General features: G+C 41.4%; 2 long non-coding RNA genes across 13 annotated transcripts; one reads left to right on the top strand and one right to left on the bottom strand.

The window, feature by feature from the left end:
• Positions 1-38,429: 38,429 nt before the first annotated feature.
• Positions 38,430-42,304, bottom strand: LOC144577983 (uncharacterized). 2 transcript variants are annotated; one of them, XR_013522868.1, is made up of 2 exons: positions 41,706-42,304; positions 38,430-39,847 (listed from the first exon to the last, which is right to left on the bottom strand). It is a non-coding gene; the product is annotated as an uncharacterized LOC144577983 (long non-coding RNA). The 2 variants fall into 2 exon arrangements; XR_013522869.1 differs by having other exon boundaries at positions 41,971-42,304.
• Positions 42,037-63,319, top strand: LOC144577982 (uncharacterized). 11 transcript variants are annotated; one of them, XR_013522859.1, is made up of 6 exons: positions 42,037-42,081; positions 44,344-44,429; positions 44,947-45,106; positions 46,287-46,364; positions 58,857-59,053; positions 62,826-63,319. It is a non-coding gene; the product is annotated as an uncharacterized LOC144577982 (long non-coding RNA). The 11 variants fall into 11 exon arrangements; XR_013522860.1 differs by having other exon boundaries at positions 46,287-46,435; XR_013522861.1 differs by having other exon boundaries at positions 46,287-46,435; positions 58,857-59,090.
• The last annotated feature ends 8,770 nt before the right edge of the window (positions 63,320-72,089 follow it).

Genomic DNA, 72,089 nt, shown 5'->3' with positions numbered 1-72,089 from the left:
GAAGAACTTGTTAGGCCAACTATTCTGAAAAAGGCCTGAACTCCCCTACAAGATTTTCATGTACCCAGTCCCCCTCCCCACTTCTATAGTCACCTGGGTGGTGTGGGCAGAACTTTCACTGCTTTAACAGCTCTCTCCCCACTTCCCCTCCCTTTGCCTTCAGTAATGTCCCTTTAAGTGTTTTGTGGCTTATTTCCCTTGGCATCACTTTATTTTTAATGGTTCAAATTTATATTTATACATATTCAATGAAATGTCTCTTTTTTATGTACAGGCCTGTTGACATGATTTATTAGCAATTCTGTCCATTAATTTTCGTAAACTATCTTAATCCCTTTCAAGCGTATAGTTCAGTAGTATTAAGTATATTCACATGGTTGCAAAACAGATCTCCAGAAGGTTTTCATCTAATGTGATAGTTAATTTTATTTGTCAACTTGACTAGGCCATGGTGGACCACGAGGTACCCCGATTAAACCTTATTTCTGGGAGTGTCTTTGAGGGTGTTTTCAGATGAGATCAGAATTTCAATCTGTGGATTTAGTAAAGTAGATTTCCTTCACTAGTGTGGATGGGCATCATCCAATCTACTGAGAGCCTGAACAGGGCTAAAGGTGGAGGAAGGGAGGATTCGTCTCACTTCTGCTTGCTTGTTTGAGCTGGCACATCAGTCTTCTCCTGACCTTGGCCTGGGATTTACATCATCAGCTCCCCTGGTTCTCAGGCCTTTGGACTTAGACTAGAATTACATTCCTGGCTTTCCTGGGTCTCCAGCTTGTAGATGCCAGATAATGGGACTCCTCATCCTTCATAATGGCATGAGCTAATTCTGCATAATGTATGTGTACATATATATGTATATTCTGTTGGTTCTGCTTCTCTGGAGAACCCTGACTAACACATCTTGCAAAATTGAAACTCTATACGTATTAAACAACAACTCTTCTTTCCCCAACTCCCAACCCTTGTCCCTGATAACCAGAATCTTCTTTTTGTTTCTATGTATTTAATGACTTTAAGTATCTTATGTAAGTAGAATTATACAGTATTTGCCTTTTAGTGACTGGCATCTTTCACTTAGCATAATGTCCTCAATCCGACATGTGACAGGATTTTCTTTCTTTTTAAGGCTCACTCATGTCCCATTGTGTGTATGGACCACATTTTGTTTATCCCTTCATCCGTCCTTCTGCCTCTTGGCTATTGTGTCTTGGCATCAATTTTACGTTACTGTTGTGGCTTATGTTTGGGTTTGTAATTCTGTTGCCTGTGTTTCACTTTAACCAGATTTCTCTAGGGAACATCCTAGAAGAGAATGCCCGAGAGACATCTCATCCTCCTAAGGATGATTTTGCTAGTGAACTTTTTCAAGAAATAATTCATTTAGAAAAGAATGACCCCAAACAATTCATATGTGCTCTATGTATAAAGTAAAAGGCGAGTGTCTTTCCTTTAATGTAACTACTCCATCTCAAGTTTACTCTGTAGCCATTCATTACTCCAGCTGAAATGGAGAATTAGAAAATTCGTTGTGTCACCCATAATGGGTAATGCAAACTCAGTATTAAAAAATTGAAAAACTGCAATAAAAGCTACCACTGAATTAGGTCATATTTTATGCAGGGTCCACTACCAGGCATTTTAAAGATACTTTTTAAAATCTACACAACTCTTTGAAGCAGACATTGGTAATATTTCAAGTAAATTGTAGATTGGTGAGAGGACATGCCTTCCCAACACCATCATTTCACTGTGCGCAGTTCCACCATAGCCTCTGATTTATTCGCCATGAATAGGAAACGGCACACCCACAGTGAAGCAGGGCAGAGCAGGTGCAGCCCACTTTGGTGGGCTTTTCCTTTGCCCTGAAGTTCCTTGTGGGCTGCTCAGCTGCCAGTGATGCTCTCCACATGGGTAAGGTGTCCTATGCTGTCAGAGCTGGGAAGACATCTCAGTTCTTGCCTCACTGTTGCTCTTTTATACTTGGGCTCAGGATTACACCACCATTGTAGAAAAGCTAAACTAACCTTTGTATTTCTAGTAAAGAGAATGTTTACAAACATTGGACTCAGTCGGTTTGTGAGCTAAACAGCATAACCAAGGCTATAGAACAAGTCTCATTTTCTAGGGTTCGGAAAACTCCTTTCTCTACAGTTCACTCTTAGAAGCTGATTTAATCTCCTCTTACCTTGGTGATTCTAATACAGATTTGGAGATGATGGCAAATTTATTTCCCTATGGTTTACTTATTTTTTTATTTTTATTTTTAAGATCTCCAGTTTGCAGTTGAAGAAACTAAGCCTCAGGGAGGTTATTTCACTCAAGGCACAACATTTAGTAAGAAAGAGTCAGAGATATAATCAAAGTAGCTGTCAACTAAAGTGGACAGAATACAGATGGGTTTTGGACTCGGAAAAGTTCCTTCTTATTTTTGAGTTTCACTTTCACATCCAAAACAAGAACAATAGTTACTACAAGGATTGCTGTAAAGATTAGAAGTAATATGTGTAAAGCACCAAGCTCAATGCCTGGCTCTTGGTGTGTGGTCGATAACTGGTAGTGATTATAAATGGTCTGCCTGACTCCAAAACCTTTGAGCTTTCCTTGAAACGACAGTGAACTTGCCACAGAAATGTAAAAAGGAAAAAAAGGAAGGAAGGAAAACCATCAAATCATCCATTCATCTATTGCTGCATTCCCCTGAAAACCAAAATCATTAGTTATGTGGTGATTTTTCCCGATTCCCAATTTCATTCTTTGATTCTATGGAGTATTTTCCTGATAGTTGTAATCACACTGTATATATGACTTGTTTAAGGATTTCCTTTTCACTTTTCATCTCATGCTACGATGAACTTTAATGTCTACTTTCCTACTACTGGGTTTTGTGGGAACGAACTGCCCTAGCGATTAGAAGCTTATGTAGCAACAGCCCTTTGGTAGCCATGGCCTCTCCTGCATGGTGAGTAGGAGCTGAATGCTTCTTCATTTGTGAGTGACTTTGAACTGCTTTTTCAGAGCTGGAGCCACCCCTTGGCACATTGGTATCTCGACCTTCACCAAGACTTTGTCCTGTTAGAATTTGAGAGCAGATGCTTCTTCCTCTGAGACAGCTTCCCATTTTTCCTCCCTTAGTGCCTTTATCTCACTCTTATCACCAGTGCCCCAGATTCTCTAGTCATCAGCTTCTTCCTCATTTGCTGCCTACACAGTCTGACCCTTGGCTTAGCTCTTTCAACACAGTGCTTGCCACCACACTGGGATCTTTTATCCCTCTATATCCCTCTACTCCTGGAGATCTCCACTGGACTCTGCTTCAGCTTCCAAATTGCTAAGCTTTACTGAAGCAAATCTTGCAGTTGTGCAAACTGAGGCTGCTAACAAATTCACACCAACTTTAGCTGAGCTCTTACTGTTGGGTAATACTGTAGCCTATGTCTTGATAACTGCATGCAGAATTTTGCTCAGGCACAGTTCCAAACCTGCTTCATTATCCTCAGCCTCCAACCCTGCCCCAGGCAGGCCAACAAGAGGATTCTTCCTTCTCTGGGAAGTGAAGGCATGTGGGGATGCTCCCTCAACTTTGCTTTTTTCTCTTTCAAATTTTCTTTGTATCTTGAGCTATTTTTCTTCTCTGAGAAGAGTTCTGTCTGATTTCTAAAGTTCCTCTTATCTCTTACCTTCTTCCTTAAAGTTGACCTATTAATTGCTCATTTCTTGAGAAAATGTTGAATGCGTATATCTTGACTATTTTTTCACATTTGTTTAAGTCTCTCTCATTCTAAAAATGAAACACAAAATCAATAATAATAATATAATAAACTATTCATTTAACTCTACTTCCTCCTCAAGTCATTTCTCTCTTCCATCACCAAAATGGCTCAATGACTAGACCACCCCCACTCCTTCCTTTTATCTTGACTTTTTGTTTTACACTTTTTCCTTTCCTTAGTAACTTCAAAGAAAGCAATATAATTGCTTTCTTTGAAGTTATTAAGGGTCTCTCATTCTAGCTAAATCTTACATCCTTCTCTTTCTTCACTATCTTTATTCACTTCAACAGATATATATTGAGCCCCTTGCTCCCCACTGGGCACGAAGCCCACTCTTAGAGAAACAGACTGAACCTCTGCCCTCCAGGAGATCACAGTCTGTAGTCAAAGAACACACTTTGAAGGTCCTCAGTGGACTGGGGGATAAAATCATCAGGTGGTCTTGTGGATCAACTCTTCCCCTCTCTTCCTGATGCCATGACTCTACATTCTCCTCTTTCTTTTCTTGTATCCTTAGACAGATCTTTTTCTGTATTCTATACTGGTATCCTTTACTGATATTTCTTATTTTTTTCCTGGAAATGGAAGCATTTACCAAGGTTCAGTCCTTGGCCTCTTTCTTTTATTATACACCCCGTCTTTCAAGATTTGCCTTTGTCACCTCTGTTTCACTAGCTTTGATTCCCCTCATGCCAATTTGCTCTCTGATTTTGAACTGAAATTGTCGTAGCTTGCTAGATATCTAACTAAGATATTTCGCATGCACCTCCCACTCACAGTGTCCAAAACTGAGCTCATCTTTTCCTCACCTCTTAGGCATTTCCCCCCAGCACATAGACCTCCTCTGAGAACTTTCTCCACCCCAGATGGGTTTTAACTATGTAATCCTGCACGCTTGGCTGTAGCTGGCTGGATCTGGTCTCCCAAGGATATGGAATTGTGGCAAGGAGTAGTTCATTATGGTTTAACTGGGAAGTGATATAAACTCAGAGGTGATGCTGCCACTGTGAGCTGGCCATCTTTATTCATGAGCATGGAGATGCAGAGAAAGCTTATTCATGAAAAGAAGCATGAATGCAGCAAATAGAGGTCAGGATGTGAAACTGTGAGACTTGGGATGACTCGGCATCACCAACAAGGGATGTGGCTCCTTTCTGGTTCTGCCAATTACTGATTCTGGTCCTTTATGAGGTTCAGCTATACTTTCTGCACTTAAGTTCTGGGAAATAAAAATATATTTTTATAATAAATTATTCCTTTCTACTTAAGTTAAGTGGGGCTTCAAATGAAAGAGCTTTGGGTATAACACCCCCAAGCCCAGATATACCCTCTTCATTTCATTTCTATTTCCATTAATAATAAGAATGCTCTTTTCTCAGTATTCACACCAAAAACTCCCATATTATCTTTTTTTTTTTTTTTGAGATGGAGTTTCGCTCTTGTTATCCAGGCTGGAGTACAATGGCCCAATCTCAGCTCACCGCAACCTCTGCCTCCTGAGTTCAGGCAATTCTCCTGCCTCAGCCTCCTGAGTAGCTGGGATTACAGGCACGTGCCACCATGCCCAGCTAATTTTTGTATTTTTAGTAGAGACGGGGTTTCACCATGTTGACCAGGATGGTCTCAATCTCTTGACCTCGTGATCCACCCACCTTGGCCTCCCAAAGTGCTAGGATTACAGGCGTGAGCCACCGTGCCCGGCCACTCCCGTATTATCTTTGGCATTTTCTTTACTTTGTTCCAACCTCTCCATTATATCCCATTAACTATCGTGTCCAATGGAGTCTATTTTTCATATTGTTCTTGAGAAAAAAAAAAGGTTCTTAAATTTGTCACTTCTTACCATTCTTCCCATCACCTCAGGCTCACTGCCTCTTAATGAGACAATTAAAGATTCCTTACTGATTTTCCCACTTCTCGTTATTTTCTCCTCTAATCCATCAAAGATCTTCAAAGCTTGTTCATTATGCACTGAATTAATATTGTACTTCTCACCTGAATTTTCATGTCCTCTTTGGCAGTTTACCACTTATGGTCTGAATGCGTCCCCCAAAATGTGTATTGAAGTCTAATGGCCAATTATATAGTAGTAAGAAGTGGGGCCTTTAGGAAGTGATTAAGTCATGAGGGTGGAACCCTTATGGATAGAAGTAGAGTTCTTATAAAAGGGCTTGAAGGAGTGGGTTTGATCTCTTTTGCTCTTCTGCCATATGAGGACACAACCTTCCATTCCTTTTGCCCTTCCGTTCCTCCTGCCATGTGAGAACACCACATTCAAGGCACCATCTTAGAAAAATGGTTTAGAGCTCTCAGTAGTCACTGAATCTGGTGGCATCTTGATCTTGGACTTCCCTCCAGAACTGTGAGAAAATAAATTTCTGTTCTTTATAAATTACCCAGAATGAGGCATTTTGTTATAGTTGCAGAAATGAACTGAGACAGTAACTAAGTATCTACCTTTTCATTTTTATCTTAGGCTTTCCATCCTCGGAGGCGGTGTTTGTTAATACCTAGTGTCAACTTGATTGGACTGAAGGATGCAAAGTCTTGATCTTGAGTGTGTCTGTGAGGGTGTTACCAAAGGAGATCAACGTTTGAGTCAGTGGGCTGGGAAGACAGACCCTTAATCTGGAGGGCACAATCTAAAAAAATTAGCTGTCAGAAAAACGTGAAAAGGCGAGATTGCCTACCATCTCAGACTTCCAGCCCTCAAACATCAGACCCCAGGTTTTTCAGTTTTGAGATTCCGACTGACTCTCCTTGCTCCTCAAGCTTGCAGATGAACCATTGTGGGACCTTGTGATCGTGTAAGTTAACACTTAATAAACTCCCCTTTATATATCTCTCTCTATCCTATTAGTTCTGTCCCTCTAGGGAACCCTAATACAGAGGCCAACCTATAGGAACCATACCATCATTTATTGAGTGCTCTGTGGTTACAAGCCATGGTTTCCTGCATTTTCCACTGTGGTTCCTTAACTTTCTGCCCACACATTGTAAATAGTCCTTTTAAAATAAACATCCCTTGAATTGTTTTAAAGTGAATGTACCATTTCTTCCTACTGGGGCCTTGACTGGTAGAGGGCAGAATGATAATAGCAGCTATCTGACATTCCTGTTTTGAGAATTAAATGTTTTCACTTATGCTTTGTGTTAAAACAGTGCCTGGCACCTAGTAAGCTCTTAGTAAATGTTGACTATTATTAGCATCGTCCCTCATCACTTTCTTGTTTTGCCTTCTACTCTGTAGATTAACTGAATAGCAGATTGTTTCTTAATACTCCCTGCACCTCATCGCTGCCATTCTGTGAGATGCGATTTTGGCTGTCAGAAGACCACCCCCCTTTCTTTTTCTGTTCATCTTTCACACTCCACTTAAACCTTTTTTTTACTGACAAGCTTCTTCCCTAGCCAGTTAACATTGTGTCTTCATTTGAGTCCATACAGCTCTTCCCACCCTCGCTCTGTGCGATTTCTACAATCCATTTCTTCTGAGATTTGTGTGTTTGTATATGTACCATTTCCTTCACCACTCTGTAAGCTCTTTTAGGGCAGAGATTCAATCCTCTTTACTTTTTCTTCTTTTTCAATACTTTGTCCTTAATCAGCCAAAGAAAATTTAATACCAGCCTCCCACAATCCGTTCTTCCCATAGCAGCCGGAATGTTCTTTTGAAAACATAATTGAGATCATGATGCTCCCCTGCTAAAATCCTCCAGTGACTTACTTTTGTACTTGGAATAAAATCCACCCCTCCCACTGGTGTTTACAAAGTCAAATCATCTTCCCCTACCTGCGTCATCAACCTATCTAGAGATTCCTTGAATATACTTATCTTGCTTCTACTTTAGAGGCTTTGACTATCTGTCTCCTCTCCCTAGAATAATATTTTTTCAGGTTCCGGCAGGACGGGCCCATTCTTGTCACGCAGCCCCTCAGTTTTTATGTCACCTTTTAAGAGTGGTCTTTGTAACTTTTCCATCTAGTCTAGGGTGACTATTAAGTTACTCCCCATTTCATTTCATCACCCTATTTACATATTTTTTCTTTTTTTTTTTTGAGACGGAGTTTTGCTCTTGTTACCCAGGCTGGAGTGCAATGGCGCGATCTCGGCTCACCGCAACCTCCGCCTCCTGGGTTCAGGCAATTCTCCTGCCTCAGCCTCCTGAGTAGCTGGGATTACAGGCACGCGCCACCATGCCCAGCTAATTTTTTGTATTTTAAGTAGAGACACGGTTTCACCATGTAGACCAGGATGGTCTCGATATCTTGACCTCGTGATCCACCCGCCTTGGCCTCCCAAAGTGCTGGGATTACAGGTGTGAGCCACTGCTCCCGACCCCCTATTTACATTTTACGCAACACTTCTGTTTGTTTTTCTTAAAACAGCCGTATTGAGATATACTTTACGTACCGCAAGATTCATGTATTTAAACTATGCAGGTGGGCCCAGGCAGGATCTCTCATGCCTGTAATCCCAGCACTTTGGGAGGCCAAGGCAGAAGAACTGCTTGAGGCCAGAAGTTTGAGACCAATCCAGGCAACATAGGGTGACTACATCTCTACACACATTTAAAAAATTAGTTGGGCATAGTGGCACATGCCTGTAGTCCCAGATACTTTGGAGGCTGAGATGGGAGGATTGCTAGAGCCTGGAAAGTTGAGGCTGCAGTGAGACATGATTGTACCACTGTACTTCAGCCTGGGTGACAGAGTGAGACCCTGTTCCCAAAAATAAGAATAATAAAATAGAATACATTATGAAAGTCAATGAGTTTTGGTATATTTATAGAATTGTATAACCCTCAAATTTTCATAATTTTAGAACATTTTCATCACCCAAAAAGAAACCTTATGCCCATTAGAAGAAGGAGAATGTTCCATTTCCCCTTCCTTCACTCCTTGCTTTACCTTCTAGCCACTGCAAACTACTAATCTACTTTTTGCCTCTATTGATTTACTTATGCTAGATCTTTTGTAAACATAGAACTATATAGTATGTGGTCTTTTGTGACTGGCTCCCGTCCCTTAGCAAATTTTTGATGTTCATAATGTCGTAGCACAAATCAGTACTCGTTTCTTTTTATTGCCAAATACTGTTCCATTGCATGGACCTGCCAAATCTTTCATACTTTTTTTATTAGTTGATAGTCATTGTGTTGTGGCTGGCTTGTTTTCATTGCTTATTTTTCTGTCCCCCTCCATGACAGAAGAGAAGGGAGCTTGTCCATGTCTGTCTCATTTGTTGCTGTAAAACCATGATTGAAGCTCTGTTTCTCATCTGCCCATGAGCTTCTCCCACTTCCGCTGGTTACAGACTGTCCTCCCCACCCTGTATTCTCACAGTGGCCCACCAGACTTGAGTTGCCAGAGCCCATGCTCCCCCCTACACAAAGAAAAAGGGGTTCTTGGGCCAGGAGAAGGAGGCCATGAGGCAAGGAGAAACGAAGGCAAGAAGACGCAAAAGGCAGTCGAAGGGAGCGCCAGGTCCCAGCTCCCTGAAGCCTTAGATCCCATCGCGTTGCTTTGACTGAGCTTCTCCAGGCTCTTCCCAGGAAAAGGAATCAATAAATGTCTTTGTTCCTTTGGCCAGCTTGGCTTGGCTTCCTACTACTTGCCATGGAGAGAGTTCTGATTAATACAAATTGGCTTCTACTCACCTAACTGGTCTGGTCACAGTAGCAAATAAGATGTGTCAAGGGTTTCCCGAATGAGAAAGTATTTTCACGTTCATTGTTTCATTCTACCCTTTTAACAGAAGAATGTGTCACAAACCTAATTTTAAATACTAGGAAACCAAAGATTGGAGATGTTGAGTGATGGGCGTAAGTTCACACAGCCTATAAGTTGCAGAGCCAGGCCTCAACTCCTGGCCTGGTGGTTCTGTGTTCCTTGCCTACTGGGCCACAACCTCCAACTGGCCTTGGGAGGAAAAGGGACATTTGCCCCTGGATGCTTTGGTTGTGCACTGAGTGCCTAGACCAGTGCCTGGAGTGTTTACTGAATAAGTGGCTGCGTTAATTTGACCAGGTTAAGGGGTGAAAGGAGGGAGTGATCTCTGCAGGTACCTTGGATCCAGTGTAAGTGTCTCTGGTTATCTGAGGATATGATAACCAGAGATATGAAGCAGAGTAAAAGAGAATCTGCTGGAACAAGTTACAAAGTGAAAATCAAACTTAGGAGGGGCCAGATGCAAAAGGAACAACAAAGGGACATGTCCTCTGCCTTCCTCCAGTCCTTTCCGTCTTCTCACTACTTGCTCAAATGTGTGTCCATTATAGATCAGTCCAAACTAAGGAAAACAGTAGAACGTTGTCAAGGACCTTTCTTGGGTTCTGACTATACCTAAGGCAGGCTTTCTAGAGATGTACATCCACATCGAGAGATCGAGAAGAGAGAATCTGACATTCCAGTTTCTGTCCTCACCTCTTGCCCTCCTACTCCCTCGTCCTGCTGTGTGCTCCTGGCCTTCCGTTCCTTTAATATGCCTCTCTCTCATCTGACCTCAGTACTACAGCTGTGTAAATTTGTTCAACATGCCTCAAACTGGCCACGTTTGTCCCTCTACATTTTTTTTGTTGTTGTTTCTCAGCCTGGCAAACTCTTATTCATCCTTCAAAGCCCAATTCATGGCCAGGTGCAGTGGCTCACACTTGTAATCCCAGCACTTTGGGAGGCTGAGGTGGGTGGATCTCTTGAGGTCAGGAGTTCAAGACCAGACTGGCCAACATGGTGAAACCATTTCTCTACTAAAAATGCAAAAAAAAAAAAAAAAAATTAGCTGGATATGCTCACTTGAACCCAGCAGGTGGAGATTGTAGTAAGCCCACATCTTGCCACTGCACTCCTCCCTGGGCAACAAAGCAAGACCCTATCTCAAAAAAATAAAATAAAATAAAAGTTAAAAAAATAAAGCTGAACTCAAATGATACCTCCTCTGAGACTCTTCCCTAGGGATTCTTCTCCATCTGAGCTTACACAGTATTTTATAAACATCATTTTGCAGCACTTGCCAAGCTGTGCCTTAGCTGTGGCTGTTTTCTTACCAGAATACATTCCTTAGAAGCTTGGCTATGTCCTTTAAATTTTTGTCTTCTAGCCCCTGACCCAAAATCTGCCCAATAGTCAATGCTCAGTAAATGCTGAATTTCTGTGAATAAAGGTGTCATCTCCTGGGATGAAGGCCAGAGACTGGAAGAATGAGTGCATTTAAGAAACTTTTGTTGGCCAGCCTGGTGGCTCATGCCTGTAATCCCAGCACTTTGGGAGACGGAGGTGGGTGGATCACCTGAGGAGTTTGAGACCAGCTTGGCCAACATGGTGAAACCTTATCTCTACTAAAGAAAACAAAAAAAAAAACAACAAAAAAAAACCAAAAGGTAGCTGGGCATGGTGGTGGGTACCTGTAATCCCAACTCCTTGGGAGGCTGAGGCAGACAATCACTTGGACCTGGGAGGCAGAGGTTGCAGTGAGTTGAGATCATGCCATTATACTCCAGCCTGAGCAACAAGAGCAAAACTCTGTCTCAAAAAAAGTAAAAGAAGAAACTTTTGTTGACATCTTCTCTTGAAAGTTTCTCTCATATTATGACTTGAACAAAATCATTAGTACCACAATCAAGGCAAGTGAAACATTCTTGGAGCAGAAATGCTTAAAGAATCTCTCTGGTTATGAGTTCTTCTTTATTGATAGTACAGAGAGAAGCACTTTTACATTCCTGCTTTGGTTGCTCTTTTATAGCTTGTATTATGAAGGACATTATTTCGATCTTCATTTTATGGCAAATGATGTGGAGAGGAAATATATCCAAGGTGGACGTATTCACTTACTGGGGTGCTATAGCAACTATAGAATGGGTGGTTTGAACAATAGAAATGTGTTGTTTCACAGTTTTGAAGACTAGAAGGCCAAGATCAAAGCATGAGTAGGGTTGGCTCTTTCTGACAGCTGTGAGGAAGTTCTGTTCCATGCCTCTCACTTGGCTTGTGGTGGTCTGCTGTCAGTCTTTGGCATTCCTTGGCTTGCAGAAGCATTACCCTGATCTCTGCCTTTATGTTCACATAATGTTCACTCTGCAGGTCTCCAAGGTATGCATCTGATAAAGACACTAGTCGTATTGAATTACAGCCCAACTCAAGGACCTCATTTTGACCGTAAATAGGTCTGTAAAGACCCTATCTTCAAATAAAATCATAATGTTAGGTACCATGAGCTAGAATATTTAACACATGCATTTTAGAGGAACACAATGCCGCTTATAACAGTGACCCTGAGAACTGCTGGCTGACTGGAGTGCAGACCCAGAGTTCTAAACACAGACTGGGAGGAATAACAGGCAATTTTCAGTGAAGTCTGGACCTCTGCCTTGAGCCCATCCCCTAATGCCAGTAAGACTTTATTGTGCTACTGGAGCACTTCAGAGGGACAGATGCTGAGAAAGAACACTCTAGAAAACACAGACAAATATTTATATAACCTGCATTGTTTCAGGTCCTCCTATGGTGAATGAACCCAAAATCATGGCAAGAGAGACAGAGGTAGAGAAATGAGGTGAGAGAGAGGCAGAGCAACAGAAAATAAACCTACTTCTAAGTAAAGGCAGATTTTCCACAAGGCAATAAAGCTTAAGCTTTCAGAGCTACTTTTTTAAAGCCCTGTACTTAATTTTGTATGCTTTTGTCAAAGAGGGACCTTCCCCCAAATTATATAAAATCCAGGCTACTCAAAACCTGGATCTGCCTTGCTTCTAACGAAAATGCTTGGATGTGGCTCAAATGGGACAAAAGAATTTCCCATCTCCTTTATATACTTCCGAAACAAGGCTCACCTGGACTTGCTTTCTCCAAGTCTTGCTTAAGTAAAATGCCTCAGCTACCATACGCTGCATACAAGGCAGTGTTGCCTCCTCTTGCCCTATCTTTGTCCACCTACGTGGAATGGACCTCAGTCTCCTTGCCTGTGAATGGCAGCTTCAGAGTCTTACCACAGCTGGTTGGTCCCTGGCAGTTATTCCTGAACTAAGCATGGAGCCAGAGCCCAGGACGGATACCACTGGAGCCAAAGGAAGTTCGGGAGGAGCTGCCACTTTGTCCAGCTGCTGTCTGAGGGATGCACTGACACAGGCTGGGTATGGAGAGAGCAAGGTGACAAGCTCATTGGACAGTTGGGCCCCTCCCCTGCCGGCAGCTTTCCCTCGGGCAGCAGGGGCGCTGGAACTGCTGAGACAGAAATTGTCCTTTAGGAAAATGCTACTCAGCACACTTTGCAATTTTTGTTTCTTTGAGCTTTGCCCGATCTTCTCTTGTTTCTGCCTTTCCCCTTCCCTAATGTGACTGTAGAGCTGCATGCCTGCAGAACTGCTCCTGGCCAGGGCTGGCTCTTCATTTGCAGGTAATTAAGTTGGCAGAGATGATGGTATTTCATAGTTATGGTTGATTGATCAAAATGTCAACTATCTCATTTCTCAAAAATGTTTTGTGTGTGCTGTATTTTTTTCTCTTAAGCACACAGTGTCTATTTGAATTTCTCTCTCTCTTACATAAGATACATTTGTACCATTTGGGCAACATAATTGATGTCTTCTATAATCTATCTCACAAGTCACATCCCAGAATTTCAAAAGGCCTGGGGTAATAGGCCCTTCAGGATCAATAAAAATTTACTAGTATGACGCTTAGGGTTTGATCAGCAGAGCTGACATTACCCTGTTCTTAAGAGAACTATGCAACAGGGCTTTTAAAAATGTCATTACTTCAAATATCTAAACAATTAAATCAGGTGGACTTCAGTGATTGCTTGGTAGTTGGAAGTTATCATGGCTAGAAAACCCCCACTTCGAATCAACTATATATTCATGAAGTCCAATCAACTCTGAAGGCATGGCCTAAGAAATCATTATCCCTATTTTGCTGATGAAAGCTTTGAAGCATAAAGAGCAAGTGACTTACACAGCATTATATTGGTTCATGCATGTAAGTCACAGACCATAAATGAAATACTTAGTTGAGTATTTCTGATCTCAGGCTAAAAATGAGGGCATGTTATAAAGGTTAGCAGTAAAGCATGTAGGAATGTATGAAGAATAAGACCAAGGTGTGGCCAGAACTCACAGACACCAGAACCTCAAGGTCATTCAGAATCTACAGTAGTTCCAAGGACTTGTTTAAACCGTTGCTCTCACAGCAGAAGTTTGGACTCTCATTATCTGCCAATAAAGTTATTCACTACTCTCCAGCCCATCCACTTCTCTTTTGACCATTTGATTGAAACTCACCCTTTTTTTTTCTCCCATCAAATTCCATTGTATGAATAGTACTTTGGAGGTAGGCCCTCTTAAAAATCCACAGACCAGTCTCTGGACTAGTTACATCTGGGTCCTTGGTTCATTTGGGTGTCGCTTGGGTAAGGGTGCGGTCATCTGGTACAAAAGATGTGCGCATCATTTAAGTCACAGCTAGAGGCTACTCTTCTCAGCCAAAAACGATGAGTCCCTTAGGAAGGGACATTAAGGAGGATAGATACCTCTGAGTGACTTTCCACTCTAAATAACACACTGACCTAGCCAAAACGATTTCCCTAGGCAAGTGATCATTTATGGCAAGCATGTAGCAAAAGGGCTGATTTAATTTATCTTCTGGCTTAAGAGAAGGGTAACTGAAGATGGGTTCTTTTAAGAGAAGGGTAACTGAAGATGGCAATTTGTGGGATCACCTTATAAAGCTATGAGACTTTAGATTCCAAAGGAAGAAAGAAAGAAGAAAGTAAGGTAAGAAAATGGTTAGCAAGGACTGATATTTGTGGTATTTCAGCAGTAACATTATATAGTTAATGACTAGATGTAGGTGCCCAGGACATACAATTATTCACCATGAGGCCTTAAGCAAGACAGTTCATGGCTTGAAGCCTGGTTTGTTTCTGTAAACAGGAGATGATAATAGCATATGCCACCTACCTGCCTCTCCTGGGGTGTCTGAGGACAAGTTAACATTTGTACTGTGCTTTGAAACTCTGGGATGAAAGGTGTGAACAAACTACAAAGAGGTATTATACTTGGTGATTTGCACTGGGTCTTGAGCCACTTTGGATTCTTGTCTAAAACCAGACTTGGCACATGCAGTGGGAGCATGTAGGGTAAGGTCAGGAGAGCAGATGGGGTGCCCTAGGCCATGCCCCTGAAGCAAGGGTCTATGGGGTGTCACCTTGGGAGAAATCCAACATTGAAGAGAAAGTGCCTCAGCCAGGAGATTTACTTTCTGATAGGCTAAAGGGTACAGGAGCTGTGACTTCTCCTGTTTCTGATTTGAAAAAAAAAAAAAAAAAAGCTCTCCAAGCAGTAAGATTGGACCTAGTGTAACAACTCCCTGGAGTCTTGGTAATCAAGGGGATAACCCCAAGTCTGCCTAATTTCTTGCTCTTGCTCTTCTTAATTTCTCCTTCTAATCTCCATGCCCACTTGCAGTGACTGTCACTAGGGGGAGGCTAGAGAGATACTTATGTAAGGTTCCAGCCAGACAGATAGAAGTTTCGTAGACAACAGCTCTTAAACAATTACCAGTGCCTCTTGCCCCACCTTGTGGGCGGGCCTCCTTTTCTCTTAATTTTCTTCTTTTAGGTGGTCCCTGATGTCCATTTTCATTTATTCCTCTCACCATTTCCATGGTGGTGTGTATGATTGACTATTAGTAGCATCGGTGGCGGGGCGCCCAGTGTATAGTTTGCTCTGGGCCCTAGAACCTGCTGGAGCATATACCCAGGAACTGGACGTTCCCAAGTCTATGGCAAAGCCCAGCTGTCTTCATTTAGCCCCTACCTGCTTCTGAATTAGGATCCTGTGGCCTTTGTTCGTTTCACCCCCTCACATCCACCAGCAAAACCTTGATTATTTAAAATGTCTGATGAATTAGGTGACTAGAAGTGACATTTAGGTTTTAATCCAAGCTTCCCCCTTTCTTATCCCTGGTGTGCTTGAAAAGTACAATTGACCTCTGAATCTGAATTTTCTCACCTATCAAAATGAGGTAATAATGCCTATCCTACCTATCCACAAGAGCATTTTGAGAATCAGAGGGTTTTTACAGTACGTGAAAGCACTTTGTAAACTGTGAACCACTATGCAAATGTTAGTGATTATATGGAAGATGGTCATTAGTTTTTGGACCTGTGCAGAGATCATTGTACACAGACGATAAACTGAACAGGATTTAAATTAGCTAATTAAATTGGAGCTTTAAAATGCTTTTAACAAAGTCATTCAGAAGCAGCAGGGCCCAGATGCAGACAGCTGAACCTCCACGCACAGGAAGAGGCATGTATGAAGGGCATTTCAGTTCTTGGGCTTTGTCGGCATTGATGATAACGCATATATGATGAGCTTAACCTTATATTGATGCTGTTTGACTCTCTGGTGATGGGTTTCCATCTCTGGAGCTCAGCCACAGGGGATCTGATATCCAAGGGCCTGTGGTTAGAACTAGATTCTAAGGGTGGTGGGAAACCATTGGAAGATTTAAAAGCAGAGGAATAACCTGATCTACTTGCCTAACTCTGAGGCTAGTTTTAGCACTTTCTCATCAATTCTGTGAACTTCTCAATGGAGTTCCAATAATCCTTTTTCTGCTTACCTTCACTGGCGTTGGTATCTATTGCTTGCTTACAATTGAGAGTGAAGGGACTGCTTGATGGGGGACTTTCATAGTCAACCAGTGAGAAATGATGGTGACTTGGACTGAGTTTGGTGGTAAAGATGGAAAGAAGTAAATGGAATGAATTTAAGATGGTGTTGGAGGAATAGGCACTAGAATTTCCTAGTGGTTCGTGTATTAGTCAGCCAGGGCTGCCTTAATAAAGTACCACAGGTTGGCTTGAACAACAGAAATTTATTTTATCACATTTCTGGCAGCTAGAAGTCTAAGATCAAGGTGTTGGCAGGGTTGGCCCTTTCTGAGGCCTCTCTCTTTGGCTTCTAGATTGCCATCTCACTCTGGTGTCTTTGCATTGTCTTCCTGCTGTAAGTGTGCATGTCTGTGTTCAGATTTCCTCTTTCTCATCCTTATAAGAACTCATATCATATTGGATTAGGGCCCAATCTAATTACCTCATTGTAACTTAAGTACCTCTTTAAAGACCTTATTGCCAAATGTCATAATATGCTGGGGTAACTGGAGTTTAGGACTTCAACATGTGAATTTCAAGGGGATATGATTCAGCCCATAACATGTGGTAAGAGGGAAAGACAAATCAAAGACAACTTGATAATTGGCTTGAAAACGTTTGTACACGTTTGTCTAAGCCCATAAATGGTCTGGAAGGAAAGGTGCTAAACTTTTGTCAGGGCTGATCCAAGAAGTCACCTGGAGTCATGATGAGGGCAGGGCCTTCCCTTTATATTTTATACCCCCTAAATATCATTTTTGTTGTACTTCATATTTTATGCACAAAACAGTGATTACATTATGAATACTTATTTTTTATGTTCTGATTTTGTAAATAATATATTAAAATGCTTTAAAAAGAAACTGGAAAATATGGGGAGGTATTTAATTAAAGGAAGAATTAGATTAATGGAAAATATTTAGGTCCATTAAAAAGTCACAGGAACAAATAGAATTTATTGACTAAATTAAAAAAATGTTAATATTTTGAAGGGAAAAGATGGGATGGGGAACATGGGAAGATTTTTAGTATGGAAATCATCAATCCTTTCACTTCAGAGCAGAAAATTTCACAGCCAAGCAGCAGAGCACTGTGTCCCCTTTGATAGCATTTTTTGGGGTCCACAGCTATCTAGAATTGAGGCCAGCAGCTAGAAGGAGTTTATCTACATGGAATGAGGTGTCCCCAAGAGAGCTTGTGAGCAGGCTGTCCCATCTTGCTCTCTCTCCCTGGCAATCTAGCTCTGGGGAGGCGAGGGAAAATAGGTCTCAGCTGTGGGGAGCAAGTAAGGAGTGCTGCTTACCAAGAGCTGTGGAAAAAGGTCAATCTGCCAAACCAAGTGTGGTTTGTTAAGACTCAAAACTGAGTTGAAATAATGAATCTGCCTGCAGGCCAATTTGCTCATTTCAGAGCAAAATCCTGGGGAGGTGAGCTCAAAGCAGAATCAAGTCTAGGTGGCGAAGCGGCCAAACAGCCAATGTAGGCACAAGTGACAGCATGAAGAGGAGGTGGCTGAGGACCCTGGAGTGGGCCTGGAGCTGGGGAGCTACGATCTCCAGTCATAGGTGGAAGTGTGGCTTGGACAGTGAAGACTTTTTTTTTTTTTTTTTTGAAATGGAGTCTTGCTCTGTCGCCCAGGCTGGAGTGCAGTGGCATAATCTTGGCTGTCTCTACAACCTCTGCCTCTTGGGTTCAAGCAATTCTCCTGCCTCAGCCTCCCAAGTATCTGGGACAAGAGATGCACGCCACCATGCCTGGCTAATTTTTGTATTTTTAGTAGAGACTGGGTTTCACCATGTTGACCAGGCTGGTCTCAAAATCTTGGCCTCAAGTAATTAACCCACCCAGGCCTCCCAAAGTGCTGGGATTACAGGCGTGAGCCACCATGCCCTGCCAGTGAAGACTTCTTGAGAGGAATGGACATCCTTTTTCCTTCCCAAAGAGTCTCCAGAGACCCAGAGGCCCATGTCTGAGGGAAATAAAGACAGAAGTCTGGTGGACTCTATTCAAGATTCACACATTCATCTATCTGTAAGCAGAGAGGGACGGTCTCCAGGGACTATAGGAGTTAGTCAACTTGAGCAATCAGCATGTTTTACAGCCTCTTGTCTTGATGCCTGTTTTGTCCCAAACCCTATGTGGAATGTGGTCACCCAGTTGGTTGGCACCAGCTCCTGACAGACCCTGGCAAATTATACATGAACCTGAGTGAACTTTCCTCATTACCATGCCAGAGTCCCCGCCCCCGGAGGAGCTATAGCCTCATGACCATAACATGCGACCTAGGTGCTGGTGTGATGACTCCCTACGTCTCCACCACTGGGGCCCTTCCTCTGCATGCACTGACACTTCCTCTTCCCTCTCCATTGCCCCATTAAACCCTCCTGTCACTCTCCCTCAGGGAGACACTGCCTTGGAGAACATGCCAGTGCTCTTTTACCTGTGACAAATAGTAAAATGCTTATTGAGCAAAACCTGTGTTCTTGTGGAGAGTTGTTACTTGCCAGGCAAATGAACCCCATTTTTTTTTCTGGTAACGTATTCACTCATGTATTTAGCAGTAACAGACTATAAACAAATCTACACCAATGTTATTAATTCCAATTAGCTTTAAGGGAACATTTGCAAAGAAAATCATTTTTATACATTTCCAATGTGTAGGGTAATGAAAATGAAGCTAAAAGGGTGTTATTAACTAGAAGTTCTTTGAGGATCAGCTTTTAAGGAAAGATGACAGTAATTTGTAAGTAGAACAAAAATGTTTACATGTAAATGGACGCTGCTATGGTTCTTACAGTATGTTTCTTCAAGTAGGCTGAAACAATTGGGCTGGGATTTTGTTTATTGTCCTCATTTACTTAGCAAACTTTTCTTCACAGATAGCATGAAGCTAACCTTTATCTCAGACAATATCTGGAATGGCATATATTTTAAAATAATAGATTCCCTTTTCATAAGAATTGTTTCTATTGACTCTATCCCAATAAGAAGAAAGGTATAGCAGTAGGAAGAAAAAAATGTTTATACTGGTCCACATAAAAATCATAATCTAAGTTGTCGGATGTTTCAAATTCTTTTAATTTGTCTTTACCAGCGCAGATAAATCAGAGTTAAAATCCAGAAGTCACTGGAATAAAATGGTAAAGTTGAAAACATGACAACACAGTTGCAAGGCTTCACTCCGGAAGCTTCATTTGAGTTACAGAGGGCAGTGGTGGTGGGAATCGTGTTCAGAAGAACATGCTTAAGGTTTCAGAACTTGCTGAAATAAAAATACCAGGCAGAGCCGGAATACGGTTTCACGTTCATCCCAGTGGCTCAAGTTCACCCCGATGATTAATTACAGTCTTGTTTGCCTGGTGTTAATAAGGCTTCCAAGAAGCTAGGCCCCTCCTCCCCACGAAGCTCTGAAGTTATTCTTCATTTTCAAGCACTGTGATGATCAACCAGAAAAAAAATAATAGCGGCTCTAGAGACCTGCTCCAACCGGCTGTCTTGCTTGTTCTCTTTGCATCTTTTCTCTGACCTCTTTATCTCACATGCTTCCCCCATGTGCAGTTTCTCCTTTCCTTGGGCTGTGGAAAACTCTCTCTCTCTCTCTCTCTCTCTCTCTCTCTCTCTCTCTCTCTCTCTCTCTCTCTCACCTAAACCCCTCTTAGACTCCCAGAGAGCTTAGCAGAAAACAAGTCCATGCTTGTGGGAAGCTTAGGAAGGCCAGCCCAGGAAACCAAGGCTTCGGTGGCTGCTCGCCACAGCTTTCTGTTTCCTACCCTGCCAGATGGTTTCCAACCCCCTTTCAGTTCCAGAACGGCCTAAAGCCCAGGGCGGGCAGCCTGCCTCCCCGGAGTAACATCTGTGTTTCTAGGAAGGCAGTCTTCTGCTTCTCTAAGACACTCTCTACTCTTCCTGCTTTGGCCTAAAAGCCTGCACTGGGAGAACCTTGCCTTTAGCGGAGGTGATAATCCTCTTCAAAATGCAAATCTCCCTGAGAGAGGGGACAAGTTGTGGTTCATACATCCTTTGCACTAGACAGGGGACGATTTTCTGAACCTGGGAGAGTATCAACTCACTTGGATCCTGTGGGACCATAATATGGAGGGACTAAACTCTTAGCACAAAGTTAAAAGGAATTTCAGCAATGATTGATAAAATAAATTGAAGTACCCTGAAGAGAGCACTCACAGGGTAGATCTGAGACTGTTCTCCTAATACTCCCATGATGGCTCTGGTCTGCCTAACTATTGCAGTACAGTAGCTTTTTTTTTTTTTTTTTTTTTTTTTTTTTTTTTAACTAGACTATCTTCCTACAGAATAGTAGGCAAAGATTGTGTTTGTCATGATGGTCTTCTCAGTGCTGAGCATGTTGTGTCTCAAACCCAGTAGACCCTTAAGGACTGTTTGAAGAACAAATGTAGGAATGAATGGCATGTTGAATGAAGCCTCCTTCATCAAGAGCAAATTCTAACAACTTCCAAGCATGTTTATCAAACCCGGCCACTCTGAAACAGTGACATTGGTTGTCACCTGTGTCCAAACTTGCTGGGACTTCTGAATCTGCCTTTGTACAATACCCACTAGGGCTCTTCACATCCCTCTGGGGGCTGTGCCAGGGCAGCTGCTTTCCCACCCAACTCACTCCCCAGTTGGGTTTCTGTTTTTTTTTTTTTTTCCAAAACCTTTCCACCTGGCTTGGAGCCAGGGAGGCCTCTAAGTCACACTCAGAATTTCCATGACAGTAAATAGACTAAATGAAGCCCTTTCCAGCCCCTGAAAGAGGCCTCTTCCAATTCCGCCCTGTCTGGCAGCATTTTTGTTCCCCCCATTTTGATACAGGCCTGTGGAAGGTCAATGACTCCTTTAAAAATAAGGAAAACATGGACAAGCGCCCAGTTTCTAACCTGCTGACAGTGCAGTTCTCTGCAGCCAGCCCACAGTTCTCTGCTGAAGCCTTCACAGTGATTTTTCACAAAGGGCTGCAATCTATTATGCTGCAGTTGACTGCCACATTCAAATGTAAAAACAGATCCTTGGATCAACACCCTGTAAAAAGCCAAGAAAAATGTGCTAGTGTTCTTTCCTGGCTGGAGCCAAGAACTTTCTGAGGGAGGAATCCTTTGCAAGCCAGCAGCTCTGTACCTGTGTGGTTTCATTGTAACCTGATCCATTCAGAATCTCAGCAAACTGTGGAGGTTGCAGGTATTAGCCCCCTCATTGCGTTGATGAGGATCTAAAGATGCTGAAGGGACTAATCACTAAACGATTTTCACCAAATCAGAGCTCTTGGAAAGACCCCTCGAGGTCTTTAATTTTTATCCAGCTTCCTCCCTGTTTTCAGTCTGGACTAAGTCATTCTGGAAAATGGTGCTTTAAAACCTCTGCTCAAAACATGCTCCCTAGCTAAAATACAGCCACTTTCTTAAAATAAAACAACACGCCTTTAGTGCAGAGATCCTGGCTGAGCCCAAACAAAAACAAAGTTTCCTGCCTGGGAAGGAATGTCCAAGGGACACTGCTTACCATTGGTGCATAAAATCCACACAGGAAAAATGTTAGTTAAGAAAGATCAATTGGAATGCTTGAAGGTTTGGAAAAAAGACACCCATATTCTCTTTCCTGTCAGCCTGTCACCTTTCTCCTGTTGTTCCCCCGTTCCCCAAGTGTGTCTTAATGCAGTGAGGAGTGCAGTGTCAGGAGTAGTTGCATAACTAGTTTCAATATGTTTTGTTGGACTGTAACTACTGGTGGTATGCCACTCTGACATTAGCCCCACAAACTCATCCCCTCCCCACAGGACTGCCAAATTACTGTTCAGATTCTGTCTGCTTTATTTGTTCACCTATTGGCAATTATCTTGCTGAGATCATTGTTTTTCTCTTCTGTATTTTTAGCTCCTTATGAAACTTGTGGCAGGATGACTATCTCCTATCTAGCCTTTGCTTTTCAGAGTTTAGCAAGGCTTGTTTTGGCTGAGTGTGTGGAAGTAACTTTGACTGTGCAGCAAGATTCCTTTATGCCTGCTTCAGCCAAATGTATGTTGAGATTTTGTTTTTTGTTTGTGAACTCGTATGCTTATGGAGATAAACATACTTACAGCACACACATGCACAAATGCACACACAGACATACGTCTCCCTCATTTAATTTTTTAAAATCAGTTTTATGGAGGCATTATTAATAAAATATATATATTAATATGTACAATTTGATGAGTTTGGACATATGCAAACACCAATGTTACCATCACCAAAGTAAAGGTAACAGACATATCCAACACCTCCAAAGGTTTATTTATGTCCCCTCCCCCACTCTCTTGGTGGTAACATCACTTCACACAAATGAGATCTACCCTCTTTATGAATTTTTAGGTGCACAACACTCTATTGTTAACTACAGGTACTATGTTATACAGCAGAAAAAATACTCCATTGCATGTATATATCACATCTTCCTATCCATTCATCTGTTGATGGACATTTGGGTTGATTCCATATCTTGGCTACTGTAAATAATCCCTAGTTTAATTTTGATCTAAATGAAATACACATTAAGTATTGAATCCTATTCTTAGGTCCTTGGTCTGTGGTCAGATGCCAGTACCTGTATTATATCACATTCCTTGTGTCCATCAAAGTATCTTGTACATGCTAGACACCAGATACATGTTGAATGAATAAAGAGACAAATGGATAAATAGTTTCCAGATCAATTTTCAGACTGGGAGAAAATCTAAGAAGAAAAGAAATACCATAGAGGTGCTGCTTTCTGCTTCATCTTCTGACACTGATTTTAGGGAACTGGGGGAAGGGGACCATATGCAGGGAACAATGGGGAGGGAGGGTACATGCAGGAATGTGTCTCCTCCAGGTCTGCACAGAGCTGTATCCTTCTTGTCATTTCATTTTCATTTTAACTCTTGCCTTCTCAGAGGACCTTTCCTGACTACCTCGTCTAAAGAAGCTTTCCCACCACCCATTACCATTCCTTTTTTAATTTCTCATATCACCTCTCTTAATTGTCTTTATAGCACTTTTCCCCATCTGAAATGATTTTACCTATTTGCTTATTTATTGTCTGTAATTTCTCTCCCCTTCCCCCCAAAAAACTATTTGAAGAAAAGGACCATGTCTGTCTTTTTACTGTGGTATTCCTACTGCTTAGAAGTGTCCAGCCCAGAGTAATTATTCAATGAGATTTATTAAATGGCCAAGTAAATGAATCCCCCTTTTCCTGGTTACAGAATCCTGGAGGGAGATATCAATAGGAAGCAGGTCAAAAACTAACAGCTCAGCTTCTCCCAAACCCCTCTTTTCTGTTCATCTGTTTCCCCGGCTGGACCCAGGAGCATCTCACGTTATCTGTCCTTGAATGCTCAGTTTTATGGTCTAAGCAGCTGGTGCCAATCCCCAATGCCCTTGCTTTCTGGCTTCTACAGCTCATTCCTGACAATGTGGGCTAGGAATTGTTGCCTTTGACATGCTGACACCGGTGCTCCCATCGGCACAATTGCTGAGCGGATAGTTCCCTGCCCTGTCCTGCGCACTGCCTTCAAGCTGTCAGCCCTTTCCCACACCACGCAGCTGGCACACATGGAAATGGAGCCCTGACACGCCCACATGGGTCGCAGCCTCTGGGTTGAATAGCTTACGGCTCACCCCAATCTGCCTCAGATGTTGCTCCCTGACTCATTCCTCATCTTCCTGCCATCTGTCTCCTTGTCCTGTTTTCCCACTTAGGCTCCCACAAAGGCCTTCAGCTTTGACCTTTGGCTCCTTTCCTGGGCCACAATTGGTACTCTCCCTCTGGCAACAATATGGTCAACCAGCCTAAGTTAAATGGGATGTGCCCTTCAGCCTGTTTGGTTCCTCCAGTGCTGTGGCAAGCCGTCCCTCATCCAGTCTCCTCCAGGCTGTTCCCTTGGTCATTACAGTACTTGTCCTCCCTCACCTCTCCAGAGGCATTGGCTCTGTTATGCCCAACAGCACAATCACTTTTCTGGGCACCAGATTGGGCACTTTATTTCTTATGAAATGATCAGCATAAATATACGCTTTATTGTAAACTTTCTGTGTGCCAACCATGGTAAGAAAAAAAAAATGTTTTGTGGTTTTGTTTAAATAACTTAAAAGTTCTTAGAATGATGTATCAGTAAACTGATTTTAGGAGTGAAAAAACTAAAGCCCAGACACTGAGTAGTTTTCCTAAGGTTATACAAAGAGAAAATGGCAGAGTGAGGATTTGAACTCAGGTCTGTCTGACTCCAGAGCTAGTCTCATTACAATACAATACTATCTTTCTCCACTGTGCCTTTACTTTTACACCTTCTTGGAAGCTTCTCTTCTTGCTCTGGAGTTAGACAGTCCTGAATTCAAATCTCGACTCAGATGGCTACTCTGGCTATATAATCTTGGGTGAATTATTTCCTTCCTAGGCCGAGATGTGGCATGAGAAAGGCATGGGAACTTGGCCTTTCTTGCCATCTGAATCTCAGTTCTGCCTAGACACTGCCTTTCCTCTAAGGTTAATAATAATGGTAACTAGCACTGCGATTACAAGCAACTGCTTGCTGATCCTATTACTCCTCCTCCTCCCCTTTGTCCTCTAACTACTAAATATATTGAGTCCTTGCTATGTGCCAGTCAATGTTCCCAGCACCTTTTTAAAATTTTTTTTTTTGAGGCAGGGTCTCATTCTGTTGCTTAGACTGAAGTGCAGTGGTGTAATCATGGCTCATTGCAGCCTTGACCTCCTGGGCTCAAGCAATCCTCCTACCTCAGCCTCCTGAGTGACTGGGACCACATGCATCCACCACCATGCTTAACTAATTTTTCTTTATTTTTTGTAGAGACGAGGTCCCAGTATATTGCCCTGGCTGACCTTGATCTCCTGGGCCCAAGTTATCCTCCTACCTTGGCCTCCCAAAGTGTCAGGATTACAGGTGTGAGTCACTGTGCCCAGACTTTACCCAGCAAATATACATACATTATTTCTATTTAGCCTCTACAACCTTGTAAAGTAGGTATTGATAACACAGTCACAGAGAAGCTAAGGAATTATTAACAATCATCAGCCAAAGAATGGCCTAGTTAAGATTTGAATGCACATCTACCTAATTCCAAAGCCTGCTTTCTTTCCCCTGACATCTTTCAATTTTTTGAGTGGGCTGATAGAATTGCTTCCCACTCTTCTCTATAATTGACTTCCCATAAGCACACTATTAGTACAGTAACAAAGGCAACCTTCCAGATACTTAAGAATTTAAGGGAAATTAAAATGCTACTATGACTTAAAAAATTGAAGACCTATAGTGGTCTACCTTCCAGTGGTAAAGTTCCTGCATAGGCGACACTTGTTTTATGATGTCATGAGGTATAATGTCAGACACCAAAAGGAGACTGTGTTTTCCATTTTGCCATGGTATGATTTTCTGTGTAATCACTCAGGCTAACCCCTATTCAATTGATAAATGTGGTGCAATCATCCTCACTTCTGATTACATAAGCTTTACGTTGTGGTATGAGAAGGTGAAATGCTACTCTACATAAACCATGCCAACTACTGACAGTCTCTATTGGATCATCTCAGAGTACAGGAAAATAATGGCCACAGTCAGCATCTCTGAAATATTGAGTCATCTAAAATGGCATTGTGAGCAAGAGAGGTAATCGGTGCCACCACACGATTGCCTTTTTTGCTCTTTCCACCATATCTCTTAGCAAGGACCTAGATGTGCTGCCATGCACAGCAGAGGGCTAAGCTGAGGTGTTCATATACACTCTGGAATCCCCTCCTTTCTCTGAAAGAGGGTTGAGTTTTCTAAAATGTTTTTCATGAAGAAAGCAATAACAAAGCAGAACTATGTGTGTTGCCCATGGCCCCATTTTCATTGGTTTTTACATTATTTTCCACTTATGAATGAGTTTAATGATGCTCATTGAAGAAGGTATTTTGATTTTGGGAAACACTGTGATTCTCAATATTATGACAGTGGGAAGAGGCTGTCAGGGTGAAGAAGGGTATTCTTTCCATTGGAATTGCCTGGGAGTCATCTTCAAATTAGAATACTTTTTCTCCTTTCTCTTGCAGGGACCATTTCTTCAGTTAAGAATTATAGTACCCATAGTGAACTGATACTATATGTACACATGTTTGGGGACAGCTGTTAGACATGTGGAGATAGAGAAAAAAATTAAAATATATTGTTCTAACTTTTGCATTCCTAAGGGTAGCCTTTAAAATATGGGGCTTGGGTGAGAATGTACAGCATAATATTGGTGAGGAGGCTTAGCCTGGTGCCTAGAAGGCTAGAGGCTTTGGGAGCCTCCACACACAATGTTGTGGCATGGACCCTGATGTTCCAAGATGAGCAGAGGTAGAGCTAAGCACTTGGAGGCTTTGTGGACAGTAGCATGAACAACAGGAAGCATTAGCAAGAGAGGAAGACCACTGAAGACACTGAGGTCGACAGGCTAGTTTGCAGACACATGAGGCCTCCTAATAGAGACACCCATAAATAATATGTGTATGTGGAGTGGAATACCACTGTCATGCAGGCGGGCATGATCAAAGCAGAACATACTTTGGTTACATAAGTATATGCCAGACCAAGTGATAATGATTAGTGGGGAGTGTTTCAATCTATACACATTTGAGATACGAGCCTTGTGCTTTGAACCATCCCAACCCTTACATCATTAGGATCCAGACTTGCTGTTGCCCTCACTCTGCACTGTAAGTCTGAATGAGTGATTGACCAGGGCAATGGAGGTACTCCTGCCATGTTGCTGCCAGATTATTTCTTCTAGCAATTTTTATTTAAAGGCTCTGTTGGTCTTTGCTCTTAGATATTTTCTTTCCAATAATCATTCAGCCCTCTCTAACAATATCTTCTGTACTTGGCTGCTCCACTCATTCTTCTCTTTTCCTTAGTTTGTCCTCCCACCCAAGCCATATTTCCACCTGAGTCTTGGGCGTATTTCAACCTGTTGAGACAAGGAAGAGGGGAGGAAGAAGCAGCTGACTCGAGGCTTTGCCACCGGCTCACATCTGACTAAAGGGCAAGTTACAACCTTGCCAAGCTTTCTTTCATTTTCTAATCTTTACCCTGGGGATCCAAATGCTGAGTTACTGCCCAAAGGGTTAGTGAGGAGATGCCTTTTAAAAGCCAGTAAAATCATTTTGAGATGTTGAGGGCTGTACTCAGGCCCAGCAACTCATGTGGTCTTTTTATTGTGCAGATAATGAACATAGTGCAGGCAGGGCTGGAGGGAGGAGCCGGCAGCAGGTTTGGAGCTGATGCAGGCTTATAAAGGTTACTGGGAAGTCCTGACAGGCAGCACAAGGTTAAAAAATAAAGCACTAATTTCAGAACATCCGCATGGAACACATCTACGAAGTGATGAAAGAGTGTGGCATTACATTCAGCAAGAGCAGGGTTTCAGTTGTGGTTTCAGTGCTAGCGTTGGGCAAGTCACTTTCTCTAGGTCTCAGTTTCCTTTTGGTAAAATGGGGCTATCGCAAAATCTATCTCAAAAGGTTGCCATGAGGATTAAAAGTGAAAACAGGCGTATAAAAATTGGCACATGGTTATGAATCCATTACTTTCTGTTCTCTTTGCCTTATTTATTTTCTTCTTTGGTGCTTATTCTGAAATTTTAGGAATCAAACTTAAAAATATTTTTTAAATCAAATGAAGAAATTGAATCCTGGAGGGTGAAGCAGGATGGCAAAATAGAAAGCTCTGCCATTTCTCCTCCCCAAGACACCAAGTTGTACAACTATCTACACAGTAAAAACACCTTCATAAAAAGCAAAACTCAGATGAGCACTCAGATCTGGTTTTAACTTCATATCGCTGAAAGAGGCACAGAGGAGATAGAGAAAACAGTCCTGAATCACTGATACCACCTCTCCCCAACCTCTGGCAGTGGTGGCTTGGTATGGAGAGCTTCTCCGGGAACTGTGGGAGAAAGGACACAGCTACTGTAAGTCACTGAACTCCATATTGTTCTGTCAGAGCAAAAAGAAAAAGCGGACCAAATTCAGCTGATGCCCACCTGCAGAAGGAGCATTTAAACCAGCCCTAGCCAGAGGAATCGCCAGTCCCAGCAGACTGAACTTGAGTGCTTACAATCCTTGCCACCAAAGACTACAGCACTCTGTGTCACCAAGTAAACTTGAAAGGCAGTCTAGGCCATAAGGACAAGCTCTCTTAGGCGAGGCCTGGGGCTGAACTAGGGCTAGAGACAGTGGACTAAGGGAGCATGTGGCATGCTGAGACAGCATCTGGGGAAGCCAAGGGAGCTCTGGTTTCAACCCTCCCCTAATCCCAGGCTGCACAGCTGGTGGCTCCAAAAGACACCAAGAGACCTCTTCCTTTTTCTTGAGAAGAGGAGAGGGAAGGATAAGGAGGACTTTGTCTTGTGTTTTAGATGCCAGCTCAGCCACAGTAAGATAGGGCACTGGTCAGAGTTGTGAGGCCCTTGCTTCCAGATGACATTTCTAGACATACCCTGGGACAGAGAGAAACTGCTGCCTTGAAAAAAAAGGGTCCAGTGCTGGCAGCATTCATCACCTGTTAACCGAAGAGCCCTTGGGCCCTGAATAACCAGTAGCCATACCCAGGTACTACATCGAGGGCCTTAGGTGAACCTCTGAGACTTGCTGGCTTCAGATGAGATTCAGCATATTACCAGCTGTGGTGGCTATGGGGAAAAACTCCTTCTGTTTCAGAAAAGCAGAACAAAAAGTAAAAGGGACTTATACCTTAGTTACCAGCATGGCCACAGAGGGGTAGAGCACCAAGAAAGCTCTTGCAGTCCCCAGTTCTAGGAATTGACCCTTTGAAAGCATTTTTGGACCTGCCCGGGGCCATCAAGGAGCCCACTGCCCTGAAGGGTGAGTCCCAGGCCAGGCACCATTCACAACAAGCTGCCTTTAGAGACCTTGGGTTATAAGGGAACATTAGTGATAGTCTGGCAGTACTCATGGCCCGGGGTGGCAGTAGCTATGGGGTGAGGCTCCTCTACCTTTGAGAAAAGGAGAGAAGAGTGGGAAGGGCTATATCATGTGGTTTGAGGTCCAGTTCAGCTGCAATACAATAGAACACCAGATAGACTTGTGAGGTTTTTACTCTATTCCCCGACTCCTAGACAGAACTTCTGGACCCATATGGGGATTATGGGACCTTGCCACCCTGAAGGGAAGGACACAGGCCTAGATGGCTTTTCTACTTGCTGATTATAGAGCCCCAGGGCCTTGAGGAAACATGGGCAGTAGCCAGGGCCTGGTTACAGTAGGCTTTGGGTGAGGCCCAGTACTGTGTTGGCTTCAGGACTAACCCAATGCAGTCTTAGCATTGGCGGACACAGGGATGCTAGTGTCACTCCACCCCTAGCTTTATGTGGCTCAGAACAGAGAAAAAAGCCCTGTATGTTTGGGAGAAAGTAAGGGGAAAGAACAAGAATCCCTGCTTGGTAATCCAGAGAATTCTCCTGGATCTTGTCCAAGACTATCAAGGTAGTACCTCTGAGTCTATAAGAACCAGAGTGTTACTGGGCTTGGCATGCTCCCTAAAGCAGATGCAAGTTAAATCATAATACTCAAGTCCTTTAAAATATCTGAAAAACCTTTCCAAGAAGGATAGGTACAAGGAAGCCCAGACACAAAGACTATAGTAAATACCTAACTCTTCAAAGCCCAGACACTGAAGAACATCCAGCAGCATCAACACCATCCAGAAAAACGTGACCTTGCCAGATGAACTAAACAAGGCACAAGGGACCAATCCTGGGAAATAGAGACATGTGATAGAAAGTTTAAGATGCGTATTTTGAGGAAGCTCAGAGAAATGCAAGATAACACACAAAAGGAATTCAGAATTTCAGATAAATTTAACAAAGAGAATGAAATAATTCGAAATAATTAACCAGAAATTTTGGTGCTGTAAAATTCAAATGACATACTGAATAATGCATCAGAGTCTTTTAATAGCAGAATTGATCAAGCAGAAGAAGAAATTAGTGAGCTTGAATATAGGCTATTTGAAAATACACAATCAGAGGAGACAAAAGAGAAAAGAATACAAACAATGAAGCATACCTACAGGATATAGTAAAGAGCCCCAAAAAGGCGAATCTAAGAGTTAAAGAGGAGGTCGAGAAAGAGAGAGGGGTAGAAAGTTTATTCAAAGGGGTAATAACAGAGAACTTCCCAAACCTAGTGAAAGATACCAATATCCAAGACCAAACAGATTTAACCCAAAGAAAACTACCTACCAAGAATGAACCAGGAAGAAATCCAAAATCTGAACATAACAATAACAAGTAGAGATTAAAGCTGTAATAAAAGTCCCCCAGTAAAGCAAAGCCCAGGAACAGATAGCTTTACTGCTGAATTTTACCAAACATTTAAAGAAGAACTAATATCAATCCTACTCAATCTATTCCTAAAAATAGAGAAGGAGGAAATACTTCCAAACTCATTCCACAAGGCCAGTATAACTCTGACACCAAAAGCAAAGACACATTGAAAAAAAAAAAGAAAGAACAAAAGAAAAGAAAACCACATGCCAATAGCTCAGATAAATACTGATACAAAAATTCTCAATAAAATACTTGCAAACTGAATTCAATAATAGATTAGAAATATCATTCATCATGACCAGGTGGTATTTATTCCTGGGATGCAAGGATGATTCAACATATGCAAGTCAATTAATGTGATGTATCATATCAATAGAATGAAAGATGAAAATCTTAAGATCATGTCGATGGGTGCTGAAAAAGCACTTGACAAAATTCAACATCCCTTCATCATAAAAACACTCCAAAACCTGGGGATAGAAGGAACATACCTTACAAAAGCCGTATATGACAGACCCCAGTTAGTATTACACTGAATGAGAAAAACCTGAATGTCTTTCCTCTGTGATCTAGAACATGACATGGATGCCCACTGTCACCACTGTTATTCAACATAGTACTGGAATTCATGCTAGAGCAATTAGACAACAGAAAAATATAAAGGGCATCCAAATTAGAAAGCAAGAATTCAAGTTATCCTTGTTTGTAGATGATACAATCTTATATTTGGAAAAACCTAAAGATTCCACAAGAAAACTATTAGAACTGATTAGCATATTCAGTAAAGTTGCAGGATACAAAATCAACATACAAAAATCAGTACTATTTCTCTATGCCTATAGTGAACAATGAGAAAAATAAATTTAAAAACTGATCCCATTTACAATAGCCATAAATGAAATTAAATACCTACGAATTAACTGAACCAAAAAAAGAAAGGTCTTCTAATGAAAACTATAAAACACTGATGAAAGAAATTGAAGAGGATACCAAAAAATGGAAAAATGTTCTGTGTTCATGGGTTGGAAGAATCAATGTTGTTAAAATATCCATACTTCCTAAAACAATCTGCAGATTCAATGCAAGCCCTATCAAAATACCAATGACATTCTTCACAGGTATAGAAAAAACAACCCTAAAATGTATGTGGAGCCACAAAAGACTCAGAATAACCAAAGTTATCCTGAGCAAAAATAACAAAACCGGAGGAACCATGTTACCTCTCTTCAAATTATACTGCAGAGCTATAGTAACCAAAACAACATGGTACTGGCATAAAAACAGACACATAGACCAACTGAACAGAATAGAGAACTTGGAAACAAATCCACACATCCAGAGTGAACTCATTTTTGATAAAAGTGCCCATAACAGACAATGAGGAAAAGACAGTATCTTTAATAAATAGTGTTGGGAAAACTGCATATCCACATATAAAAGAAACTAGACCTGTATCTCTTGCCATATACAAAAATCAAATCAAAATGGTTTAAAGACTTAAATCTAAAACCTCAAACTATGAATCTACTGTGAGAAAACATTAGGGAAACTCTCCAGGACATCGGTCTGGGTCTTGAGCAATACCCCACAGATAGAGGTAACCAAAGCAAAAATGGACAAATCGGATCACATCAAGTTAAAAGATTCTGCACAGCAAAGGATACAATAAACAAAGTGAAGAAACAACCCAAAGAATGGGAGAAAATTTTTGCAAACTATGCATCAGAAAAGGAATTAGTAACCAGAATATATGAGGAGATAAGCTCTTCATATGCCTTTTAACTATTCCTGTTGAGCTCAATTTAAAATATGTGGTTCTTTTCTGTGAAATTGAATCCCTATCTTTCAGTGTAGTGACTGGTGGAAAAACTGGAAGGAGACTTTAATGAAGAATCTACTCATAAGATTGTGGGCAGAGTTTAGAGAAACCAACAAAGGATGGTGCTGTATCCCTGGGCTTGCCTTACTGAATCGCCTTTACTACCCTACACCCTTAGGGCACAAAGAGAAGGTGTCACCAGAACCCAGAGAAGGTACCTGCATACTGAGAGCCACTTAACAGAAGCCCTCAGAAGGTAAGGACAGTGTGCAGCAACCCAAGGGGGAGGAAGCAAGAAGAATAAATACCCCAACCTTGCTTTTCTCTCTCCCTCTGATTACTTGCCAAAACATACCAGTAATCAAACCAAACAGGAAGGCAGGGGACACATAAGCATGGTGATGAAGTCTACATGGATCAACCTCCCAGGACAAAATAGAGTAGGGTAAAAATCGGATCAGGGAGTGCAACTGGGCCCTCTCCCCACTTCTTGACTTATACACCCTCCAAGTAGACATGGTTACGTAGATGATCCAGCTCCACTAACATAGGTCAAGGAGGAAAGATGAAAATAGTTCATTTTGGGATTGGATTCACAGAAGTTTTTAGGATTAGAATAGCCTTATTTACCAGTCTGGCTACTACTTTGACAAATTGGAATTTTGTGCTAAAAATACCAGAGCTTGAGAGCAACAGACATGCCTCTTACTGTATATATGCAGTGACACATGCAACCTTCATGTCAAATATGAGTCTTGGGGTTATTTGAGGGTCAGGATGCCCAGGCTCAAGCCCTGGTTCTGAAACACTACCAGCTTCGTGATTCCACACGTGTTCCTCCACCTGCTTGGGGGTCAATCTTCTTCTCTCCTCTCTGTTTCTTCTCACTCTGTCATCCGGTGATTCTATTTTCATTTTTTTCCCCAGTTTTACTACTCTGACAGATTTAGGGCCTCTTCAATTTCACAGAAAAGAACCACCTATTTTAAAATTGAGCTCAAGAGGTATTGTTAAAGGATGTGTGAATAGTTTATCTTTGAAAAGAGAAAGTAAATAAGCCTCAAAGTAAAATTTTAAAAGTGTCTTAAAGTTTTTAGCAGAATAAAAATCATCTCCTCTGTGAAATTATTTTCTCTACCATTTATTAAATATTTTACTGCATTTTCTGGGCATTCAAAGATGAACCAGACATGAATTCAGTTCTCACAGAACCTCCAGTCTGGGAGGGAAGAGGAAACAGGCATAGGAAAACTGACAAGCTTGCAAAAGTTGCAGTTATTTGAGCTGGTTTTTGAGAATTGTTAGGATTTTACTTTTTTCCTTTTTTAAAATTAAATTTTATTTTTTAAATTTGCATATAATAATTGTACATATTTATTGAGTACATAAAGATATTTTCATACATATCCTGTATAGTGATCAGATCAGGGTAATTAGTATACTTATCATCTCAAATATTCATCATTTCTTTGTATTGGGAACATTCAATTTCCTCTTTCTGGCTATTTGAAACTATATAATATTGTTAACTATAATCATCTTACAGTGGAATAGAATACTCATGCCTCCTATCTAGCTGTAACTGTGTATCTTTTAACAAATAAGAATACTTATTTCTCCTATCCAGCTGTAACTGTGTATCTTTTAACAAATCTCTTCCCTCATGCTTCCCAGCCTCTAGTATCCTCTGTTCTACTTTTTCCTTCTATGACATCAACTTTTTTAGCGTCTATATATGGATGAGAACATGCAGTGTTTAGGTTTCTGTTTCTGGCTTATTTCTCTTAACGTGTCCTCCAGTTTCATTCATGTTGCCATGAATGATAGTATTTAATTCTTTTTCGTTGGTGGATAGTATTCTCTTATGTATATATACCACATTTTCTTTGTCCATTCATTAGTTGATAGACATAAGTTGATTCCATATCTCAGCTATTGTGAATAGTGCTACAATAAATATTGAAACACAGATGTTTCTTTGATATATTGATTTCCTTTCCTTTGAAGAAATGACCAGTATGGGATTGCTAGATAATATCGTAGTTCTATTTTTAGTTTTTGTCATTGTTGTTGTTTTGAGACAGACTCGCTTTGTCACCCAGGCTGGAATGCAGCAGCGCAATCTCGGCTCACCGCAACCTCCGCCTCCTGGGTTCAGGCAATTCTCCTGCCTCAGCCTCCTGAGTAGCTGGGATTACAGGCACATGCCACCATGCCCAGCTAATTTTTTGTATTTTTAGTAAAGACGGGGTTTCACCATGTTGACCAGGATGGTCTTGATCTCTTGACCTCGTGATCCACCCGCCTCAGCCTCCCAAAGTGCTGGGATTACAGGCTTGAGCCACCGTGCCCGGCCTGTGTTATTTTTAAACAAAAAATGTTGAAACATCCATGAAAGGGAGCAGTAAGATTTACGTTTGAAAAGTATGCTTGGGTCAGATATAAATGAAAGGATAAATGAATCACACCCTGGAGTAAAAATACTAAGTTGAAATAGCACCAAAAGGGATTTAGGTAGTTATGGAAATGCCAGTTCATCATAAAGGCTTTTAGCCCTTGAAGTGGGTTATCAACAAATATAATGGAAAGTCTTAAGTGTGGGATTCTAAGAACAGGACAGACCTAGCTCAATGATGATATACAAACAGTCATGCCTGGAACAGGGATGAACATGAGGGAACAAGGAGGGCTGGTTGAAATCTAAGACTTCTTGAGGCCACATTCTGGACTTATAATACAGTGTTAAAAAAACAACAGAGATTCTGAAGTCACATGGTATGGGTTTGGATGTTTGTTTTAGGTTCCCCACATTCAAAATGGGGCTGAAATATGGTTCTTGTGGCTATTCAATGCCATAACATATTGAGAACGATTATCACAAGATTGTTTATGTAACTAGACATTCAAAAAATATTGCATGCATCAGTTTTTTAATAATGTTTGAATGCCATAATAAAGCAACTGCTTCTTTTAAAAATCTCACTTTTGCGAGCCCCAAATTCATGTATTTTCTCTTTTATGCCTTCTTTTAGTTAGTTGTTGACACCTAAAGAGCATGGTTTCATTTCAAAGTTAAATCTGTCACTATCATGCAATACACAAAAGTAGATCTTTTGCAAATACACTACCATCCATGTCCTTAGATTTTGAAAACCTATTTCACTTAATTATAGAATTTTAGGTATGAGTGAGAACTATCCTCTGATCATGTGGATTTTTATTCTCACATCAAATACCCATGAAGATTGAGCATTCTTCAAGTACTAGGCTTCCCTGTATTTTGTTATTAAGAGAAAGGGGTGGTGGGACCTGGACTGTGGTTTCCCACATTTGTGATAGTTCTCAACATATGGAATCCTTTCTCTTCTTCTTGTTCATTTGAAACACAGAAAACAGTTTCATCATATGGTGTGTTGATCTGAAGAGTCTGAGAAAGGGTGAGAGTTCCCTGTGGAATTGTAACTAGGAACAGAATTTAGTGGGTGGGCAGTCATAGTCCCAGAGGGTTTTCATGTGGTTAAAAAAAAAAAAAAAACAAGTGAGAGGTGCAACTGTGGTATTAAATAATTAATAAGAAAAAAGCCAAAGGAGGAAAACACTTTAGGAATGAGTGGCTGAGACTACACCAAGCCCCATATGATTTAGGAGTTGAGCTGAGACGAATTGTAGCATTTCTAAATTTTATGTCAGTTTATTAGAATTTTGAGCTGAGAACATGGGACTTGGATAGGTAAAGTCATTTTCCCAAAGTAACCTAACTATTTAATGGAGGATCTCAAGTTAGAACGCAGATTTCTATAGCCCAGTTCAGATCACCATCCTCTGTACTTAAGTATATTTGGGAATTTGGAGATATTGTTAAAAAAGTAAAAAGATGTATGTAGGCAGAATGAGGTGAAGCCATCTTTTTTCTTCTCTTCCGATTAGTCTAGGCAGTTTTCCTGGTTTAGTTTTAAGATTATGACTGTTCTACTGACATGTATATATATATATGTTCCTGGACAATATTTTTCAGCAAAGCATGTTATAAAATCACTTCTGACAATTCTGTTCCTGGTCAGAATGCCTGAAAACTACACTGACTCCAGATTTCTAGCATGGCCAAGAGACCTGGATGTAGCCATTTTTAAAGTGTTTTATCCACTGGGCACAAGCAGTGCCATCTGCCTCAGCAACTCCATGTACCTACATTTTTAGAGGCACATCTGCAGAGCCAACACTTTGCCCCAAGGCTATAACAGGCTTCCTATACCCTTACTTTCCCAGTCTGACTTATCCGAGGCTATCTAATTAGCTTCTCTATGTCCTACTCAAGTCTTTATTCTCACCACAATACCAGAGAACAGAAAAAGATTGTATTTGTACATGTTCTAGTAGGAAAGGTGTGCTGTAGCACAATCTAATTTCACAGCACTGGGACTCTATCCTGGGCTAGGATCACAGGCCATGTATTAGAAGGTCAAAATCTTGGATAAGATATGGCTTTGTCTCTCAAGGGAATTATAGTATCATAGGCAGAATTAGAAATTCAACAAGAGAAGGCAAAATGCTATAGGGGTGGAGTGAAGTGATAAAAATGAAGAAATCACATCAAGTTGAAAGGATTTCAAACGATTTTGTTCGGAATGTAGCACTGAGATGGCCTTTGAAGAATGGATAGGATTTTATAGGCTCAATGGCCAGAGGAATGGAGGAGGGATGTTCCAGACAGAAGGAGAAGCAAGGCCAAGAATCAGCCGCAGTGAACTTTGGGCCGCCGTCAAGAAACACTGAAAAGTTTAGCTGGACCAAAATTTTGTGTAACAATGGAAAAGAAATGGGAGATAGAAAAGATGGTTAGAATCATATTGAGGGCCGTGTGTGGTGGCTCACGCCTGTAATCCCAGCACTTTGGGAGGCCGAGGGGGTGGATCATGAGGTCAAGAGGTCGAGACCATCCTGGTCAACATGGTGAAACCCTGTCTCTACTAAAAATACAAAAATTTAGCTGGGCACGGTGGCGCGTGCCTGTAATCCCAGCTACTTGGGAGGCTGAGGCAGGAGAATTGCCTGAACCCAGGAGGTGGAGGTTGCGGTGAGCCGAGATCGCGCCATTGCACTCTAGCCTGGGTAAACAAGAGCGAAACTCCGTCTCAAAAAAAAAAAAAAAAAAAAAAAAAGGCATATTGAAAGAGTTGAACCTTGAAGGTTTTTAATGAGAAAAGTTCTTGAAAAAGAGATTCAAACATTTTAAATGACTCTGAGGATGAGGATAAGACAATGTGTTCATTCAGGTGCCTGGCAGGGTGGCCGTAATGAATGATCTGGGCTAGACCTGTGGGAAATCACTTGTTCACATTCAGGGAGTGCTGGAGCTAGAGTCTAGGCACAGCCTCTGTGGAAATGCTGAGGGAGACTTGGTTGTTTTGGAATGTTTGACCTTACCTGGTTCTGTTCCGGATTTCTGTCGTTGTTAATTTCTTTTCCCTCCTCCTTTTTGGTTTACTTCGATGGCTTAGTGAACATGGTACAAGATGTTCTGAAGGAACAACTCTTGCTGCTGCTAAAAACACAGCACACCACTCCCAAAAGCTGCATCCTGTACAGTTTGAATGTTGTGAGTACTTAGAAGCTCTTTTCGTGATGAAAGCCCTTGCTGAATTTTGAGTTTGTGTTTTTGAATTTAACCAAATAAGTGGAAGACTACAAAAGCAAAGTTACCTGAATGACAAGATGCACTTTGTTAAAACTGAATCAGTGTGATTTAGTTGTATTTACATGGATACTAAAAATGTACTCCATGTTACTATATTTTAGGAAAACAAAAACACGCAACACACCAGTAATCTGGGAGCCTTCTAGCATTTTATTCCCTAAAATGAAGTAGGACAATAAAACTTTCTTTGAATAGGACTTAATTTACACTGTAGGAAAGTTGAGAATGTTAATAACTATAGAAAGACCAGGCAAAATAATCAAGCTGATCCCAGATGTAAACTATGCAAACAAGGGAAGAATTGTGTGTGCTTTTGTAAAGAAATGACCCAGAAAACAGCGTTGCACAGCGTTGCACTTTGTATTCTACCACTTTACAAAATATAAGTCTTTGGTGGTTTTTAAAGTTATGTCATGCACCAGTTACTCTTTTCTAAACTGCTCTGGGACATAGTAGGGACTCAACTGATCCTTTGTTGAGGGGGTGAGTGGAATCCTGATGCATCTAATAATTTTTAAAAGATCTGATGCTTAGCCTGGGGAGAAATGCCAAATGCGGGTGAAGGGGAGAAGGAAAGAAAAGCACACTGCCATGTGTGTTCCTACGCAACTGTCTTACATGCTCTGCTCATGTACCCCAAAACCTAAAATCCAATAAAAAATTAAAAAAAAAATTGCAGGTCAAAAAAATAAAAAGATCTGATGCTTTAGGTGGAAATGTAAGCAAAATAAATAGATCAGAAAAGTTATATGTTATAAGGGACTGGGTAAAACGTCAGCACTTGGAGAGTTTCAGCAGCTGTTAGGAAATGCAGCCAGAACAGCCATATTGGGTTCCCAGGGGAAGAAGAAAGGCCACTCCCTTGCCACAGCACTGAGCACCTGTTTTAGTAATCAATGTCGGCCTGGGGCTTTGCAGCTAACCTTTAGCCCTGAAAGCACCCATTGGTTTGTAAAGCCTTAGGTAGTTTGGGGAGACCCAGGATTAAAGTATCTGATTTATTTGAGTCAATATTTATGTATTCCAAAGGGCACTTGTCCACAGGTATCTGTATTTTTGCTGTATTCTCTCTTTGTCTGTGGGGTATAGCTCATGATCTAGGAACCTCCATGTCCTGGGTAGAGTTTTAGAGGACGTACACTAGTGCAGACACATTATCATATTTAATCCATACTACAACCCTCTCTTCCTTGTCTTATAAAGGATCAGAGAGGTTACGTGACTTGGCCAAGATCACCCAGCTAGAAGGTGACATAGCTGAAATTCCAACCCAATATTCTTGGCTTAAGCACAGTATTTTTGTCTGTTGCATGGTGACAGATTCAGGCTTCATTCTACCTTTACTGCCAGGGCAGCAGGGCCTTTCCTGCTTCTGCACTTTGGCGTCAGATTGACTGACTGGGGATCAAATTCCTCTCCGCTGCTTCTTGCTACATGATCTGAGGCAACTTGCTTAACTTTTCCCAATCTCCATTTCCTTCTCTGTTGATGAGACTCATGATTCCTCTTCATAGGCTTTTCCTTCCTTTACGTAAAGCAAAAGGTCGTCTGTGTTGGAAAAAGACTGAGTTAAGATACTCTGTGCAAGTTTGTACAAGGCAAACTCTATTGTGGCAGCACTGTGCTTGCTCTATGCCCTGGATTTGAGAGAAAAGCAAAGCTCTGGGAGGGAGAAGTTAGAGCCTCCAGTGGGTTAATTTCCAGCAGTAAAGTCAACTTTCCCTGAGCTCCTTCCCTGTCTAGGAAAAGGCCATCCTAACACCTGTCCTAGGGGCGATCTGAGTATTCACTGCGATTGTGCATATAAAAGCTGTCAGGTCTCCACATGCAAGCCTGGAGCCTGAAAGTCTGAAGTCCTGCTTGCCTCAGCTGAAGTCTCCACACCCTGCCTGTGTTTGCCATTGTCCTTAATCACCCAGGGAGCTTCCCACAAGCCCCTCACCCAACCCTGCCATCTTAACTATTCTTATGATAATGTAAATACCTCTCACCCAACCCTGCCATTGAAACTGAACTTGTATACTCCTTGCCCCTACCCCCCACCACTGGAACTAAACTTACTCTGCAACACCCTCGCCCCCCAAAAAACTACCCAAACCTATAAAACAAAATCCTATCCCACTGCCCTTTGCTAATGCCCTTTTCCTTAGCCCACCTGCACCGAGGTGAATAAACAGCCATGTTGCTCACACAAAGCCTGCTTGGAAGGTCTCTTCATTCAAAGCACGCATTTTTCAACATTTGGTGCCAGAAACCGGGGACAGGGGAACATCTACGGGAGACCAAACCCCCGTCCCTGTTCTTGTGCTCCCTCCATGAAGAGATCTACTCACTGACCTGGGGTCATCAGACCAGCCCACAGATGCACACCACTGGCTATTTTGGTGAGCAGTCTCCCTTGTTTGCTTTCCCATCCTTTTGGCTTTTCCTTGCCACTTCCTCCCCCTTTTGGTTTCGTCCTTTTTCCACCGCAAAGACAAGGAAAAATCAGGTAAACCAGGTTCTTCTGTGAGGTTCATGACTGGAAAAGCCTACATAGGTCATGGATCCAGGGACCCAGTTTCCCCAGCGGTTTGACCATTGTGGAGACGTTCACCCTAGTCACTCGCCCACCAGACTCATGGCCGATATTGGTGGCAGGTGAACATAGAGAATGCTTTCTTTGACCACCCACCAAAGACGAAGTTCAACCCAGGCTCAACTAGGGACGCCTTTCGAGCGGTTGGGTTTTGTGCCCATTTTCCTTGTCTCTGCTGCCTTTCCAGAACCATGGGCAATCGTCTGTCCTCTATCCCTCCCTCCTCTTTGCTGGTCTGTGTTCTAAAGAACCTCAAGCCTCTTCAACTGTCTCCTGACCTAAAACCCAAACGTCTCATCTTCTTCCGTATCACTGCATGGCCACAATACAAGTTAAACAATGGCTCCAACTGGCCAAAAAATAGCAATTTAAATCTCTGTATTTTACAACATTTAGACAATTTTTGTCGCAACACAGGTGAATGGTCTGAAATTCCCTACGTCCAGGCATGTTTTTACACACCAATCCCTCCCTAATCTCTACTCCCAGCTTACAGTTTGGTCCCGCGGCTACTTCCTCTGCCCTCCCCAACAACTCCCCTTCCAGAGGTGGCTGGAGCCAAAGGCATAGTTAGGGTGCACATTCTTTTCCTTTACCCAACCTTTCCAAATTGGCCACTGGTTAGGCTCCTTTTCATCAAATCCTCCAATATTTAACCCAGTCCTGTAATCTCACCTGGAGTCACTTAAATGTCATCCTTACTTCTACTCTCACCCCTAAATATCGCTTAATATGCATTTTTATCACCCAGTCAACCCCAACATTACAAAAAGGTACAAACATTAAAATCTGGCCCTCAAACCCACAACAGCAATTAAGCAACCTCACCTTCAAGGTGTTCAATAATAGGGAAAAATCTGCCCTGCGGCAGTGCATCTCAGAACTACAGATGCTTCCCTCTTCCATAAAACAAACCCCAGCTTCACCACCAGCTCACAGACACTTCGGAGCGTCCAAAACGCAGCGCGTCTAGCCGCCCCTCCTGGACCTTGCTTCAAGTGTCGGAAACCTGTCCACTGGGCCAAGAAATGCCCACGGCCCGGAATTTCTCCTAAGCCCTGCCCGGCTACAGAAAGTCAACTGTCTGACTCACGTCACTGCTTCCAGAGCTCCAGAAGCTCCAATCCTCGGCGTGGCAGCTAACGACTAACGCTGCTCTGGCGTCTCGGAAGCCCCCTGGACAATCACGGATGCCAAACTTCAGGTAACTCTTATGGTGAAGGGTAAGTCCATCCCCTTCTTAATCAGCACGGACCCGCCACTCCACGCTGCCTTCTTTTCAAGGACCTGTCTCCTTGGCCTCCATAACTGCCGTGAGAATTAACCGCAAGGCCTCCAGGCCTCTCAAAACTCCCCAGGTCTGGTGTCAATTAGGCCAGCACTCCTTTCCACATTCTTTCCTAATCATCCCCATTTGTCCAGTTCCCCTGTTAGGCCGAGATATCCTAGCAAAATTGTCTGCCTCCTTAATTATTCCTGGGCTGCAGCCACACCTCATTGCCGCCCTCCTCCCCAAACCTGTACCTCCCTCAATAGCGCCCCTTATGTTCCTCAACCTTAACCCTAGGGTGTAAAACAGCGCCTTCCCATCCGTTGCTACAAGTCACTCACCCCTCATTATCCCCTTAAAACCTAAGCACCCTTACCCTGCCCAGCCCCAGTACCCCATCCACATAGGCTTTAAAAGTAAAGCCTGTTATCATCCATCTATTGCAACATGGCCTTTCAATTCACCTTCCTGCTTCATCAGCATCTATACTCAAAGGGGTATCGTGTATCCCCCTTCCAAGCCCAAATTTCTTCCTTGTCTGTTATGATCTTTCACCAGCATACAGGGGCTCTCCCTGCCAACCGTATCCAGTCAACTTCCCAAACCCCAACCCCATCCACCAACAACAGCTTCTCTCCTTCCTGGGCGTGGTTGCTACTTTCACCTCTGGATACCAGGTTTTGCTATTCTAACTAAGCCATTGTATAAACTCACTAAAGCAAGCTTATCCAACCCTATTAATCCTAAATCCTTGCCTCACTCCTCCTTTCACTCCTTAAAACGCAGCTCTAAAAACTGCTCCCTCCCTAACCCTCCCCAACCTGTCTCAACACTTTTTCATTATGTATTGCTAAAATCCAGGGCTGTGTGGTCAGAATCCTCACATAGGAGCCAGGCCCATGGCCTGTAGCCTTTTTATCCAAACAACTTAGCCTAACAGTCCTGGGCTGGCCCTCATGACAACGCACAGCAGCAGCTGCCGCCCTAATACTCTGAAAATCCCTCAAAATCACAGGCTATGCCCCATTTACCCTCTAGTTCTCACAACCTCCAAAGTTTTCCCTTTACACCTCACACACTTACTTTCAGCCCCTCGCCTTCTGTCCCTATTCCTTAAACCACACCTCACAAAGTCTGTTTCTATTATTGTCTGACTAACTGTGCTCAAATTCACTGTCCTCATTGACTTTTGCATGCCCTGCTTTTGTTTAAGTTGCTGGTTTACACGTTTCCTCCAGGCAATTACAGCTAATATTTCACTTTCAATCTGGCTCCTGTTCTCTGCTCAAACCCAATCTTGTTAATAAAAGTAAGTGGTTGCTTATATATACCACACGCTTCCTCATACACCATGACAACAAAAGCTCTTCCTCTACACAGTTAACCTTCTCTAATACTATCTTTCTCCTTCTCTTCTTTAAACCCTGTTTTTCCAATTAATCTCTCAATTCCTACTGTCATATACAAGCAATAACCATTCAAAATGACAAATCCTCCTTCTAAGAACCCCGCAATATTACCCCTTTCCCCAAATCTCCCAGCAGTCTAAATTCTTTCCCATTTTTAGGTTTCCACCCCACCCCCAATCCCACTTGAAGAAGCCTTGAGAAACTTCACCCCCACCCCCTAAAACCTGTTATCACCCCCTCTTCTCTAATTCTTTCTCGCTCTATATAAAAAGATAGGTATGTCAGGTCTCCATATGCAAGCCTGGAACCTGAAAGTCTGAAGTCCTGCTTGCCTCGGCTCAAGTCTCCCACAGGCTGCCTGTGTTCACCATTGTCCCTAATCACCCAGCAGAGCTTCCCACAAGCCCCTCACCCAACCCTGCCATCTTAACTATTCTTATGATAATGTAAGTACCTCTCACCCAGCCCTGCCATTGTAACTGAACTTGTATACTCCTTGCCCCTACCCCCCACCACTGGAAATAAACTTACTCTGCAACACCCTCAGCCCCCAAAAAACTACCCAAACCTATAAAACCAAACCCCATCCCACTGCCCTTTGTTAATGCCCTTTTCGGCCTTGGCCCACCTGCACCGAGGTGAATAAACAGCCATGTTGCTCACACAAAGCCTGTTTGGAAGGTCTCTTCATTCAAAGTGTGCATTTTTCAACAAAAGCTCTATGTGGATTTTAAATCATCATATAGATATTCATTCTCATTATCAGAATATATTATTTCCAAATCAGGCCTTCCAGCTTAGACTTTTCGAAGTCCACATGAGGTCTCCATTTTCTCCTCTACTGGGAGTAGAAGATTACCAAGGAAAGAAAAGGTAGACATATGCTCGGGCTCCCCATTCACTACTCCCTACCTGCTTCTTGCAATCATGTATTCTGGGGCTTTCTTCATGATGGGGCCTTTCACACAATCCTCCTCTTCATGCTGGGCAAGCCTGCTCTTGTCTCCTTGTCCTTCAGGAGGAAGTAGTAGAGAAGATGGAAGTTTTTAAGGATTCATTTGGGGGGATGTGGCAAGAAGGCAAGGAAGAGATGAGAGGGAGAAGGTTTGATTTCACACCATCCTCAGCCCTTAGTGAAGTACTTGGCATCCTGAGAGGTGCTTTGTAAATACTTATTGAATGAGTGATTGTGTTAAGTTGGTAGCAGGAAGAAGGGCTAGATACAGAGAGCTGATGGAAAAGCATGAAGTGTGGCCAAGGAATTTTGCTGTTCTCTCTGCTGTTTTCAGACAGGTTAATGTTAGACCACTCTGGAAGCTGTAATTGATGAGGCCGGATTCATAGGACCATAAACAAAACTCCCTGTTGTTTTCATTTCTTTGTCTTGCAGACAAATGCATCCGCTATTTGAAAAGCAAGCCCAGGAAACAACTGACAAACCAAACAAATCTGAGAGGCTCAGCATACACATTTTTCTCTTCTAGAAGCTCCAAAGTGCTAATACACCATTTACATTTAAATCTGGTGACATTCAAATGTAGAAAGCCAATGTGAGTGAGTTACGTTGGATGCCTCCTCTTCCACAACTCCCTCCCCTTGAATCATGACATTGGCAATTTCAAATAAGAAGTAATCCCAATGAAAGGTCATGAATACCTTTTCAGGGTTTTTTTCTTGTGGGCCCCGCATACTTGTAACTACCTTCTTTCTCCTGAACAAGGCTCCAGTCAATTAAGCTGTTCATAATCAATATATTTTATTTTACATATTTGAGGATTTATAACCTGCCAATTTCCAAAAGGACTTAAGAGCCCTTTAACATTTCAAAATAAAATGAGGAAATAAGGGATAAAAACAGAACCTTATAAGATGAGTGAGGGAATAGATGTTACAAGGCACCTGAGTTGACCTAATTCTTGCAGCTAGCCAGTAAACAAAATCCCGACTTTATTTGTGGTAAGAGTAAAAGGGAGCACATGCTGCTTACATAGCTCTCATTGCTGTGTCAACTTGGAAAAAGAAAAGTCATGTACGAAATGATTTGTAAAACTAAACAATTTTTTAGAGCTATTTAGATAAAAAAGACACTATAGTTATTCTGCTAACAACCTCAAGAGAAGTCTGTGCATATGAACACTTACTTCCAGCAACCCCTTGGGCCTGCAGCCATACTGGCCTTTCACTTAGTCACTTTGCTACCATGTTCCCTCTGCCTGGAATGGCCCTCCCAGGAGTCCACTCACCTTCATCCAGTCAACTCTACTCCTCCTTTCAGTTTCTGTTCTATCAAAAGAGCCATCATCTCCCACTCAGATTGGGACAGGTCCCCTTGTTACAGGGTTTCAGAACACCTTGTACTCTAAATAGTGACACCAGTGAGTGAGTATGGTAGGTTACTGGATGTAAACCACCATACTCACTGCAAAGTCATAGTTACCTACCACAGTTTACGTTTACTTACTCACTGGTGTCACTATTTGGTGTCTGTCTTCCCCACCAGACATAAGCTTCCTGAGTCCAGGAACTGATGTACTTTTCTCACTTCTGTATCCCCAGCACCTCATACCAAGTCTGTACCATGTCTGACTTTTGGTAATAATAATGATAATAGGATAATAATTATAATAACTAAAATTTATTGAATGGTAAGAATTCTTGTGTTTTTTGTCTAATGATTGGAGTCTCAAATAGCCCTTTATAGTGGGTAATATTGTCATCCTCCTTTTGTAGGAAAGGGACAGAGGTGGGAGCTCTACGTCTAGGCCAACTGCCCACGATCACAGAGCTAGCAGTTAAAGAAGCTGGAAGGTAAACTCACAGTCTGGTTCCAGAGTCTGACCTCCTGACCCCTGCAGTCTGCTGCTCCTTGGAAATGCACAGTAAATATCTGTTGAATTCAGGAATGAATTCAGATCATAATATGGCCCAGGAATTTTGCTTTCTTATCATCTAACTTAATATAGAAATAGCATCTGAAAAATCAGAATGAACCCTACATTTTACAAACCATTTCTCTGAGCTCTCACATTGATTACTTAACAGAGCATTAAGCCAGGGCCAAACCACAGGCAATTAAAATGATTGAATTATATTTTTAAAAATGACCATGGTAACTCTAGGGTGAATGGGCCAGCTGCCTGCCTGGCATAAGAGTCCCATATCTAAAGTGTATGCAGGTAAATGGGAGCTAAGCTGTCATTTTGTTTTGAAACGCTGAGTTAGATTTATAGTCTCTTCCAAGAGAGGAAGAAGGATAAGTTAGATAATTGTTTGCTGCATTAAAAACAAACCAACATCAGCATATGGAATCATTGCAAAAGTTACCAGGTAGTGTTAGAATCAGTATTTTCCTCAAAAGAATGTGAACTCTTAGAAAGCTTTCCCACATGCAATTGGGCAAGAAAACAGAGTTCTACATAGGACAACTGAGAAACATGATGTGGAGGTGAAAGATTGTTAATACTGTTTCTTCTCTACCAGAGTCTCTGTAAGGCCTGTGGAATATCTGCTGTGAAGTAAAGCCATATCCTAGCAAGCCGGCTAGAACTTGATCCTTGAAAGATGTACTTACATATACAAAATGGCTTGCCTGTTGGATACGATGTTGATGACTACGCATTCTAATATTGGGAAGGGATTTCCTTTTGATATATTTGTTAGAGAGTTGCTCTTTTTATATTAGCAACTGGCTAATATACCCACTTGCTTCCAACAATCACATACTAATTATATATCTTGGTAGCATGGAATCTGTTTATACACATGGCCAACTCATTCAAAATATTTATGGAGATCTTAGAGTGTCTATACCTTGAACTAGTCCCAGGCATGGATTGAAAGTAAAAGACATGGCCCTGCTCTAGTTCCTATAAAAGTTTGTAAAAATAACATCCATTCATTTGTTTGGTACCAAAAATGTGCCAGACCATACAAAGAAGTTAAAGACAGACAGTGTATTACAGTAGAAAAAGTCCTGACCTCGGAGTCATACAACTATCTGCTTATCAACTACTTGACCTCGGGGCACTCAGATAATTAGTATCCTCATTTGTAAAATGGAAATCTCATGCTTTGCAGGATTATTGTATGGAAAAGAAATAAATATTATCATCTAGCACATAGGCAGTACCCATTTGTTTAACACACGATTCTCATTCGTGAAAAGCACCATTCTAATGAAGGATGGAATATATAAAATTACAACATGAGATTTTGATATTGCACAAAATTGACATTGAGTAAAAGTGCAGAAGTGCAGAAAAGAGCAAGGAGCAAACTCCCTCTATCTGAGCAATCAGGGAAGTCTCCCTAAAGGAAGCTACTTCAGAGGTAGGCATAGAAGGATAAGTAAGCTTTTGTAGGATGGAGAAGGGGAAAAGTTTTTCAAGCACAGAAACAAGAAACAGTATGTGCTGCTTGTCTTGGGAAAGTCAGTGCAATCAGAGGGTAGGTTTTTGTGACCAGGTGGGGCCAGGGCATATCATAGGAGATGAAGCCAGAGGGAGCGATCAGTTACAGACTGATCATAAAGATGTGCATAAGATAAAGTCCTAATAAAACAGATCCTCTTCATTTTATTTCTAAATGTTCTATTTTTAGTGACAGATTCATGATTTTCACTGGCAATTTTTTTTTTTTTCGTTTCCCTGAGAAATTTCACTTTATTCATTCTTTGAACATGTATTTCTGTATCTTCTTAGAATTCAACACTAGCTCAAAGTTTCTGAGAATTCCCTGTTAGCCACTTAGACAGCTTGGTATAATTCTCTGTCACATCTGTCATGCTTTCCTGTCTTTCCAAGCCGGCGTTGTCCAGGCTCCCATGCCTCCCATGGGGGTCACAGACGCATCTCAATTGGTCTCTTTGTGCAGAGTGGAAGGGCAGGTGTGAGCGTGATTGATGGCTGGCTTACATGGCCACAGAGGAAAAAGGCTCTGGTCATTTTCTTTTCTTCTTGAGGCTCAATCCATACCTTCTACCCAGACTTTCTTGTAAGAGAGTTTCATTGAGTTGCTACCCTTGGAATTTTTTATTAAGTTGTTCAGTTGTCAAATACAAACACATTTGAAAAAAATCCGAATTTGATTCAGATCCTGAGAGGAGAAATGATGACTGAGGCTTGAATGACCTTTTTCTTTTTATTTCCATATTAAGTCATGCATCACAAACTATGGTACAGGGTAGTAGTTGTGATGCCAAATGTGTATCCTAATGACTAGGGAAGCTTTAAAAAACCACCCCCTGGGCCTGACTCCCACCCCCAACCAGAGATGTATCTTCAGACAGTGTCTGGGGAGGGAGACCTGGGGAATCTGTACTAACAATTAATACTTTGCAGGCAATCTAGATATGTAGCCCTAGGTGAGAACCTACTAGGGGAAGGGAATGCTATGATACATAATCTTAGTTCCTGTCCCTCCACTCCCCCATATCCACCTGTCCTGTCATTCAGCAGATTCTGTCGAACATAGACTGTGTGCTCAGATGGTCTTAGGCACATGGGACAGATACAGTTGCAGTCCTCATAAAGCTTACCTTCTAGTTGGGGAGACAAACAATAAATAAGATGGACAAGCAAAGCATATTAGCTCCCTCCCCAGACATCCTCTGAAGATACATCTCTTGCTATTTGCCAAGGAGGGAAAAAAATACGGTGGATAATGTATTTACTTCTTTACCTCCCACTCTCAACTTACCCAATCTGGCTTTTATTCCTCGCTTTGCAGATTGTTCATTTGTATGAACCCAACTCTGTCCAACTTGCCAAATGTAGCGGGCCCATTTAAGTCTTTGTCTTGCTTGGGCCCTCTGTGGTATTCAGTATGAGAAGTTACTCACAAGTACTGTGCCTTTACAAGTTAAATAAATAACATTTAAAAATTTTTTCACAAATACACCTAAGATAGGCAGTATTATTTAAATGAAGGCACACAGAAGTGAAATAGCTTGCTCAGGTTCACACAGCTGACAAGCAGAAGAGTGGGCATTCTTCTCACTGTCAACTCTGCCTTTCCACACCAAGTTTTCCTGTTACCACCCTAGGCTTCTTTTACCTCTTCTCTCATCATTCACTTTCCAACAGCTCCCAGGCTCATCTTCCTCTGCTAGCCCCTTACATGCAGGCATTCTATGCTCACTCTCTCTTTCCACACTCACTCTGGACTATCTCTTTAATGCCACCACTTTTCTCTATTGTCCGTATTCCTGGTGACCTCCAAATTCACACTGTGGGGCCAGACATCTCTTCTGACTTTCCAACGACCTAATTGGTACATGCACTTGGATATCAGGTAGACATCTTTCTTTATGCATTTAATAGGAGGGTGCCTAATATGTGTCAGGTGCTATATGGTTATTGCAAATATTATGGTGAACCGGGCAGATGGGGTCTCTGGCTCATAGAAGTTACTGTCTAGCAGAAAAGTCAGACCGAATGCAAAGACTTCCCCACATGAACTTAAATACTGTCTTCCCTCTCCCCTGAATACTTACTCAACTTCCTGTTTTCTCAATTTCAGTTAATACCACAACCTCGGAGTTGCCGTTAATTCCTTCTTCTTCTTCCAGGCCTATATCCAAGTCTATCTTTCACATACCTCTTGACTCTGTTCCGTTCTTGCCATTACCACAGCCTCGGGTTCATTTCCCACCTGAAAAACCTGGTCGGCTTTCTGGCTGGCCTCCCTGTCTCCAGTTCTACCTGCCTCTAATCCATTTGTGACACCGTTGTTTTCTAAAGTGCAACTCGATTGTGCTCTCCCTCTTTATATCCTCCGGTGGGGCATCTATCTGATGACTTCCCCTCTCTTGTGATAATGGATCTTGTTTTCATGAGAGCCCATTTCATGTGGTTGGCCCAGCTCCAACCACCTTTTTATGCACTCCATGCTCCTGGCCACAGTGATGAGTTTCAGAATGGGCAAGAAGAAGCCAAGAACTTTCATGTATAAGTGTTGAGATAATAGTCTCATTCTTGCTCTGAAATCTGAATTGTTTCTTTTTCTCTGCATGGGGAGAATCTCTCTAAGTGTGAATGCAGTGCATGAAAAGAAGCTGACCTGGTCAAGACAGAGCCTCAGGAAATTGTTCAAGCTCCAGTATGATTTAGTTGCACATGAAGTGGGCTTTACTCATGGACTTTACCAATCATAGGGGTCAATATATTTTCCATGTTAGAAGCCATTGCTGCCACTTAATGGCTATGTAACTTTGGACAAATTATTTTACCTTTCTGGATAACAATGTACTTATCTCTAAAATGGGCATAATAATAACATCAACCTCACAGGATTGTACTGAGTTTCAAATGAGTTAATGCAAACAGAGAACTTAGAACATTCCTAATTGTTGACCATTGTTGTTATTACCTTCACTTAGCTGAGTTTGGTCTTGGGTTTCTTTAGCTTGTAATTGGAAGCGTCGCAACAAATACCAAGTCCAAACTCTGTATCCTGCTTACAAGGCTGATTTCTAGCCTACTCTTCAATGGCTCCATCACAGTCCTTATGCCTCTGCCTTACTTGTATTAAATTTCGAAAGCTCCTCATTTATGCTGTTTCAGACCTTTTTTAGGTATACAATGTTCTTTCTGCTCAGAATTCTTATCCCCATTCACCCAGAAAAGTCAGGTAAGGATTCTAAGCAGCAAGAAGAAGCGACTAACTCAGGATGCCAGGAGTTTGGGGTCTGGTTTTGCCATTGATTATCTGCTGTCTCTGGGCAAGTCTCAACAATTTGGATCCCCTGCATTAAAAAAACGATTCTTTCTTGATTCTCAAATGTACTTCTCTGTGAACAGAGTTCAATAGATTCATTGACAGTCAAGGATTCCTTACTCAGCTCACGTTTCAGGTGAGGCAAGAATAGTAAGTCTCGTGTATTAGGCCATTCTTGCTATAAAGAAATACCTTAGGCGGGGTAATTTATACAGAAAAGATTGACTCATGATTCTGAAGGCTGTATAGGGAGCATGGTACCACACATCTACTTGGCTTCTGATGAGGTCTCAGGAAGCATAATCATAGCGAAAGGCAAAGGGGGAGCCAATGTATCATATAATGAGAGTGAGAGCAAAAAACAGAGAGTAGGAGGTGCGACACTTTTAAACAACCAGATATCACTTGAACTCACTCATTACCAAGGGGATAGCACTAAGCGATTAGTAAGGGATCTGCCACCGTGATCCAAACAGTTTCCACCAGACCCCACCTCCAACACTGGGAGTTACATTTCAACATGAGATTTGGTAAGCCCACAGATTCAAACCATATTGGTTAATTAACTCTCCCTACCTCCCATTGCCGGAATGGAGAAGACAGACTTAGATCACAGCAGGAACAGTTGGCTCCCTAGAAACAATCTTCTGAACAGAACTGACTCTAAGAAAGACGGCATTAAGAAGAATGTGCTTCCTTTCTTAGAGCTTGAGAAGGGACAAGTGAAATTTCTTCTCTGTCATGTTCCCTGGTCCCCGCACCTGCCTTTCTAAATATTCAAGAGTTACACAATCTAACAGCAGCCAAATGAACTATATCTTCAAAAGCAAGAATAGCTTTCCATTGTCTCTAATGCCTGGCTAGGTTTCTAGAATATTTGGGAGTAGTAGTAAAATAAAAATGTTTCTTCTGTATTTCAGTGGGAAGATACTGTCTGTGGGTCTGCATCCCAGAGGCTTTGTTTCACTGTTGGAGATGAACAAATGTAAATAATTTAAAGCATTGCCCCAGTAGTATTTTCTTCATTTAAATTTTATTTCTATGTAAATTTCCCTCAGGCTTGGTAAGGTTTGTCTCTGGCCTAGGATAAATGGCGGTTTTATTGCCAGAGTCCAGGCTGGCCAATTTCCCCAGACACTGGCTAGCTCCTGGGTGGTAGAGTTTGGCTGAACAACATCAACGCAAACATAGTCTCTTTTTCCTTTGCCTGAACTGCTATTCAAATGAAGATTATTAAAAGGATCTAAATGTGAAAATGTTATATACCAGCAACAGACACATCCCCCAGTGTGTGCACATGGCCTAAATTAGACCACCTAAGTAGGTGGTGTGCAACCTAGAAATTATAAGAAAGGAATTGGATAATAAGAGGCAGCAGTCCGTGAAGCCAGCCCACCGGCAGAGCAAGCACAGCATCCCTAGAAGGGTTTCCTCGAGGGAGAAATGGAAGCATGTGGCATAGGAGTGGGAAGTTGCCCTTTTATTTCTTTCCCTTCTTTCCCGTCAGATTCATTTCCTCTCAACTTCTTATTCCTCTCAACTACTCTGTAAGGAGTTGAGAGGAAATGAATCTGACTCATAAGCCCAGACCCCATTACCTTCTGAGGTCACGTTTTCTTTGAAAACATTATCTTCTTTATTAATATGTTTAATAGAGAAGAACCACATAAACATTCAACCCAACAAAAAATAAAAAATACATCATAGAGTTTAATGATTTCTACCCCTGCCATCTCCTTCATTTTCTGCCCCCTAAGGTTTCACCTTCCACACTTTTTTGTTTATGAAAATGTGCACATATATATATGAGGGGGATGATTGGTACTTGTTTTTATAAAAACAGAACCATATTTATTTTTCTGTAGTCTGCTTTACTTAACAAGACATCATGGGATTCTCTCTGGGTTAATAGATATTCATCATTTTATTTTTTAATAGCTGCATAATATTTCCTATTAAAGATATACCATAATTTAATGAACTATTTCTCAATCAATATTCATCTAAAAATAAACAAAAACAGCAATAAGCATTCTTAACATAAATATGTGCTGGCAATTTTATTTTTATAGGATGAATTTTCAGAATTGGATTATTGGGTTTGTGTATTTTTTAATTTAGTAGACATTTCTAGTTTATTTTTCCAAAAGGTTGTAGCAATTCAAGCCTTCCCAGAATATAGGACAGTGAAAATCTCCCCCGGTGTTTAGCAATTCTGGGTTTTGTTTTCTTTTATTTTTGCCCATGTGATAGGCCAAAAATGATGTCTTTAAACTTCCTTTATGCTTTCTTGATTACAAGTGAGGTTGCTCATCTTTTCATGGACGTTATTATTTCTTCCTCTGGGAATTCTCTTATCCTTTGCCTGTTTTTGTACTGAGTTGAAGTTGTCTTTTTTTACAAATTAAAAGAGCTCTGTGCATTAGGGAGATTAACTTTATGTCTATCATATCTGTGACAAAAATTTCCCCCTGGACATCACGGGTATTTTGACTTTGTCTACTTAATCTTTTACAATAACTAAATGTAGTCAAACACTATATGTTGGTGTTTCCTTGATGGCTTCTGGATCTCTTATTTTACATAGAAAAGTCTTCCTACTTCAACATTATATAAGTATTATCCTAAATTTCGTTCTAATGTATATTTTTTTCACTAACTCTTTAATTTGTTTGGAATCCTTTTTTGTGTGTATGGTGAGAGTTAAGAATTTCTTTCTGTTTTCTCCTAGATAGCTAACTATGTCAGCAGCATTAATAAAATAAACACTCTTTTTCTCATCAACATGTTCCCTTTGTCGTATATTAAGTTTCCACATATATTTGGATTTATGTTCTGAACTCTTTATTTTACTAGTCTGAGCCAATGTCATTATATTTTTATTGTAATGGCTTTATGAAACATCTGATATTGAATAAGGCAAATCTACCCTCATGATCCTCTGTTCTTTTTTCTTTTTTTTTTGTCTAGTCTCAGATATTTATGTTCCCATTAGAAATTTAAACTTATTTTATGCAGTTGCCAAAAATTGGAATTCTGTTTGAGATTGCATTAATTCTAGAAGAACTGCTATAGTAAAGATAAATAATTTCTATTGAGAAAATGGTGTATCTTTTGCATTTGCTAAGATTTTTTTCACATCCATGAATAAGATTTCATAGTCTTCTTTATCATTGACCCTATACCTTTCTTGCTAAATTGATTCTTGGATCATTTCTTTTGTGTTGATATTGTGAATGGATTGTTTGTCAAGTTGACGTCTAATGCCTAACTTTTAATGGCTTGATCTCTCCCCTAAATGGTGTCATGACTCCAACCCTTCTCAAAGTGTTGCCGGGTTACTCACAGACACCCACTTTTGTGCTTCCTGCCTGGTCTGTTCTTGCATTTACTGGCAGGTGTGTGCTCTCCAGCTCTGACCCTCTCTTGCTGTTCCCTGCCGCTTGTGAAGCCCCGTTGCCACGGCAGAGGCACCATCATAAGCATGATAACACCATTGCCAGATCCCCATCTCCAGGGACTTCTAAAGTTGTACATTTTCAGGGGGCCCAAGTGGTTCTGGGTCTCATGAGAGAATGACCTTTTCCCTAATTCCAGGCCATATCTCATCCCCTAGTTCAAATGGCTCTGCTTGTTCTCAGAACCTTCCAAAGTCGTGCTCCCACAGTTCCTGCCCCTCCTCAGAGGAACAGCTTTTGTTCCTACCCCTCCTCAGAGCCTCTCCAAGCCTTCCCTGCTGTGTAGGGCACAGAAGCCAGAACAGCTGTTTCTTACTTCTCAGCTTAAACCCATCCCTACCACCCCCAAATTAGAGTAACATAGTTTCTCCAAAGTGTAACTTTGCTTGTCCCAAGAATTAAAATCTGTGTTTTTAACTCTTGAAAGTCTCAGGATTACTAAAGAGCTCCATTAGAGCAGAACGTTACTTTGCTTATTTAGATAACAACCCAAAACCTGATTGAGTTTTTGCAATCAGAGAAAGAACTTTTTTGGAGGTTTAATCTCCACCTATTACAAAACTGAAAACAGCTGGAATCTTTAGAAATGTAGGTTTCTCTCCCTCTTTCCTCTTCAGCAAGGTTTCAAAATTCACAGGTCCAGATTTTTCCAGGAACTATATCCAGGGTACTGTGGGCTTCAGCTTCCTTCCATCTTTCTCTCCAGCTACGACAGGGACTCCAGCCAGCTAGGTGGCAGAGGGAGGTTCACTTACTTCCTTGTCTGTTTAGGGACTACTGAGCCTTTTTCATTACACATGATAATAATGTAATTTATTGAGGATCTCATATATATTATTGGATTCAGTCTTCATAACAATCCTATACAAGGGAATTAATTTTACTTTCTCCCCATTTTAATGATAAAGAAGCTGAGGTTGAGAAGGGTGAAGTAAATTGTAGAGCTAACAGTGACAGTGATCTAATTCCAAACTTAGGTCGTACTCCATAGTCTGAGCTCTTACCTGTGGTAATATATCTTAGGGAACAGGGAGGGTCCTAGCACAAACGGTTCATCTGAGTGCCAGTCCAACCACTTCCCCCTGGAGTCTTGACGCAGAGGACTTGAACAATTCCTGTGGTAAAGCTCAGGGCCTTCCATTTCCCCTTTTTATCAGATAAGTCAACCGTCTTCTGAGTCTTTGTTACATGGTATTATTATCAGGTCCTTTGTTATGTAGTTTAATTGTTTCTGTGTTACAGTTTAATACATGAAAGCTCAGAGACTTTACAAATTAAAGGGTATTGAGGTACAGATTATAAAATTTTTGTTAGAAAAGAGGTTTAGAATTGGTAAGCAATCAGCTATCTCAGCAAATTATCCTCGATCATTTCATTGGTTGTAGTTTGTGGTTTGACTTACATTTAATGTGTAAAGGTTTTCTTGTTAATTTCTTTAGTTTATATAGAAAATTTACAAATTGATTTTGATTTCTAGTTTTTTAAGAGCTATAAGCTTAAAATTTTATATCCAGTGTTATTTTTGTTTGTATATATGTAACACTATAATAAAAATAATTTACATCAACATTGCAGATTCCCTGAAAATATTTCCCTTTGTAAGTACTTCATTTAGAGAAATACTGATACACAGCTTCTCACTGGATCCTTTCTACAGCTCTGTGAGGCGTATTTTCTCATTTCAGTTTATAGACTAAGAAACATGGGCTCAAGCAGGTATGTGGGCAGCCCATTAGAGCAAATGCAGACAGTGACAAGGCCAGACACAAATCAGGGTCTGAATCAAAATCTAAGGCTCTTTTCCAGAAACTTCTTGATTTTAGCCATGAGACACTATTTCACACTTTTGGCAGAAATGTTATTTATTATGTCTCTTCTTAGGGCAACAATGTTCACATTTGAGGAATTTGAAAATAATTCCCCTGAGAAATCTAGTTCAGCAAGGCTGAAAAACTAGGCAGCATCTAAATTGTATTTACTCTAAAGTTTAAAAAAATATGTAAGTCATTTGAGTGATATGGTGCCCCCATGTGCTTTGCAGATGAAACTTAGGAGACTGTGGTGTTGGGGGAAGCAGACAGGAGGATGTGAAGGAGGAGGGCAGGAAAGGGTGAAGCAAGAGTTAGAATTAGAGTCCAAGTGTTCTCATCAGGAAAAGAGGGAGAAGGAGAGAAAGAGAAGGAGGCTGGAGAGCAGACAGGGGAGGGGAGAGGGAGTGGGAGGAGGAGGAAGAAGAGGAAGAACAAGAAGTCAAACTAGTAGCAGCTGTAGTTGGACTAGATCAAGTTGATAATTCTAGAAGTATAAGAACTATTTTCATTATTTTTAAAAGTTCATCATAAGGATACGTGGGGTAGTTAAAACATCAGGCTTCTTTGTTTTGGCTGTAATTATATTAACTCAGTGGGGGTATCCCTGCTCATGCCGAGTAGAAATTCAGATGAAGTTCTAAATGATTTAGATTAATAAAGTTAGAAAAATAAAGGTGCTATCCACAAAATCTCATTTGTTGAACAAATAAAATCTTCAAAAACATGTATTTGTTCCATCAGTAATTATTGTGCATCAGCTATGTGCCAGGCGGCGTGTACACTAAGATAAGTTACATATTGTCCCTCCTCAAGGGCAGGTGTTGCATGTGCATTGGGGTGGAGGTTGATGAGAGACACATGCCAGCATTTATAATTCAATGTGAAAATGCAATGAAGGCATAATGTATAGAGGATTAGGGGGTTGGGAAGATTTAAGGAAAGAGGTTCCTGACTTGGCCTGAGAGGTGAGAGTCAGAGAAGGCTTTCTCCAGGGGTTACGAAATGAGTTAAATTATACAAAATGTGTCAGTGGGAATGGGAGGGAATTCTGACCCAAGGGAACTATGCCAGCAAAGGCCTGGAGGTGAAAAGCAGCAAGGTGGTTGGCAGAGAATTCTGTGAGCAGTTCAGTGTTGTATGTGCATAAACTGTAAAGCAGAAAGATGTAAGAAGTCAATAAGGGGCTGGATATTGGAAGTCATTTGTATAGAGTGACCATAGAATGTATCATCCAAACTGGGATGCTTTTGAGAAGTAAAAGAGGACACTTTATACTATAACCACAGGTTCAAACATGTAAACCTGGACATATGGCCACCCTGTTTATAGACCATGTGTCTCAGCTTAGACTTCTCTTTGAGTGACGGGGAATCATTGAGAACTTTACAGCAAAAAAGTGACATAATGAGACTTTAGTTTTAAAAGATTATTTTAAATAATAGATCCATGTCTGTTGGATTACCAAAAAAGGTGTTAGATACAGGAAAAGCTGTATCTTCTCGATGCAGTTATTCAAGAAATCTTGCTTGAGAGCTGCCACGTGTGGGCACTGTACAGGGGTTAGACCTCTAACACCAACAAAACCAGAACCAATTCCTGCCTTCAGGAGTTTACAGTGTGATGGAAAAGACTGTGAATAATTAAATAACACACAAATAATTGTAGAATTCTAAGAAATCACTTCTAAGAATTCACAACAATAGGTTGTGCATCAGTAATCATACTCCTGGGGTTGCCTAGTACCAACAAACAGTCTTAACTTTGTGGCCAGATGTTACTGAGTTAACATAATTTGAGCTTCAGAATTAAATAAGCCCTGATATAGACATAGGTTCTTATCCCTTTGTATTCATTTAAGCAACAATTAAATGAAGCAAATTATCTAAAATCACAGCTAGATAGTGGCAGATATTAGTCATAAATATTTACTGAAAACCTACCCACTTTTTTTCACTTGGGGTCAGAACCCACTTCCCATTGTTCCATGTTCCTTCTGGAGATGATGTGAGCCTATCTGGTCTATCTTTAGAAACTTGATTGTCCTCTGTGTCAGTGACTGATGCCGCCATCCACCTAAACATGCACCCAGAAACTGAGGAGTCCTTCACACCCCCCTTTTCCTCATAGCTCCATCACAAATTCATAGCCAAGGACTGCTGAATTACTTCAAAAAGATCTCTCAGTCAAATCCACCAACTTCTTTCTGTCTCCATCATCAACAACCTATATCACCCAAAAGGGTCTGGTCTATGGTTTAGTAACAAGCAAGCCCCAAATCACAGTGTCTTAACAAAAACTTACTTCTCTCTCATCAGGACTCAATACACATCAAGCATCCCTCCTCCATCTTGGAGCTCTGGCCCCTGGGAGTCAGGATCCCCAGCATCACTACAGCAAGGGAAGAAAGAGACAGAACCAGCTCATCTATTGCCTCTACCCAGAAGTGACCCACATCAATACTGCTCCTATGCCACGGGCTAGAACTAGTCACATGAACCAATTTAATTCCAAGGTACACTGGGAAATGCATAGGAAAAACTGGGTATTTGGTGAGTACCACATGCCTCTACTTTATCACCCTAAACAGAGCTACCATCATGTCTGGCTTGGACCTCTGCAATACCCTCTTTACCGGTATGGCAGCTTCCGTTCTTACCCATTACTTAGCTCTTCTTTATAGAGCATTTTGACCGAAGATCTGAAAGATCATCTTTGGCTTCCCATGGTTCTTCAGATGTAAACACAGTTGCTTAACATAGCATGCAAAGCCCATTTGGTCTGGCTCCTGTGTGTATATCTGGACTGGTCTTGCTTCACACTCCCTCTCAAACCCCACTGCTTTCCCCATCGCAGCCACACTGGCCATCCAGTCCCTCCAACTGATTGCGCTCTCTCCTGTGCCAGCCTGGCCAATAAAGGCAGGTGATGAATGAGTCTTGTGTTTTTTTGTTGAATGGGAGTTTTGTTGAATGATAAACTTGCTGTAATGGAAAGTTTTATTCTTAACCCAAGATTTCTCCCAACTTGAAAACTGTATTAGTTATCAGTTGCTGCATAAAAAATCATTCCAAAATTTAGTAGCTTAAAACAACAAACATCTATTATCTTAGTTTCTATGGAGTCGGAATCCAGTTGTGGCTTAGCTGAGCACCTCTGTCTCAAGGTCTCTCACGGGTTGCTGTCAACCTCTTGTCTGGGGCTATGATCTCACCTGGAGAAGCATTTGCTTCAAAATGTATTCATCTCGTTGGCAGCCTCAGGAGATTTGCTTCCAAGTTCATGTACATGGACTGTTCCACAGGCTGCCTCAGCATGGTAGCTGGCTTTCCCCAGAGTGAGCAGGGGAAGCAGGAGCACTTAAGACAGAAGTCACAGCCTCCATATAAACTAATCTTGGAAGTCACTGTTTTGCCATAATCCCATTTACTTCTTCTGTATTTTCTTTATTAGAAGTGAGTCAGTAAATCCAAGAGGAAGGGATCATACAAAAGCTTGAAAAGCAGGACCTACCATTCTGGTGACTTGGTTTATAGAGGGGAAAGGATTTATGGATCTATTTGGCCAGAGAAGTGCTGCTGTTTTCCTTTCATCAATCACCTATAAGCCACCAAAATTATGGATTGGCTGCCACTGGGATGAATTATGTAAATTCTCGGCTCGTTGACATTTTGTTTACTTTCTTCTGGGCCAAGCTCTCCAGAGACTGGATGACTAGAATTTTCCTGCCAAAACACGGGGGTTCACAGGCCACAGTTTACCATGTTTCTAGAATGTTTTCTTTGATGTTGCCAGATCTTTGGTACCTAAAGTCTTATCCTGGGGTTGGGCCACTCGAGGTTCTGTGGAATCCCAGGCATTTGCTTCTGGTTAAAGAATGGGGTAGGTCAGAAGGCTTCCCTTTTACTTAATTAATCTCTGAGCTGACCCAGGGATAAGAGTCTCCTTCCTTCCTTCCTTCCTTCCTTCCTTCCTTCCTTCCTTCCTTCCTGCCTTCCTGCCTTCCTGCCTTCCTGCCTTCCTGCCTTCCTGCCTTCCTGCCTTCCTGCCTTTCTTCCTTCCTTCTTTCCCTCCCTCCCTCCCTCCCTCCCTCCTTCCCTCCTTCCTCCCTCCCTCCCTCCCTTCCTTCCTTCCTTCCTTCCCCTTTCTCTCTCTCTTTGCTTTTTTTTTTTTTTTAATTTGCTACAACTCATATTGGGCTCTTTTTTGTGATATAATATAGTAAATGATTATAAGCATTTGGGTTCTAAAAAGTAATAACCTAGAGAAGAGTCTCAGTTCTGCCTCTTAGCTGTGTAATCTTAAGCTTTCTGCAACCTAGTTTCCTTATTTACAAAATGAGAAAACCACCAATGTTTACCACATAGGGTCATTATGAAGAGCCAGTTAAAGCATGAAAAGCACTTACAGCACTTGATAAACAAAAGACATTAAAAAATGTTCAGTATTATTAGTGTTCTAACTCTTCATGTCCCAAAGATGCTTGCTGTGTCTGAAATGCACATATCAATGCAGACAAAGCTATGAGAGAATAGAGCAAAGGCAATGATTCTCCCTTTTTTATTACATCCTGTTTGCCACCATAAACCACACACTTTGCCATTTTCCCTGCTCCTTTCTCCTCCTTCTCCCTTTTCTTCTTCCCCCCTCTCTACTTGTGGTTTTCTTTGATTGTATGGCATAGTATTAGGATTGGAATATATTTCTTCATGCGAGGTATATGAAAGGATATGAGAAGGATGTGTGTGTAACGTGTGAAGAGATAAATTGCCCTTCTCTTCCATCTCTGCCTGATAAAATCCTCTCTCTTTCTTTTAAGACTCATTTTAAACAGGACCATTTCTAAAAAAAATTATCTATACCCTCAACACATGTGGCCACTAACCTCTCCCTTTCTACCAACAACCTAATTGTATTTTCATTGAGGTGTTTGACACACAACATTTAAGTTTTAGAGCCAGTGAAATGCAGATATTGTTTTCAGTACAGCAAAAGACCCCTACACTCTGATTTCTCAAATCACATTCCAAATCCTATTTAGAAAAAGAAGCTCTCAGCCGGGCATGGTGGCTCATGCCTATAATCCCAGTACTTTGAGAAGCCGAGGTGGACAGATCACCTGATGTCAGGAGTTCAAGACCAGCCTGGCCAACATGACAAAATCCTGTCTCCACTAAAAATACAAAAATTAGCTGGGTGTTGTAGTGGGCACCTGTAATCCCAGCTACTCAGGAGGCTGAGGCAGGGAGAATTGCTTGAACCCAGGAGGTGGAGGTTGTAGTGAACCAAGATCGTGCTATTGCACTCCAGCCTGGGCAACAAGCAAGACTCCATCTCAGAAAAAAAAAAAAAAAGAAGCTCTCATTATAAAACTTGTTTTCCTAATAAGTTAGTAATTCATCATCCACCTTGATGAGCCAGAGGGAAAATCCCTTAAAGGTCACTGCTCAGATGAGAAATGTGACCCCCTGGAGGCTGTGTGGAAGGGCCTCAAATCGAGGCCAGAGTACATTTCCTGCTCAAGGCCCAGCCTCATGAAATTCTTAAAAACAACTATTTCCAAAATTAGAGAGGACACCTCATAGGATAGTTTGGCAGTTTGTAAAGAAAGGGATGAATACTTCCTAAGGAGGAATTTCTGGGACACACCAAGCAACAGAATAGAAGAAAATAGGAAAAACAGAATCACCCAATCAAACTGAAAGTTCAGTTCCCTCTAGCCTGAAGGCACCTTATGTAAAAAACGTTATTTATAAAAACATGTGTCAGTTTGCTGAGAATGATGGTTTCCAGGTTCATCCATGTCCCTACAAAGGACACAAACTCATTGTTTTTGATGGCTGCATAATATTCCATGGTGTATATGTGCCACATTTTCCCTGTCCAGTCTATCATCGATGGGCATTTGGGTTGGTTCCAGGTCTTTGCTATTGTAAACTGTGTTGCAATGCAATGAACATTCGTGTGCATGTGTCCTTATAGTAGAATGATTTATAGTCCTTTGGATATATACCCAGTAATGGGATTGCTGGGTCAAATGGATTTTCTATTTCTAGGTCCTTGAGTAATCTTGCATGTTCTTCACATGTACCCCAAAACCTAAAATGCAATAAATAATAATAATAATAAACAACAACAACATGTGAAACAAGCAGTAAATAAAATCAATAACTTTAACATTTTGAAGAAAGAGAGTCTAACCCTCACCATAAGGATTTTACCAACATGATTAGTAAACATTTATCATAATTTTTAAACCATAAAATTTAATGTTCCTTCTACTTCAGGTTACTACCAAGCCCTATTGTAGTGGATGCTATGGAGTCACCAAGCTTCCTCCTCCAGGATGGCACTGTTTCCTCAGCTGTCAGGAGTGCTGCCTGCTGACTACTCACAGCTGAGTGAGGAATGAGCCTTAATGCAATGAAGATGCCTCACCTAGATGCACAAAGTTATGCACTCTCCCTGTGGGTGGATTGCACCCAATGGCCAGTTGATGTGGGGGTGCAGAGGACTGTCAGCTGGGCTCAATTCAATCACTCGAAAGGGTCATCCCTGCTCTAAAGCACCATGAGGGTAGAGCTGAAGCTTTTGCTGCAACTGCCTTGCAGTTCAACTTCTCCCTCTACCTGTTCCTGCTGCGCTTCCTCCCTCAAAGACACTGTTGAGGCTTCTGCATGCAAATCTCTGCCTCACAGTCTGTTTCCCAGGGAACCCAATCCAAACCCTTCCATTTAATCTGCTATAATAGTTAATAAAGGAATTTACAATGTCTCCCAAACCTGTGCCGACAACTTTCATTCATTATTTCTTTTAATCTGCATGACAACCCTATGAGTGGTATTTTTATTCCCATTTTATAGTTGGGGAAATGGAGACTCAGAAAAGTTTCATAATTGCTCAATGTGGTCTAGCTACTAAGCAGTAGAATTATGCCTCAAACCTAAGTGAGGATTAAATGACATCACATCTTCAAATGTGTTGGTGCCTGGCGCAGGGTCAGTGTTTAGTAAATGGTAACAGGCATTATTATTATCAGGCACGCCTAACCAGAGATTTTCACAATCTGGACCATTTATCAAGAGTTAGAACATTTAAACACACTTCAGCAGACCAGCCCACATAACATACAAATCCAAATCTCAGAGGTTATCTTAGAATGTTATGAGAAATGAGTAGGCAATGGCCAAAAGAGATGATTACATTGTGAGTGATGATAAAGCCAGCTGTTTATCTTGTCACAGAGGCATGTAGGTTGCTTAGGCAATAAACAGATTGACGCTGGAGATGTAATATCTTGAAAAGCAGCTAGGCTTTAAAATACAAGCGGATTCACTGAGTAATATTCTCCCTAGATCCTCGCACAGAGTTTTGCTTTGAGTGTTGCTTCAGTCAATGTTTGTTAAGTGCTTGCATCTGGTTGCTGGCAAAATTTGGCTACCCAGTTCAGAAGCATATAATAAATATTTCTGTTAATTATAATGATGAATATTGTACAAGCATAAATATTGTGCTCAGTGTTTTATTTATTTCATGCAGAGTTGAGGACTATACTATATTCAGAAGCCCAATTTGAGCCTTTCTTATTGAATTTTAACAAAGTAAGGACCCTATATTTAAACTGGTGCTGCTGATATGAGAAGACTATCTTTCATACCAGATTTAGTGAAGTGACTAATGGATTCCCTGTGGCTTGGAGTCTACCCTCTTATCGTCTTGATGGATACAGCCATAGACACTTGCAACAACTGCCAGTACCCAGGTGGCAGGTCCAGAGCAAGGCTGCCTGACAGGTTTCTCCACATGACAGTGTGAAACCAGTTTTATTTCCTCTGGTTCTGTTGCTTTCTTCTGGTGGGAGTTAGTCCAGGCAAATCAAGCTGCTTACTGAGTTTCTTACCTTAGTGCCAATTGCATTCTACTCTTGGGAGGGAGAGAACCAAGAAGAAGCTATGATCACAAGTGCTTTGACAGCTTAGGTAATTTGAGAAACAACCAGAAAATATTGGATTGTCATGAGTACATTTTGTGACAGAGATTATAAGAGTTTATAGTAAGTCAGGGATGAGAGAGAATAATTTGGGATAGAGGTATCTGGAGAGGTTCTTGTGATGCCTCTATTTCCCCAAAGATTTACTTATTTTTTCCATAAAGTTTGATTAAGCACTTTCTATTTCCTAGAAGCTGTGCTCGTTAAAAAAGATTCTGACAATAAAAATAGTCTCTGCTAACAGTGGCTCACAGTTTAGGCAGAAAGATAGATTAAAAGGAAATTACAACTGTAGTAATATGGTTAAATGGTAAAATAGAGGAATGAACAAGATGCCCAGAAAACACAGAAGAGGAAGTATTTTACTCTGCCTTGAGGGGCCAGGAAGGTTTCTAGTAAAAAGTGATACCTGAGCAAAGGCTCAAAAACCGACTTGGTGTTCATCAGATCAACAAAATAGAAAAGGCATTCCAGGTAGAACAAATAGCATGTACCATGTAATGCAAGTGTTTTTTTTTTTACAAGGGAGAGAATATTGGGCAAACTGTAGTTGCACCAGTTTCTTACCTGTAAAAAGAAGGGTTGAATGAGATGATCTCTAAGGTTCCTTTCAGCTGGACTCTTCTATGATCCTGTGAGAGTCCATGATTTTATTCTTGTTCTCACGTTTTCAGAGCTTAATTCCTACGGTTTCTAAAGCATTCTTTGCCTCCTTTTGTGCTTTCTTTTTTCATTTATCTTAGACAAATTCTCTCATTCACTGTCCTTTCTACATTGAAAAAGGGTCAACCTGTTTATTGCCTATTGTTTTCTAAGAGATTATTTGCCCAATGCATATTTATGTTCAGGGCATTAATATTTAGGTTAATACTTTCCAAAAGGGAATAAGAGTAAATACTTTTGGCAGAGGCAAATTGTCAATTATTTGAATATTTATTTAGCCATTCCCATGAACCGGCAGTGTGCTTGGCACAGCAAAGTTTATAGGGAAGGGCAAAAAAGAATGCCTTCCATTAAGGCAGTATAGCCTGGTAGGGGAGGAAAGTAAATACATAATAAATATCATGCAAAAAGAAGCAATCATAACTAATTTAATGCAAAAGATAACTTGGAGAATAAAATGCAAAGAAATGTGCATAAATTATTTAAAGTGTATAATAAAAGTATAATCATATTTTTATTAGATAATGGACAGTCATGGATTCTTTGATAGGTTAAAGACAGAGGTACAGTTCTCTCAAACTTCTCAAAGAAATGAAAAGGAAAACAACAAAAAAATGCTAAACAAAAAAAAGGTCAGATAGAAATCACCTGACCTTTTAAAAATGGTTCTGGAAAGAGAATGAACGTAAGAACAACAGTGACAATACCCTGTTACATGCCTTTCAGAAGATTTAACCAAGTATTTTCACATAGCTGTTCCATACCTCAGTCAAAGGCATCACTACCTCCAAGCTACAGGCTGCTGAATTCTATTAATGATTATCTCTTGAACTAGCTCTTAATTTTCTATTTCCATTGCCTTAAGTTTACATGTTCTCTACTGCCTAGATTTTGCAGAAGCAGTTCTGTTGTGCTTGCTTCTGCTCCATCAACCACTCTGCTTCAAAGAGAGCTTTCTGGACTGCCTATCTGACTTCAGTCCTTTGCTACTGAGGAGTAATTTGGCTTCTCAATGCCTGAAGAAGAAAAGTTGAAACTCTTTAGCTTGACAACCAAGACACTCTGTAGTTTGACTTTCACCTGCACACTGGTCTTGAAATGCCTTTGTTCGTCTGTGTTTAAATCATCATTTATGCCATTTTCTCAGCATGATTTCGTCCCTTGTACCACAAAGTCTCTGTTAACTCAGTTCCCTGTCTGGGGATGGTCCCATACCTTCATTTCTACATGCCAGTCTTGCCCTTCTAATTGTAAAGAGCCAGGAATACTACACAGAACAGCAGATTAGGGGGCTGCTGGCCTCAGAGAACAGCTGGAACCAGAAGGCAAAAAGTCAAGGGGGTTTTCTCTGTGTGAGCCTCTCAAATCAGGCGTTCTGGGTACAAAGCCCAAGCTTGTAACAGGAATGCTCTAATATCTTCACAAGTGTGTGAGAAATTCACTTAAATGGTTGGGGTTCTGCTCTTGGTATAAAGAAGGACTTAGACTCTGATAAACAAAGAACATTATTAAAAAGATTAATTGAAATCAACTAAAAGCTTTAGATTCCAAACAGTGCACATGAAACAAGTGGGTTGTGACGAAGCACTGAGTTATTCCAGGGAGCTGGAACACTCATTAGAAGACTCAGGAACACAACCTAAGTAGGTAGTTCAGCAGGTTTCCAACTCCAGGAAGAAACTCAGGAGAGCTCTGCGTGGGGCTGCAGTATGATGCAATACCAGTAGTAGCTGAAGTAAAAGCAGGTTGGTGTTTATATTTTTAATTTCTGCTCTGTAGTATATTTCTTATTGATTCCAACATGTATAGTGTGTTATTAAATATTTATGCTGTAATTCCAACACCCTAAACTTTCTGCATTCATCGACAGGCAACAGAGTAGAGTAGTTGAGAACATGAGCTCTGAGTCGAAATCTCAGCTCTGATATTTACTGGCTGTATGACCCTGGGCAAGTAACTTAAACTCTCTGTTCCTCAATGTTCTTGTTAGTGAAATAGAGATAATATTATGAGAGTTAAATGAGCTATTCAAAGTACTTAGAATAGTGCTTGGGACAGTATAAGCACTTTACAAATATTGGCTATTAGTATTGCTGTATACGTTCAGATGTCATTTGATTTAATCCTCATAACAGTATTCCAACATGAGAAGATGATGACAATGATCATTATTGCCATTTTATAACTGGAAATAAGGAGACTTATATTGTAAAGTGACTTTTTCAGAGTCACACAGCTAGGACTTGAAGGAGCTGGTATACCAATGCATGTCTTCCAAATCAAGGTCTAGTTACTTTATAATTGCTTTTAGCAGAAAAATTCCTGTTGTCTGCATCAAAAGGTAAAGAGCCAATGGTGCATTCCTTAAAAAAAAAAAAAAAGCAAGTCCAGGCTTCCTCTGTCCAACCTAAGATCCCACTCTTCCCCTAATGCAAGGTGAAGGACTTCACTACCTAACAGTAATTAACTCAAACCTAAATTCATCAAGAAACTATAAATCTTAGATGGCTGGATGTCAGTAAATATTATCTCCTTTTCTGAAACTCAGATGGTTCTGAATGTGTTTGGTAGCATTTAAAAAGGAAGAATATAATTTTACTTTGAAGCAAATAAGTTAGTCTTGTCCAGTGCAGAGGTATAAGATTTGGAAAAATAAGAATTTTTTTTCCTTTCCATGAAAATAGAAATCTGGTTTGTTGAATGATTTATGAAATGATTGTAAACAAAGAAACATTCATTGAGTCGGTCATCATTCATCCAATATTTATTGATCACATGTATGCCAGGCACTGTATGTAAGACATACTATTCTTTAAGAACAGATTCTGCTTAAGGAACTGCTAAACCCAGGAAGTGTCCGAGCAAACACAGCACTCACTCCCCTGTTGAAACCTGAAAGCAATGACAAAGCTGCCCTAGTTTACACTCAGCCAGTCTCTCACTGACTTGGGTCAGCCTGTCCTTCCAGGAAGGAATCAATCAATAGCGCTAACATGGTGGCGAAGACTGATGATAGATTGCTCCTCTCATCTTCATCTTTTCCCACAATCTCTGCCCATGTTATCCCTTAGCCCAAGTAAATGATAGGGGTTACACATGTATTTCTCCCTCTCCTCATTATGTAAATCAGTCTTTCTTCTATTGCTGATCAGAGTCCATTAGCCTTGCCTTGGACTCCTACTGGTTCCTGGACACATGGAGTTCAAAAATATCCTGGTGATGAAGTTTGTATTCAGTGAGACACTTGTATCTGCTTGTAAGAGTGTGCTCACTTTGGGACCAGGATCTTCAATCCTGCAGATCCCAAAGTTATAGGAATGCAAAAAATAAAATTTCCAAGTGGATTAAAGGGAATTATAGGTGAATCACTTTTGATTCCACTCCTTGATTCCCAGGTCCATGTTTCTTCCTACAAGGAATACAGCATCATGTAGAGATTTTAGACTTAATGCACAGACTGCATCCTGAAGAATAGTGCCCCACTCTGGTACCACCACTTGTTTTAGTCCAAGTCCTCCCAGAAGCAGACATCAAGCTTGAATTAGCTGTTAAAGACATTTGTGACAGAAAATACCTGTGAGGGAAAGTGAGGATAGACCGCAGGAGGCTGGGGGAGCCCTCAGGCTGTGATGCAAGTCTAATCTCTGTGAAGGATAAGGGAGAGCCTGGAGGAAGTTGTCAGAAAATGTTGTCAAGGTTGACAGAAAATCCTGAAACTCTCAGGTATGGCTGTCTTAATATTCCTGGTAAAATTATTGGTATTGTTCGGGGGCAACCTGTAGGAAGTGAAGCCCATGGGAAGCATGGGGGCTTGATGTATACAGAGTGGTGGATGTGGACACTGGGGGACTGGAGGACACCTGTCAATTATATATTCATAGTAGGATTGCTAAGAGGTGCATGTTATATTTTCATGGTAAACACAACTCTGTTATAAGACCTGGGGACACAAGAGTGAGCAAGAAAGATACAGTATATACTCTAGTGGGGGACAGTTAAGCAGTCACAGCTTAGTGTAGTAAGTCCCATGAAGTACAGAGGCAGTGGTTTCCAGCCCAGTGTTGGGTGACGGGGAGCAGGGCTCAGGGAGAAATTCATCAGGGGCCATCCAATGTGGTAGTAAAGAGTCCAGACGCTGCATGGATTTGAATCCAAACCTCTCTACTCTCTAGTTCTGTGCCCTTGGGCAAGCTTGTTACCTCTTTGTGTCCCAGTGTTCTCATCGACAACGTTGGAAGAATGTAGTACCTACCTCATAGGCAGTTGTAGTGATAAAATCCTATAATATTTCTATAAACCACTTAGAAAAGCAGAGGCACGCAGTGCCCAAGCACATTACTTGTTACAGAACAAAGTTTGATGGGATTGAGGGTAGCTCTGGGTCTGGAGATGTGGGCTGGCCAGTTTACAGAGAGCCTGATCTGCCAAACTAACCTCTGTTCATTTTCCAGGAGTCAGGGAGCAGCAATGCATGCCCAAGAGAACTTGCCACCAGTGGCTTTATGATACCACAGGAATGGTATCTCCAACCTGCTATCAGCTGGCACTATAGATAGAAAAGCTTCTCTGGTCCTCAGGCTGGGAGTCTCTCTTCTTTCTGGGCATTATCAGTTCTTGCACCAAGTCCTTTTCATATAGGAAGTAGCCAAGCACATGTAGCACTCACTCCCCTGTTAAAACCTGAAAGCAATGACAAGGCTGCTCCGGCTTATGTTCAGCCAGTCTCTCACTGACTGGGTCAGGCTGTCCTTCCCAGAAGAAAGGATCAGGTTATCCTCACCTGCACAAGTGGACCCTGGGGCCTGTATTGGTTTTGCTTCTTTTTTCCTCCCTTGCTATTTGAAGTTTGCCTAGCCCACACTTGCCTGGCAGCCTTGGGTTTCAACTTCACAGTTGTCGATATCTCCTAACAATCTGTGAGGCCTGGAAGACTTTCAACATCACTTTTTATTACTTTTAAAAACTTTTTAGTAACCAATTTACAAGAACTAACTTTCTGATAGCTTCTGATATCAGAGGGCTCAGGAATCTATAAGCCCCAGGGGCTTAAAACCCGCTGATGAAATAGGTGTAATAAATTTTTTTTTCAGTTGAAGACCATTTTATAACAACCAGCAGATGAACAAAATATCATTTCACTTAGACTCTGACCTGAATTGTGATTGCCTAACTTTTTTTTTCAGTTTTCTAGTTCACCCCACAGAGTTCAAGTTGCCGGAATTACCAAGCCCTCTTTCACTGCTTGGAACTCTAATAAGAAGGGGGAGATATTACAGATCAGGATATGGTGCATGCACCTTCTTGCAGCAGAATGAGCGGAAGGAGGGTAAGGGATCCTCTAGTTACTAAGCTTCTACAATGGACCTGCCACTCTGCCAGATAGTTTATATTTATTATCTCACTTAATCCTCCTAACATGTCTTTGAGGTGCGTACTCTGACCTTTGTTTCATGCAAGAGCAAATAGATATTCAGGAATAATCTCTATTTGCTCTTGCATGAAACAATTATCCCACTAATAGAAAGGGGCAGATTTGGTGTTTGAGCTTCAAACCCTTTCTACCCTCTTTCCCCTAGTCTACCCAATTGATTTTACTACTTCTGCCCAGTGACCTCCATCCTATGACTGGTCATCCAGTATTGAAACCTGTTAGGTCATCCAGTATTAAAACCTGTTAGGTCATCCTTTTATTAAAACCTTTTATCCTCATCCAATTGCCAGGTCCTGGTGTTTCTTTTTTCACTACATTTCCCTTGTATCCAGCCTATCCTTGTGGACACCCTGCTGGCTCAGACTCTTCTCTCAAAATAACTACAGTAATTGCTTATGTAATCTTCCTTTCTTCAGTCTCCATCTTTGTAATTCATACTGTAGAAGGATTTTCCTAAAATAGTGTTCTGGAATTATCACTCCCCTGATTGAAACCCTTCGGTGTTCCTCCCTGCCAATGGCAAACAATCCCAAATACCTAGTTTGACATTTAAGAGCTTTTGCAGTGAGTCTCCACCCCACTCCTTCTCTCTTGTTTCTCATGATTCTTTCCAACATGGAAACCTCCATTCCATGCAGACTGATCTACCTGCCACCTCCAGAGCATACCAGGAGCATTCCTGCCTCATGGCCTCTGACTGCCATCCTTTCTCAGAATACTCTTCTGTGTCCCCTCCTACCAGAACTCATCCCCTAGTCACCAGTTGGAAGTGTTCTTGCCTTTTCTTGATACCTCTCTGTACTTGTACATTTGCACTGAGCAAAGACCACTGAAAAAGTCGGCTGCCTTTTTTATAGATAAGACCATTTTCCCTGAGACTTGGTAAATGTTTGAAGCTAAGAACTTGAATTTCTCCCTAATTCCCTTCCTCCGACTGTGTCTATCATAAAAACCAGGTGCATTGTAGGTACTCAATCAAAGTAAGTTCGTGACTTGTAGAGAACCAAAAAGGAATACTTTCAAAGGCGTCGTGGTCAAACATCTAACTAGCTAATGCTCAAGGCCAGTGTCAGTAGAAAATGACAGTCCTGTTCTGAACTGTGAAGCCAGAAGTGTCTCCCTGAATTGCCACAGTAACTACTTAATACTTAAGAGCAGCCTCTGTTCACAGAGCTCTCCCAGCACTACTGGGTATCTTCCAGATATGCAGCTCTGATGATCTTACTGTTTGCTTCTGAGGCTCTTCCCTTTCTCTTTGGTGACTTTTATTCTTTGCTTCTTTTCCTCCACCCTTCTTATGGCTTCTAAAAGGCTACTTTGTAGCGGACAAGATCTGGTCTAATCCAGCTTTTGGGAAGTCACATTCCAGGTCTTTTTAACCAGGACAGCTGTCCTAACATATCCCAAAGAATTAGTGTAGTTTCCAGAGAGTGTGGGCCAAACTCTGGCTTTGTTGGGTAAGGAGTG

The sequence above is a fragment of the Callithrix jacchus genome, chromosome 10 (assembly GCF_049354715.1).
Source record: "Callithrix jacchus isolate 240 chromosome 10, calJac240_pri, whole genome shotgun sequence".
Taxonomy (NCBI): Eukaryota; Metazoa; Chordata; class Mammalia; order Primates; family Cebidae; genus Callithrix; species Callithrix jacchus.
This window is presented reverse-complemented; position numbering and strand designations above follow the sequence as displayed.